Source organism: Quercus lobata, chromosome 11 (genome assembly GCF_001633185.2).
Source record: "Quercus lobata isolate SW786 chromosome 11, ValleyOak3.0 Primary Assembly, whole genome shotgun sequence".
Taxonomy (NCBI): Eukaryota; Viridiplantae; Streptophyta; class Magnoliopsida; order Fagales; family Fagaceae; genus Quercus; species Quercus lobata.
This window is the reverse complement of record NC_044914.1, coordinates 20,019,801-20,091,889: the sequence shown is the minus strand read 5'-3', so window position 1 is coordinate 20,091,889 and position 72,089 is coordinate 20,019,801. Positions and strand designations below refer to the sequence as shown.

At 36.1% G+C, this 72,089-nt stretch overlaps 3 protein-coding genes and 1 pseudogene across 3 annotated transcripts; 2 read left to right on the top strand and 2 right to left on the bottom strand.

Annotated features, from left to right (window-relative positions):
- Nucleotides 1-9,523: 9,523 nt before the first annotated feature.
- On the bottom strand, nucleotides 9,524-10,813 carry LOC115969470 (peroxidase N1-like). The gene is made up of 3 exons (XM_031089131.1): nucleotides 10,412-10,813; nucleotides 10,147-10,309; nucleotides 9,524-9,930 (listed from the first exon to the last, which is right to left on the bottom strand). Exons 1-3 carry the CDS (start codon nucleotides 10,811-10,813, stop codon nucleotides 9,524-9,526), a joined length of 972 nt encoding a protein of 323 aa, XP_030944991.1.
- Nucleotides 10,814-39,480: 28,667 nt separating this feature from the next.
- Nucleotides 39,481-40,791, top strand: LOC115969308 (cationic peroxidase 2-like). Its single transcript, XM_031088933.1, has 3 exons — nucleotides 39,481-39,995; nucleotides 40,099-40,261; nucleotides 40,370-40,791. The coding sequence occupies exons 1-3, from the start codon at nucleotides 39,594-39,596 to the stop codon at nucleotides 40,789-40,791; spliced, it is 987 nt and encodes a 328-aa protein (XP_030944793.1). The 5' UTR covers nucleotides 39,481-39,593.
- A 4,448-nt stretch (nucleotides 40,792-45,239) lies between these two features.
- On the top strand, nucleotides 45,240-46,586 carry LOC115969289 (annotated as a pseudogene).
- A 4,245-nt stretch (nucleotides 46,587-50,831) lies between these two features.
- Nucleotides 50,832-54,770, bottom strand: LOC115969159 (probable anion transporter 5). Its single transcript, XM_031088734.1, has 2 exons — nucleotides 54,378-54,770; nucleotides 50,832-52,558 (listed from the first exon to the last, which is right to left on the bottom strand). Exon 2 carries the CDS (start codon nucleotides 52,437-52,439, stop codon nucleotides 51,111-51,113), a length of 1,329 nt encoding a protein of 442 aa, XP_030944594.1. The 5' UTR covers nucleotides 52,440-52,558; nucleotides 54,378-54,770; the 3' UTR covers nucleotides 50,832-51,110.
- Between the last annotated feature and the right edge of the window lie 17,319 nt (nucleotides 54,771-72,089).

The window sequence follows — 72,089 nt, the reverse complement described above, 5'->3', positions numbered from 1 at the left end:
TGATGTTTTAGAATTTATTAAGTGTATTTTGGTTGTTCCAAGCGTATTTTAATTATTTTATAAATTCTTTGGACATTTGGTCATTTTAGAAGTTCAAATGGGTATTTTTGTCATTTTAGACTTTTCAATGATAATGATTTGGTAATATTGAGAATTCTAGGGTATTTTGGTCATTTTGGAGTTTCTAGGGGTATTTTGGTTATGTTTGGTAATTTTGATGGTATTTTGGTCATGTTGGAGATTTCAAGAGTATTTTAGTAATTTTGAAGATTTCTGGGATATTTTAGTAATTCTAGAGTTTTCAAGGGTTTTGGTCATTTTCAACACTTTACAGGCATTTTTTGATGTTCTAAATGAATTTTGGTAATTTTGGAGATTTCAAGGGTATTGTAATCATTTTAAAGGTCTTAGTGATTTTCTTTTTAAAATTTTGGAGTCCTTTTCTATTTTGGTCATTTTTGGTATTTTGGGGTATTTTTGTAAATTTTAGATATTTAAGGGTTACTTTAGTCATTTTAAAATATTTTGGGATAGATAGTATGAAGGAATGATGATTGTAAACGTTTTACTTATTTTTTATGCATAAAATTTTACACCGTATGCTCATACCTACATTATTTTTTATTTTATTTTATTTTTTTCCAGTTTGACCAAAGATTTCAAGTCACTCAAAACACCTAAAAACACACATTTTTTTCTAACATCGAAACAAATGCACCCCCAATGGATTTGAATTTCAAAATTTTCAATCTTTTTGGAAGAAGGTTATAAGTTGTTAAATACATAAACAAGTGAAAAGATCGATTAAATAAAAGCAAACACAGTCTTCACCCTAGAACTTGGACTCTTAGGGTATTTAAATTCAATAGTTATAAGTGAGAAATGGAGGATATTAACCCTAGTTCTCTTAATAAGAAAGATCAAATTATATTACTAAACTACAAAACTTTTTATAAATAAAACATATATAATTTTAAATAGTGTTGCACCATGGAGATACCATATTTATCTACTTATAGATTCATAAAAAGGAATCCCAGTACCTTATACCAACCTACAATTGAACCTTTACCCCAATACCCAATTGGACTTGGTCTGTAATGACAATCTCTCATTTTCAATGCACGACTCACAGTATGTGACTAACCAATAGATGTGCAGACCTAGTACGCGACTTAATCACCAACTTGAGAAGGATGTTGGCTTCAGAGTTCTTCAGTTCATCACATGATGAAGATCAAGAAGCTCATTGGTCACAAAACCCTACGGTGTACAAATACAGCAGCTTCTTCAAGAAAAAGATGAACTAGGGCAAATTCTATCTCCGGTCACAATTTGCATGAACAAGACTTTGCTTCACACTTGTGCTACTTGTGTCACCTTTGACGGCCCTCAAAATAATCATTATATATGTTTAGAGTTTTGAGAAAAGAAAACCTAAACACATACTCATAGATTGGATGAAAAATAGTTCTCCAAAACTAAGTTTCATAAACCTCGATAGATAGCCATCTATCGAGATAGCTGTCCAGCCACGGGCTGAAATAGCTTTTAAATCTCAATAAATGCTAGCTGTCGAGTTTTAAAAATCCAATACTTTCTCACTTAATTCTTGGAAAAACTTGCATGGTTTTAACACTTGAACTTGAAACCTTGCTCCTTAAAGTATTAAACTCATCCTAGATCTACCCAAATACAAGTAAAGTGTATTTTGTCAAAGGATTAACCAATTATATAAAATAGTGACATATGTTCCTAACATTGAATCACATATGTCCTAATACCAAGGAAAACCAAGGAAACAAACCATTTCCAGGTAAAAATCGGGAGAGAATTTGACCTAACTATCCTCAAGGTAAACCAAATCCACTATAAGAGAATTGAAGTTTTTACAAACAGATTTAACCCTAAATCTATTGCTACCTCTAGTAGTAACTTACTAACACAACCATGTGCAAGCTCCGAATCCACGTGCTCCTTCTCTTCTTGGATTTACAGCAACACAATCCTCCTTGCTTCTGACTTTGAGATCCCACTCAAAGATTTTAGCAACGCAAACTCTCTAGTTTGTGACTCCAAGACCACCCTTGAAGGTTTAGATCATTAACAGTTGTTGATCTTACTGCAGCAACTTCAGATCTACTAGATCTAATGATACAAGAATGATTTCCGATAGTGACTTTGAAAGAGGAAGGCACAATACCTTTTAAATCTCACAAGAGCACCTCCAAAGTCTCTCAAAGCCCTCTAAAAACGTAGTTAGGGTTTTCTTTTCTATACTAGAAGTGTTTCACTTGAAACCTAAAGCATTTAAGCAAAGTTTGGGCTGAAATAAGATTCTACAGAAATTTCATGTCGACAATTTTCGATCGGTCGAATCTAATTTTCGATCAGTCAGATTTCACTGAATTTGAATTCTTTGATTTTTGATCAGTCGAATCACATTTTCGATCGGTCGGATTTCATTGAATTTGAATTCTCCTTTCTACAGCTTAAATGCTCTTGTGTTCTGACTTGTAACACATTGAGCATTGTCTAATAAACTCTATAAACTCTAAGATCTATACTTAGACAAGTTTGTGCTCACAGTTTGCCAATTGTTTAAAACTTTTAGAACCTAACAATTTGAACCAATCAATAATTTATTGACAAAATATGTTTCTTTCTCTCTTTATTTTTTTATATATAAAATTTAATAATTATGATGATTTTAGTAAGTATTATTTTATTATATTTATATGTGGAACTATTTGGTCTACCATATATGATGTAGAAAGATTTTATTAAAGGGTGTAAATATATGGGGTTGTGATCCTTATAGAATTTAATCTAAATTAAAATTATATACAAGAATGATGATGTGGAAATGTGAGCTTGCAAACATTTATGTATAAATATTAAAAGAAATCAATATAAAAATTAAATATTTGGATTTTATATATATTATAGACAAGTGGGAAGATGAAAAAAAAAAATCACATTTCTTTATTACACAACTATTAAAATGCTGCAAATGGAAATTGTGTCTTTGGTAAGCCCATATAAACATCATGTTACTAATTGCAACTTATAATTTAATCATTGTCAAAATATTATTTTTTTATTATTATTATTATTATTATTTTTTTCTAGCATTAGTATTACTAACATGTAACTCATGCAAACGCATAGATACATTTAAAATTAAACACAATTTTTATTATAAAAATATAAATAATTAGTCAAATTATTTTTTAAAAATAGTATGTAACACATGCATATGTATAGATATATTTAAAATTAAACACAATCTTTATCATAAAAAATGTATATAATTAGTCAAATTATTATTTTTTTTAAAAGCAAGCGTAATTAGTTACACATTAAAATTCTTACCTAAATTTAATACTACTTATGATCATTTTTTTTCTAATTTTTAATAAGATAAAACGTGTGGTGATGTTTATTATGTGGAGACTTTTATTGAGTATACGTGATTGGTTTTCTTTTAAAAAAAAAAAAATGTATAGTTCATTAATATTAAATTATTAGTATTTTGCACTCATTAACTCACTTGACACAAAAATTAAAAAATTTAAGTGGATAATTATGGTGTGGTCTCCACATAAATTTAGACACATCTCAAAATTTTATTATAAGTTTTACTTATTAATATATATATATATATATGTCAGATCGTGAGCTATGTCATTCCATCTCAAAACTAATTGGTGACGAGGAAAGCACATTCAAATCTTTTATAGCATTCGACATCACATCACGCGGGCCTGTTTTTAGAGTGGTTGTAGGGAGTCAAATTGTGGTCCCCCTCAACAATCCCTCCCTCATAATGACACTCCTGTGACTCAAGCCCATGACTTTAGCTCTAATACCATTTTTCGAACCATGAGCTGTACCATTCCACCTCAAAATCAATTAGTGATGAGGAAAGCACATTGAAATCTTTTATGACATTCGACATCACACCATGCGGGTCTGTTTTTAAAATGGTTGTAGAGAGTCAAATTGTGGTCCTCCCAACAATAAATAGATATATATATATATATTTGAATTTATGGAATCAACTTTAGTGTTGTTAGTAACATTTTTAACATGGCAAACTAGGTGTACAAACAATATTTCATGTCTATTTGTTTTGTACTAATAGGTGAGATTGAAAAGAGGAGGCTATGTATACACACTTTTCAAAACTTACTATAATAGCATATTGTGATCAAAACAATGGCACCTCTGCTAAGATAGTCTGCTAAGATAGTCACTAAGTAACTTAAATTATAAAAAAAAAATTAAATAAGAAAAGAAATTAAATAAATAAATAAAATATATATATATATATATATATATCAAGATCACATAAAAAATATGCAAATTAATAAAATTAAGTTAGTTTAGTATATAATTTTTTTTCAAATTCAAGGTGTTAGTTTGAATGCCTTGACTATAATATAGCGCCGCCATTAGCTAGATCGAAGTATGTAAAAAAAAAAATATAAATATATATATATATATATATATAATTATAAACATAATGTTAGAGCTATTTGTAATTTACAAAACTCAAAAAGTTGTGAAAAGTTTTTTTTTTTTTTTTTGCAAAGTGTATATCAATAATATATATAACTGCATGAAAAAAGGATTAAAGAGCATATTCCAAATCAATCCTTAAGAAAATTATCAAAAGAGACTCCTAAAGTATTTAGTGTTAAGAAATCTCTCTCTCTCTCTCTCTCTCTCTCTCTCCAATCCTTGGAATTTTTTTCAACTATTAGTGTTAAGAAATCTCTCTCTCTCTCTCTCTCTCTCTCTCTCCAATCCTTGGAATTTTTTTCAACTATACGTGGAACATAGGTACTGATATTGATTGGAATAAAATAAAGGTTAAAAGAAAGAGGCAATAGCTTAGTTATTAGTTTCTGATCAATTATTAGTTACCGAGATTAGCTTACCTTATTTTGTATTTTGAGATTTAATATTGCTGTGTAAACTTGGTGTACATGATAGTTATAACTTAAAGAACATTTAATGAGGCACTGGGTTTTGATTCGTTAACTATTCATACATTTGGTTGTCATTGGCAGATCAATGATACGTATTTGAGTAACATCGATGTTAGTAATGAAAGCAAAGAAAGAAGAACAAATTGTTTTATGTGGAAAACTGATGAGTCCAGTAAATTTCCTTTGTCCAGGCGAGTCCACGCTAGACGTAGGGAAAAGCCATTTAAGCCAAACGTTGAGGAGACATCAACAATAAGTAGCACAAACGTTGAGGAGACACCGAATCTTCTCTTTCAAACCATTCAGAGGCGTTACAAGAAAGACATTGATACTGCTATTGAATGCCCCCAAGGGCTAGAAAAGAAAGCCATATATATAGGTAACACAAAGTCCCAAGGGAGGTACATTTTTTTTTTTTTTTGTCTTTATTCTTATACTCACAACACAGATAGAGCGATTGGCCATTCTTTTTCTTGTCATCTGACTTTATCATCAGAGGCCTAGTGGTTGGCACCACACTGGTGACCTTTCCAACTTGAATCTTTCTCTCTTGTAGGCATTTGGGCGATCCTGAGTCACCTTCCATCAAGACGAACACCTCGACTGACGATTTTGGCATCATCATTTTGGCGCCGTCTGTGGGAAATTTCTTAAACCTCAGTTTGAAAACGTAGCTCTAACCTCTGTGACTCCCAGATGGAATCCGACGCATCTCATGTTCCAATAGCCTTGGCCCTACAATGTGGAATAACTAACCAGGCAAAATCAGGAGATGAGGTTGCAGCTGCAACAAGAGGAAAATCATGACGTCAACAAGAATGAAAACGAAGAGAACAACAATAGGAGAGATGGGTCAAGAAGGGCAAACCCATTAGACAGAGCTAGCAATGACCTCTTGAAGAGCATGCAGAAGGAAATGGACAAGGTCGAGAACACGATGAAGGAGAAGATGGACAAGAACCTGGATGGGATGGTGAAAAGAACTGACTCTCCATTCACCCCTAGTGTCCTGGAATGCCCCCTACCGCTGAAGTTTCGTCTCCCCCCGCTCGAGTTGTTCAATGGTTTGAAGGACCCTCTAGATCATATAACGACCTTCAAGATGACCTTAAGTTCACATCAAACCCTCAATGAAATTCTATGTAGGTCTTTCCCGACCACCCTCAAGGGGGCCGCGAGAGTATGGTTTAACAAACTCACTCGTTCGTCCATTGACGACTTCGAGCAACTCAGCAACTCGTTTATTTGCCACTTCGTTGGTGGTCAACGTCAAAAAAGACCAGCAAATCACCTCCTCACAATCAAGTAAGGAGAAGGGGAGTCGCTGAGATCTTACGTGAAAAGATTTAACAAGGAAGTGTTGGAGGTAGACGAGGTGGAAGACAAAGTGCAACTGACAATGTTTAATGCTAGCTTGAAGTCAAAGGATTTCGTGATCGCACTTGCAAAAAATCCCCCTAGATCGATGGCAGAGAAGTTGTTAAAGGCCCAAAAATATATGAACGTTGAAGATGCTTTGGCTACAATTGAACATAAGGGTCCACAAAAGGAAAGAAGAAGCACCCGAGACGTGCAAAGAGGTAGGAAGAGGGAGAGAAGCTCCCCTTCATCTAGCCGAGACTCCATAAATAGGAGTGACGATAAGCTTTCAAGGACGGTAAATTTTACTCCCTTAGTTAAGCATGTTAACAAGATTTTGATGCAGATCAAAGATGACCATGCCCTTAAATGGCCAAAATTGCTACACTCCTTGCCTAACATTCGCGACAAGAAGAAGTATTGCCATTTCCACAAAGATCATGGCCATTACACAGAGGATTTCAAGGATCTGAAAGAACAAATAGAAAAATTAATCCAAAAAGGAAAGTCACAATAATTTGTGAGGAAGGACAGACCTGGTCAGGCAAAGCAAGTGGCACAGGCAAGATCAGACGAAAAACCCAGGAATAAAGATCGTCCACAAGATCGCCCAAGGGACGCCATAGGAGAAATAAGGATGATCAATGGAGGACCTACCGCGGGAGGATCGTTCAAGTCCCTTAATAAGCCACAGCAAAGACAAGTAAACAGTGTCCATACGATACGCCCATCCAAACACTAAAGAAGGAAAAACTTAGATATAGTCTTTTTCAAAGAGGATGCTTGAGGAATGAAGCAACCACAAGACAACCCCCTAATCATTATGCTCATGATAGAAGGCTTCAACACCAGACAAGTCCTGGTAGATAACGGGAGCTCAGTAGACATCATTTACCTCTCTACTTTTCAATAGCTGAAGGTAGACCCGAAGAAACTTCGTCCGTTCGAATCTCCCCTCGCCAATTTCAGTGGAGACAAGGTGTACCCAAGAGGGATAGTAACGCTGATGGTCACAGCTAGCTTATACCCTCTCCAAGTAACTAACCAACACAATTTCTTGGTAGTAGACTCCCCCTCGTCCTATAATGTCGTCATAGGGAGGCCTACTTTTAATCGTTGGAAAGCAGCCACATCTACCTATTGCCTAAAGGTGAAGTTCCCGATGGAACAGGGAGTTGGGGAGATAAAAGCGGACTAGGTACTAGCTCGAGAGTGCTATCAAGCAGTGTTGGTCTCAAAGGAAAATCATACATGGATGATCAAGGAGAAGACATCAAAGGTCATGGAAGCTCTGGAAACAATCGAGTTGGTGGAAAGGGAACCAACGAAGACAACTAAAGTAGGGACGAACCTGGATCCTTTGATGAAAGAAAAAATCATAAGTTTTTTAAAGAACAACCTGGATGTGTTCGCATGGAGCCATGAGGATATGCCTAGCATACCAGCAAGTATCATTCAGCATCACCTAAAGGTGGATCCCGAAAGAAAACCAATCGAACAGAGAAGAAGGGTTTTCACCCCTGAACGGAACAAGACTATAATGGACGAAGTGGACAAATTACTTGTCGCTTACTTTATTAGGGAAGTATACTATCTAGAGTGGCTGGCCAATGCCATCATAGTCAAGAAAACGAATAGGAAATGGATAATATGCGTGGACTTTACAGATCTAAATGATGCCTGCCCCAAAGATAGCTTCCCTTTGCCTAGGATCGACTAGCTCGTTGACTCAATAGCAGGGCATAAACTCCTTACCTTTATTGACGCTTTCTCGGGGTACAACCATATACAAATGGCTGAGGAAGATTAGGAGAAAACAGTTTTCATCACTAGTCAGGGACTTTATTGCTACAAGGTCATGCCCTTCGAGTTGAAGAACGCATGGGCCACATACTAGAGGTTTGTAAACTAGATGTTCAACTAACAAATCGGGAGAAACGTAGAAGTGTATATGGATGATATGCTCGTCAAGAGCAAGGAAGAAGAAAGTCATCTGGACGACCTTAAAGAAACCTTCGATACACTAAGGCAGTACAGTACGAAGTTGAACAAGACCAAATGCGCATTCGGAGTATCCTTGGGAAAATTCCTCAGCTTCATGGTATCACAAAGGGGAATAGAAGCCAATCCAAAGAAAGTGAAGGCCATCCTCGAGATGTCATCACCAAAGATGGTCAAGGAGTTACAATCACTCACAGGAAGGATTGCGGCCCTCAATAGGTTCGTCTCTAAAGCCACAGATAAGTGTCTTCCTTCCTTCAAAACCCTGAAGCAGGTTTACATTTGGACGGATGAGTGTGAAGCAGCATTCCAAGAACTGAAGTGCTACTTGAACAACCCTCCACTCCTAAGCCCATCAAAGGAAGGTGAGGACATGTTCCTATACTTGGCAGTATCCACAACTGCGGTGAGCGTAGCATTAATTAGGGAAGAACAAAGAGTGCAGCACCCGGTGTATTATGTCAGCCAAGCTTTCCAAGGGGCTAAGGCCAAATACCCACGTATGGAGAAGATCACATTCGCCCTAATAGTGGCCTCTTGGAAGCTTCGTCCATACTTTCAGGCGAACCCGATCATAATAATGACAAACCAGTCCATCAAGAAAGAAATGAATAAACCCGAAGCCACAGGATGAAGGATACAATGGGCCATCCAGCTCCGTCAATTCGACATCGAGTACAAACCTAGGGTGGCCATAAAAGGCCAAGCACTAGCAGACTTCATAGCAGAGTTTACCATGCCCAAAGATGGAGAAAACCAGGAAGAGACAATCCAATGGACGGATCATTGACATAAAAGAGGGGAGGAGCAGGTGTCATCATCATTACTCCTGATAGTAGCTCGACAGTGCTACTATCAGAGCAGACACTATATTTTTTTTAAAAAAAAATTTACTTTTCTGTGTTTGATCATAAGCTATGATCAGCTAGCGCATGTAGTAAAGTCAAAATTACTTTTCGTTATTAAATTGAAAATCTCTCTCAAGGACCCTTGATCTATTGGCTTACTCCAGTAAATAAAGAATTTTCATTACATACGGTTTTTCATCTCCTGAGCTTACACCAAAATGGAAATAAAATTCAAGAACAAATTGAATACTTTTTTTTTTTTTTTTTTGTGGGAATAATTGTAATCATCCTTCGTGGCTTAGCTTGGAGCACTTTTGATCAGTTGATCTTAGAACACACTTTGCGAATTTCACCTTGAGTACCAGACTTGAGGCCAATGTTGCTCATCTTCACCATGGACTTTCCGAACTGCACATTGAAGGCATTTGACCCAAGCAAGCTTTGAACAAAACTTCTGGTGGAGGCGTCAGTCCATAACTTTTGATCAGACTCAAGTACTCCTCGGCCAGTCCTCAAGTTGGAGAAGAAAGATGAGTCAAATCTGTTTTGGCTACCGGTGTCCAGTCCAACACGCCTTGTGGCATCACCATTTTGTGGGCAGAGTGCTCGTAATTGAGGAAGGAAACTGGGGTTGATTGTAGGATCGGCACCATTTCCAGAAGTAGTGAAGTTATACGATCTGTACTGAAAGAACTGGCAAGCTGAAGTTCCAATAGTATGGCCACCTAGTCAATAGTTAATTGAAATGAATAGAAGTTAGATGAAATGTAATAAACTAGGACACGTACTTTTTGGGTAAATCTACAGTTATAATAATAAAAGACGAGGATTTGAATTGTAGTTCACTGAACTATAAAGTTCTTGACTGTAAAACACATACTTGAACATGTAGCTAGGGATATAAAAAATGATTTATTAAATGATAATGCGTTGATGCTTACCGACAAGAGTAACAAGATCTTGAGCGTTTAAACCTTTCGCTGAAAACTTCTTCTTCTGAGCATCAATGGATTCTGTAAAGCCAGGCAAATCGGCAGTATCAGAAGCCAATGATACTCGACCATCTTTGCGTCCGGTTGGCACCTGCCAATTTGGTCCATTTGTCTACAAGAAAAATGCAAAATATGATTAATTACTCGTAAAAGCATGTAAAATATATACTAATAAATTAATCTGATGAATATATAAAAGCATGAGATCAAGTACCAGAACGACAGAATCACGAGCAGCAAGAGCAAGAATATCAGCACAAGAAACAACACCAGGGCATGCAGCTTCAAGCTTGGTCTTGGCATCATTAATAACTTCATATCCTCTCAAACCAAGGTTAGGTCCGGCTGTTTTCTCAGTGTTAGGCCCATCAATAAGGACAGAAGCATCGCAACCCTGCACGAAACAGTCATGAAAGTGCATCCTTAACAATCCAGGAGCCACAGTGGGATTAGATTGGAAATGAGCTTGAACTGTTGAGCGAACAATGGATTCAGCTCGAGGGCATGATTTGGAGTAGAACCCAACACGAGTGGCTTGGCAATGCACATAAGAAACACTCAAAGAGAGCAAGAGAAACACCGAAAGGGACGTTTGGATCGAACGTGCACTCTCCATTAATGCAATAACAGGATAAGGATCAGGAAGATAGAAATGGAGTGTGTTAAGCTAAATTGGAAGTTTGTATTTTCAAATTTGTAGTAGCTCTAAGCTTTGCTTGTGGTATTGTGAGAATGAAAGAGGACAATTAATATATTTATAAGATCATTTGAGGTCAAAATTCGTAGAGAGAGTAAGCAAAGTCTGCTGATCATAGCAAAGTTAGAGAATAAATAGCTAGAAAGCACCGACGCGTGAGAAAGTCCTTTTGATTCTGTGAAGGAATCCAACCAACAAGAAAATAATATAAAATTATAAAATAGGGAATTGCAAGGCATTACTTTTTGCACCGCCAAGACAATCTGCATAAAGTGGATATAAAGAAAAATAGACAGGGATTATACCACGTTTTGTCTAAATAATTAAATAAATAAAACGATAATACCACAGTCCATGACGTACTGCTCAAATTTTAAAGTAAGGGCACACAACCGAATTGTTGATGTCCTCCATAAACAATTTTTAGTTGGTTCCACGTTTCTTAGATAGTTGGATAGTTTTCGAACTCCCCAATAAAATCATTGAGTATGCTACTAAGAATAGTCACGCACCAATCTTTCTCAATCCAATACTCATAAGCCTCCATGTCACGATGATGTTGGGCAGTGTGGGATCTTCCTCTGCCTCATGTTATTGTTATAGTTATTCTCATCTAATTTTTCTCCATTGGCTAGAGGTCTTCAACTATGTTCTTAGTGTTCATTTGCACTGAATTTATTACACAAGGTTGACATTAGGACACATCTTCATTTTACTTCAAAACTCCAACTAAACTATGGTATCCTTTCTCGTATAGCAAGATAAAATATTTCACAAAGCTAATAATCATCTCCCACTATGTATCCTCTCACAAAATAATAATAATAATAATAAAAATCTCCCACTATGTAAGTTGGAGAATCATATCTAATTAATTTTTAATAAAATTTTAGTGAGGAATATTACATCTCATCATCCTCATTAAATATTGCATAATATAAAATATTCCATCGTTCATGTGCACGACACATTATGCATGGACTCCACTCAAAGCCTCATTTGTATTTTGGTGCAATTGTTAAGGCGAACTTAAAATTTATTTGTAAGCTTGAAACACATTCCCTTACAAGATTTCAAAAACTAAATTACATAGATCAAAATATTATATTACATTGCCAAAACTTTCATTACATTGTCAAAACTACGTTACACATCTCAAAAGATTCCACTATAAAGATTCTATTTCAAATAAATAAATAAGAGTATATATGTTTTTGTATTATTTTCTATAAGAAGCATATGTTATTTCTTATTCAAATATAAACATGAGAATATATGAAAATTGATTTCATCAATAGTAAACGTGTCTCGCTACATAGGAAAAACTGCCAAATGGATAGGAAGGTCGATCGGCGGCCTAAAATCCGATGTCGACACCTATTCTCTCAACCCTCCCACATAAACCACAATATCAATCACTTTCAACCTTCATTTAATCCTAAAACTTCCATCTTTCATAAACATCAAGAGCATCCAAACCATTTCCAAACATCAAAGTTATACACATTTCTTTTCACAGCATCACCAACACAATTCCTTCAATTCAACTCGATGAAGGAGAATTTATGTTTCAATTAGTTTAATTGGTAAAGTCTCTTATTGTTAAATAAGAGATATGATGTTCAAATCCCACTTATAATAAAAATCAATTGATGTCTTGATTGGACAATAAAGAGTAATCATTATAGAGAAAATATTATAAGTTAAAATTCTATCGCATATATCAAAAACTTTAGGAGAAGGCTCATAGATCACACCCGGCCCAGCGAAGGCAAGAACATGTCGATCAATAGTTCCTCGATCATTAAAAGGAGATATTCCTTGAAGAAATTCACCATTAAACTTCTTGACAGGATTAGAGCTCCATGTAACGATTCATACATACAAGAGTTAACCATTCAGCAAATAAAAAATAAAAAATAAAAATGCAAGAGTTAACCTCTCCTCTCACTCTAAGTATTTTGGTCTACACTTTCGACTTTATAGGAAAAAGTTGAGCAGCAAGTGCTTCCATTATGGCATTACCCACATTATAGTTGTTTTATTTGGAACTATGGATTACGTGGTTCTTGCAGTATAATTTTTTATATGTCAAAATATATTGTTAATTCTTAAAACGTTTATCTTTTTAGCACTTTTAGTCCTTAATCTCAAATGAACACTTTTAATATCTAAGATTTAAAAAATGAGCACTATTAGTCCATTTATATATCTAGTTTTTTTTTTTTTTTGGTCTGTCTAACAGAAAAATTAAGTGTCATTGTTTTTTAATGACATGATAGCAAAGTTTATAATAAAAAACGATACATTAGCAATCTATGAATGGACCTGTATCTTCCGTGTTTGTCTACTTCTAAGTTGATTGTTCTTACATTGTTCAACTCAAAATTAGAAAGATAGCAAAGTTTATAATAAAAAACGATACATAGCAATAATCTATGAATGGACCTGTATCTTCCGTGTTTGTCTACTTCTAAGTTGATTGTTCTTACATTGTTCAACTCAAAATTAGAAAGAAAGCCATATTAAATTATTTAAAAAAAATATATATATATTAGGCCATTCATAAATTTATTTTCACTCCTCATTTTTTTTATAATATGATTTTGTTAATTCCTCACTTGATGTCATCCCAATAATACTGCCCACAAACGCATGCAGCGGTTGACTTGCGCACGAGCGATGACATATGTGTGATGATCAAAGCTTAGTGTATCTTTTGGGTTTAGCACCTCCTACATTCCATGTCTTGAGACCACATCTTTCTCAGCTCTAGTTTCGGAGAAAATACACACTGTTACAGGGGTATGTTTCTCTCCTCTCATAGATGGGTCCCACCAGCTTGTGAGAGGGAGGAAGCATACACTCGTAACAGGGTATACTTCCTCCTAATTTCGTGGCTCTGCAATAGACTTGCCATTGTTTGAAATTTAGAAATGATGCCTCATGGGGCAGAATTTTGAGCCCGTAAATCCCAAAATAAAAATTCGACCTTGAAATTTTTCCATTGCAGAATTTTATATTCCATAAAATGACCAAATCTTGACTGAAAATTCCTTACCCAAACATAGTTACTAAATGATAGGCCACAAACTGAATGACCCCTTGTGATAGAAATTAATTAATTAATTAATTAGCCAAGTTATTAATTAATCAATTTATCATGCAAAAACATGGTAGCACAAACAAATCACCAATAAACTAATTATGCAGTGGAAAATAAATAATACGGTGATTTGTTTACGAATGGGGAAAACCTAACGGTAAAAACTCCACCGGGTGATTTTCAGATCACCACTCTCGAAACTTCACTATTATCACAACAAGCGGTTACAAGTAAAGGAATCCCAAGAACCTTACCAACCTACAGTTGAACCCTTACCCTAATACTCAATTGGACTTGTTCTGTAGTGACAGTTCCCCTTTCTAATGCACGACTCCTAAGTATGTGACTAACCAACTGCGCGGATCCCTGTACGCGACTTCAATCACCAACTAAGAAGGTTGTTGGTTACAAAGTTCTTCAGTTCATCCACACAATGAAGATCAAGAAAATGTTTGGTCACAAAACCCTACGGTGCATATACACAACAACTTCTTCAAGAAAAAAGATGAATTAGGGCAAGAACTTCGTCTCTGGTTACAATTTGCTTGAACAGAGTTTGCACAATACTTGTGCAACTTGTGAACTGTTTGACGGCCCTTAAAACAATCATTTTATATGTCTAGGATTAGGAGAAAAGAAATTCCAAAGACATATTCATGGATCCCAAGAAAATCATATTTGAATTCTGAAAATCTTAAACCTCAACAGATAGAAGGTGTCGAGTAGGTGTCGAGCATACCGGGCTTTCAACAACTTTCTTAAGCTCGATAGATGCAGCTGTCGAGCTTTAATGAATTTGCACTATCAACTTGTTTTCTTGGACAGACTTGAAGGCTTTAACACTTGATCTTGAAACATGGTTTCTTGAAATATTTAAACACATCATAAATCTACCCAAATACAAGTAAAGTGCGTTTTGTCAAAAGATAAGTCAATTACATAAAAACATGACATATGTTCTTAACATGTGAAACACATATGTCCTAACAATCTTCCTCTTTGGCAATCCGTGACAAAATCACAACAAACAAATGAACATATGAGAGAAGTCATAAATCACTCAACTCATATTCATTTGTTGAATACAATAAAATCTATCTTAACACAAACTCTTGAAAAATTTTGCAAGAGAGTTTATGGCAAGTAGACTTTGACAACCTGTATTTCTGAAACACTTTAAACAAAACTCATCAAAGCATGTTTGTGTGAAACAGAAATAATAGATTGCATACAAATATAAGAAACATGTGTATTAAGGGAGAAAAGAAATAACACATGAAGGGATAGGTGAAAGAAAAACATACATCAACATAAATAAGGAGATAAGTACAAAGTATGTCTATAAATGGTCACAAGACCTCATGTACAAGAATAAAGTATCTAAAAAGAAAGAAAAGAAAAGATACATACTATCATCACTACATCCCTCAAAACATATCAACACTCCCCCTAACAAAATGGTCCTATACTAACTCTCCCCCTAAGAATGACTACTCTCATATCAAAACTACTCCCCTTTTTTGTCACGAGTGACAAAGGGTAAGAGTGTCAAGTAGACATCTCATCAGTAGAGCTAGCATCTCCATCAGCATCATCCGAAGCATCATCGTCATCACCATCATCATCATCCTCATCCTCAGAATCAGAAGCCACAGGAGAAGGTGGTGAAGGAGTAACCTCAAGAGCAAAACCACCCATGGACGCCTGTCACCATGCAATACGACCGACACGAACGTTCACCTGATACAACTCCGTACAGAGTGTATCTAGGCGAGCATCCATGCACTGCAGCTGCGCCATGATGTCTCCTAAAGTCACATCACCCGAAGAAGAGGGAGGAGCAGATGTGGATGGAGCAGAACGTGATGAAGCTGAACGGGAGGGAGGAGCTGCTAAATCCGACTGCCGTGACCGAAGTTGGGCCTCGCTACGTTTAACGGTAGCGTAATCTATGGCACACATGACGGTGAAATGGTCAAAAAAGGGAAAAGGAACGGAAAAATGGCGTAAGATCCTCATGATAGCGGAAGGAAAGATGAGCTTATCACGGGACACCGAATCTAGATGAACATCTATAATAGAGAGAATGAAATGAGAAGGGAAATCTATAGTAAGATGCTCAAGAAGAGATAACAAAAATCGAGCACGAGGCTCTGTAATGGAGTTATAGTGAGAGAGTGGAAGCAAAACAAAAGTCATTACCATGTTCATGAATCGAGGACCTTTAGCAAAAGGTCTACATGGTGTAAAACAGACGCTCACCCCAAACAAAAGGGCGCTCACAAAAAGCAGACATGAGCTCATCCCTAGACACAATTCTTAGACACTCACAACTAGGATAGTCAAGAAACTCTATCCTAGGGACCCGAAGCACATCCGCAATAAGTTGTGGTGTGATAGGAATGCGCGTACCTCGAACGCGAGTGAAGAAAAGAGGTATTGAACGATCAATCACGTGCATGTTGGAGTAAAACTCCTGGATAAGCATGAGAGGACAGGTGACCGGGACGTCACACAGTGACTCCCATCCCCTACTGTGAATGACAGAGGGAAGGTCGGTGTCGGCAAAGTCCAACAAAATGACTTGGCGTTCCGAATGAATGCCTCGTCTAGAAAAGTTCTCCGAAAATGCCTTGAAGGCATCATCATCATGGAACTAAATATGAGATAGTGTAGGATCAGAGGACGAAGAAGCTCCGGAACAAAGAGGGTTTCGAGCTGGAGTGGATTTACGCTTAAGTGTCATAGACACGACTAACGTAAACAGAAAGAGAGGGAAAAAAAGAAAGACAATCAGAAAAGTCCCAAGCAATTTCAAATATAACAAATTATATTGAAAAGAGTACGTATGCATGGGAAATTTATGAACATATGACATGCAAAGGAAATTGCATCATGGGCTCAGCCCAATCCCAACCTATCAGCACATAAACAGATAGCACACATCTAAATGTATGACAATACTATTATAATGCTAATGTGATGCAATGTATGAGGTTTTAAACTCATTTAAGTGAAAATCCATCCCAGAATTTCAAAAAAAACTCATCAATTTTGAAAAACCCCAAAAAATTTTAAAAAACCCCAAAACCTAGGTTTCAAAACATGAAATGCATGAATGTGAAAGGATTAGAAGCTTACCAAGTGAAGAAATTCTTGAAAAAGCTTGAAGAATCCTTGAGGAACAAAGATTGGAGTGAGATGAGAATGTTTGGGAGAGAAAATAGAGAAGTATCGAGAGAGAGATCGAGTGAAATGAGTTCCGGATAGCACAGAGAGCTTAAATAGTGTCAGCAATAAATCTTGACAGATGCAGGTGTCAAGAGGTTTCGAGACATCTGTCGAGAAAATGGTCGTCGACAGCTGAGGTATCAAGGAGGTGTCGAGGAACAACCCAACAGAATCAAGAACAGAAGCTCGATCGATCCACCAAGTGTTGAAAAGCTATCGAGGATGCAGAACCATTCTTGATCGATCCACTAGGTATCGAGAAGCTGTCGGGATTGCGATAAGAAAAAGCTGAAGAAGCTCGACAGACAGCAAGGTATCGAGGAGGTGTCGAGCCAGCTTTTAAAATCAGTTTTTCGTGATGTGAAAAACACAGACATGAATGCAATCCAACATGCAACTCAATCAATGATCCAATCAACATATTTAGCTCTCAAAATCATCTCTTAATAACAATTTTAAGCACATGGATCTTCAAAAAGAAACACACACACACACACACTAAACAAGTCTAACCAATTTTTTATTTTAAAAACAAGTCAAGACAGTTTAGTGAGCATACATTAACACATGTAAAACCTTGTGATGGCCAAATCACATTATACCTGTACATATATCAAGAATAGCAAAGAATATTGCGTGTTATGCGTGAAAAATATCGCAAGATTGCATAAGTGTATACATGTTATGACGATTTGAGATATGAGAAAATCACTTTAACTCACACATAATCATAACTTCTTGATGGGGACTATCACCTTCGAGGTACATCCTATAATTCCCACATCTCCTAGAATACACGCTTGCAATCATTTTTAAAGCATTTTTTATCTTTTTTCTTTTGATTTTTCTTTGCATTTTTTTTTCTTTTAAGCATATCATGCATGGACATATTAGAGATAGAAAAGAAATACCCAATGATATTTGACATTTCAATTTTGTTATGCCTAAGCACACAAATGTCATTGACACTGCACTTTTGCTATGTCGAAGCATACAAGTGTTATATTATGATTGTCAGGCAACAGTGGTGAGATGGTTATTAATGTCTTTCTCTTAGGATTTTTTTAGTCCTTCCTGTCAAAAAGATGATACGAGTGTTAAGTATAAGAGACAACTTAATCTTACTCATCACAAACAAGAGCCACAAAACTCACTTGCTTAGTTGTGCATAGAGATGCTCATCTAAGCTACAAATGATACAAAGTTTAGAAAACTTTATTTCAATGGCCATCCAAGGTACACAAGTACCAATGTACATAAAACACACACTGTTTTTTGTATTTTTCTAATTTTTCAAAAAAAAAAATTTATATGAAAAACAAAACTGATAGTTTTTAGACCCCTTAAAACAATTGATTTAACCTAGATAATTAGCTAAGTTGTTACTTAGTCCAATTAAACAAGTCTAGGTTATCACAATAACAAATATCAAATCATGCAAAGCAGCGGAAAATAAATAATACAAGATATGATCACCCAGAAAACCAAACCGGTAAAAACCTGGGAGGATTTGACCTAGCTATCTTCAAGGTAAACTTGAATCCATTATCTTGAAAGAATCGAAGTTCATACAATAAGACTTACAAGCCCCCACGCTCGACTTCTTATTGCTACCCACCAGTAGAACTTACTAACACGACCACGTGCAAGCTCCGAATTCACGGACTCCTTCTTTCTTGGACTCACCACCAGATACAAGCACACCTGCTTGTGTTTTCTTTAAACTTCAATGGCAACAACTGAGTTGATCATCAAGGTGTAGATAAATCTTCTCCTTGAAAACCCTAAGCTTGTGTAAAGGAAAGCTCCTCTAAATCTCACAAGAGATTTACACAAACCGCAATATGAGCAATACTAAAACGTGGCTAGGGTTTGCCTTTTATACTTAGGACAAATTAGAAAACCCTAAAACGTTTTAAACAACTAGGGCTGAGTTGGAAAATTCTACAAAAAAACATTCTGCCCGAGCTTTGATCGATCGAGCCTAAGCTTCGATCTCGATCGATCGAGCCAGGCCGAAATGCATTAATCTTTTCTGCATTAAGCTCGATTCCAACTTTACATAAATGCACAACTTTGAGCAAGACTAAAACACATCTAAACACATTGTTTTGATCATGGTTTGCCAACAATACAAATTAGAGTTCTAAATACATAAAATCCTAAGTCTTTAGAACCTAACAAACTCCCCTTTTAGCAATCCGTGACAAAACATAACTAGAAGCTCAAAGTTTACAAAATAAAAAGCCCTTTACAAAAATAATGCTCATAAAACAAATTCAATCCTAACTACTATCCATCAGTTGCAAGTGTAGACAGCAGCTCAATTGAATCAACCTGTATATTTCCTGAAACACTAAACAAAATGCATAACCGCATGTGTGGAAACAATACAAGTAAACAAATTAACTTCTTGATTTCAAACAACACACAATAAAGACATATATCAATGAATAACTCATAAATATAAATCAATAAATAGTTTGAAACAAGAAACATATAAAGTACCAACAAAAAATACTCCCCCTAACATGAATATCCCATCAAAAACATGGTAAAAAAAAAAAAAAAAAAAAAAAAAAAAAAAAAAAAAACTCTACAAAGTACTCCCCTTTTTGTGACGGAATGCCAAAGGGCAAACAAAATCCATCATCAAAAGGGAGGTGGTCTAAACTACGCTAACTCCGCAAGCAAGGCACGAATCTCATCGAGCACGTCCACCAAAATCTATCCATGAGCCACCTGAATGGTCAAGATATTATCCAACGTACAACGAATGTCTGAATCATCCGAAGCAGTCGGTGGAGGAACATCAACATCAGCAGCAACACCCGATGTCTCAGCAGCATCATCACCTGTAGAAGAGGGAGGAGGGGGAACAGCACTAAATGACGCACCTCTAAGACGTGAAGGAGCAACTCTCAAATGAGTAGCTCTCTGTCTAAGAAAGGTGGCACCTATGGGAGCAACAACATGCACAAGCTCACCAGATGGGAAACCATCTAGACCTAAGAAGAGCAAAATCCTATGAATGAAAATAGGATGAATAAGCGCATGCCCTACGGTAGAACTCCTATGAACCTCGTTCAAAGAACGAAGGAACAAATGAGGAAAACTGATAGACGCTCTAGAAATAAAGGCATACAAAAACACACATCGCTCTAGAGGGATGGTGTGGAAATGAGAAATAGGCCACAACGAATGACACGCTTTCCTAAAGAAAAGATAGGCAGTCTCGGTAAGCTCAGCGAACGTGATCCGAGGATCAAAACCCCACTGGATAGATGACCCAGTGATGTAAGACATGACAACATCTAATGAGGGTGACTCATCATAAGAATAGTCAGGCTCCCGAACAACCGGAACCCCAAGAACCTCAGCCACTACCCGAGGGGTAATGGTAAACTCAACACCTCGTATCCAACTTCTAACAAGGGTGTTGGAATCATAGACGTGGCAAGAGAGGTTCGAGAAGAACTCTCTAATCAGGGCGGTCGGGGGTGGATGATCTATCTCTAAGAGAGGCAACCAACCTCTAGACTCAAAATTAGCCCTAATGGCCAGATCAATCTCATCTAAAACTACAGCTCGCTCAACCCATATCTTACGCTTACTGTTCAAAGTATCAAAGGCCTCTCTGCACTTATCATTCCTAAACACCTCACTCCTAGAGGGAGACTCAGAGGAAGTGGAAGGGGTCCTATGGGCTCTAGTTTTCATAGGCATGGTGCTAGGATAAGGACCAAAACACAGAGCAAAGGAACAAAAACACAAAAAACAAAACCAAGGGCAGACTGCAAGTTAGCACAAAAAAATATATAGAATAAAAATCTATATGATGCATGAACAAATTAAAATGGTATGATGCATGTCCTAATGCAGTGCAATTAAGTCCAAAAAGTTCAAATTCACAAAATTGGCTTGAACTTAGAGGTATTAACACAAAAACCCCAAAATTTGGAAAACCACTTGATCAATTTGAAAGATATTGACGAATTGATCATTAAACATGATAGAGTTCAAAAATTAATGACCAAATACATCAATTTAACAAGCCAATTTCATCAATTTAACCCAAATTGAACAAAATCCCCAATTCAGAACAATTTCAAACCCTAGAATTTTCAATTTTTCAAAAACCATAAAATTGATCAAATTAACCATCAAGGATCATTATTATAACATCCTAGAACAAAAACCCAATGATCAATTTCACCAAAAATGGTTTGAATCATCAACAACCCCAAAATATGAAAAGTGCCGAAAATGCCCAATGAATATGCATGAAAAATGCATGAAATCATGAAATAAAATGCAAAAGGAAGGGCAAAAAGGACTTACCGGCCTTGGAAGACAAAAACCTTGCAAAAATTTCGGAAGAAAACGACAAAAAATCTTTGGTGGAGCCTTAGCCAAGTCGGAGAGAGAGGAAAGGTTGAAAAACTTTTGAAAAACTGCCTTTGAAAAAGACAATCTGACTTTTAAAAAAACATGTTTCACGAGTTTCGATCGATCGAAACAGACAGAGGCTTTAATAAAAAAATTTAAAAGAATTCAATCGATCGAAAATCAGTTCCGATCGATCGAAACAGTCAGAGGCTTTCTCAAACATATTTAAAAATTTTCGATTGATCGAAAAATAGAATGGATCGATCGAAATGGGCAGAGACTCACTAAATTTGAGGAAAAACACAGTTTTTGAAAAAAACATTCAGAATCAACTCAAAGCATTGAAATTTAAGAACAAAATGCATGAGTATGTGATGATATGATTTTCAAAAACAAGAATTTTAAGCCCAAATTCCCAAAAACAAAAAATCTTGCATTCTCCATAAATTTTCAAGCAACAAATTAATTTTGCACAAAATTCAAAGTATTTGCAAAACTTGGTTGGTCAGACCATAAACACACACAATAACATGTACAAAGTTTAGCAAAGAGTAACTCGTGTAGTGTGTGCAACTAGCAAAAACTTGAGATACATGTGAGGTGATATGTGAATAGCAATCAATCACAAAGTCTACAAAATTCATCACAAAGAATTTAAAAGAGACTATCACCTAAAGAGTTACATCTTATAACTCTCACATCTCCTAGATCATAAACTTGCAATCATGTAGGTTTCTTGAATTTATGCCTCATAATATACATACTAATTTTAAGTCATGTGAGTTTGGAATCAAGCCTAATAGTACACACAAATTTTAATTATTAAGCAATTTAAACCGAGGTTTCACCTTATGTTCTTTTTGTACATGTGCTACACTTTCTCGAGCACAAAATCTTATGATATACACTAAAGTGTTCATGATTGGCTAGTGAACAGTGGTGAGATGGTTATTTATGCCTTTCTTTAAAAGTTCAAGTCCAACATTCAAAAATATGTGACTTCAAGATTAAGACAAAATAATCAAAAACCATAAACATTTTTCCCACACAACATGCACTACAAAGCTTCAACTAGTAAAGTGCAATAAGTAAGCTCATCAAAGCTAAACAAGGTACAAACGACATGTTATGTGAAAATAAATTGACCAACCTTGTTCTCAAAAACCAAGAAGAATAGTACAAAACAAAATTTGCTTCCTTTTTCTTCCCTTTTTTTTTTTATTAAAAAAAATATCTAGAATGAAATGCATGAATGTTATGCAATACAAATCCTAAAAAACAAAAACAAAACCAAAGAACAATGGTCACAAAGGGTAGAGCAATGAAGCACAAAGACCATGTCAAAAAGACTTGGTTAGTTCGAGTCTTTTGCATCCAAAACCTTTTAGATGCACCATGAGCATTGGAGTTCTTATTCACATGGGAATGATTGCCAACTCCAGTATTGGAATAAAGGTTTAAAGCCTTTACCAATTCAACAATAAGTACCATAGGATCTTGTGCTTGAGGCACGGTTACTTTTGGTTTGTTTGCTCTCTTTGCAGCTTGCAGCTTGTAACAGTTTGGACGAATGTGTCCAGACTTTCCACAAAAGTGACAAACTGGAACAAATTTAGGAACATCAATATTCCTAACAACAAATCTAGTCTCAGATTTTGGTTTTTGTCTCAACAAAGAACAATTTGGTCTAATATGACCAACAACACCACAAAGGTGACAAGTAGGCACAAAAATAGATTTATTGTGCTCTCTAACAGTAGGTTTAGACATAGGTTTAGAAATTTCAGCGTCTACAACAAAACTTTTACCTTTATCTAACCTAGCAAAATAAGTTTTTTCTTTATTATTCCTCTTGAAAGGAGGGATATAAACTTTCTCAATTTTAGACTTAAGAGAAACAGAAACACTTCTGTTATCAACAGCAGGTTTGGTACTAGTTAAATTTTCAATTTTAGCTTTAGATTCAACTAACTTAGATTCAACTAACTCTTGTTCCAAGCTTTTCATCTTCTCATCTTGAGAGGAAATTTGATTTCTCAAAAATTCATTCTTTTTATTAGATTCATCTAATCTAACAATCAATTCCTCTTTTTCAAGATTAGCCAATTTTAACTCTTCCTTGAATTTCTTAGCAATTTTCATAGATTTCAATAATTCCTTACGAAGAGTTTCACAAGCATCAATAAAATCAACAGAAGCATGAGCAGAAACATGATCAAAAAGACACTTCAAATTGTCAATGACAAAAGAGATCAAGGATCAGCTCTTAGATCAAAGGATCTAAAACAAAAGAGCAACCTGCTCTGATACCACTTGATAGTTTTTAGACCCCTTAAAACAATTGATCTAACCTAGGTAATTAGTCAAGTTGTTACTTAGTCCAATTAAACAAGTCTAGGTTATCACAATAACAAATATCAAATCATGCAAAGCAACGGAAAATAAATAACACAAGATATGATCACCCAGGAAACCAAACGGGTAAAAACCTGGGGAGGATTTGACCTAGCTATTCTCAAGGTAAACTTGAATCCACTATCTTGAAAGAATCGAAGTTCATACAATAAGACTTACAAGCCCCCACGCTCGACTTCTTATTGCTACCCACCAGTAGAACTTACTGACACGACCACGTGCGAGTTCCGAATCCACGGACTCCTTTCTTGGATTCACCACCAGATACAAGCACACTCGCTTGTGTTTTCTTTAAACTTCAATGGCAGCAACTGAGTTGATCATCAAGGTATAGATAAATCTTCTCCTTAAAAACCCTAAGCTTGTGTAAAGGAAAGCTCCTCTAGATTCTCACAAGAGATTTACACGAACCGCAATATGAGCAACACTAAAACGTGGCTAGGGTTTGCCTTTTATACTTAGGACAAATTAGAAAACCCTAAAACGTTTTAAACAACTAGGGCTGAGTTGGAAAATTCTACAGAAAAACATTCTGCCCGAGCTTCGATCGATCGAGCCTAAGCTTCGATCGATCAAGCCAGGCCGATATGCATTAATCTTTTCTGCATTAAGCTCGATTCCAACTTTACATAAATGCACAACTTTGAGCAAGACTAAAACACATTGTTTTGATAATGATTTGCTAACAATACAAATTAGAGTTCTAAATACATAAAATCCTAAGTCTTTAGAACCTAACAAAAACAAAGCAAAAATTGGAAAAAAAAAATAAAATAAACAAACAAACAAAAACAAAACATGTTAAACAATCAAAGTATAAAAACTAGACTGACTCAAAACTTAAAAGCAAAACACATAAGTAATGCACACACAAAAACAAGAAGAGAGAAAAAAAAAGTGACAAAATCACTTGGAGCCCTTTTCCTTCCATACCCTAGAAGAACCTTTCCTTTGATTAAACCCTTAAACCAGCGGTGAGGGGGAAAATCCGTTCAAGTTCAAAAGGAACATGAAGGCTTTAAAAAGATCTCCAAGGGGAGCAAGAGAGGATTAAAACTGATTCTGGTTGCCAGATGCTATCATGCCATTGCTCTGTTGAGTGGCAAGCCACTTATAACAATTTGGTCGAGTATGACCGGCAGCTCCACAATGATGACAGAGATGCTGCTTCTTTTGTCTAGGCTTTTAAGAGTTAGCCTTCTTAGCCCTAGGGTTTTTAACATCTTTCTTCTCAAACTTAGGGGGTGCTCCTAAGATAAATTTACCCTTATCTATGTTCTCAATTTTAACATTATTAGCAGGAGGAACAAAAACAGTAGTACTAGTAGAAGCAGTATTAGAGGAAGAAAGACCATACCCTAAACCTGTTCGATCTGAAACAGATTTCTGAATGCTGAGCATATCATCAAGCTTTGCACTTGAAGTCCTCTCCAATTGAGTTCTGACTTGAAACAGCTCCGCTTCAAGCTTCTTGGTCTTCTCAACCAAGAAATTGTTCTCGAACCTCAGTACTCCAATAGTCTGATTAGCCTTATCAAACTTTGCGGAAAGCTTCTCACGGTCAAGTTCCACATCACTGAGCTTCTTGGTGGTTAGCCTATACAGTTTCTCATGCTTCTCAGAAAGCTTGTACAGTTTTTCATAGGCTGTATGGATGTCATCTTAATCATCTATCTTCTCAAACTTAGATTCCACAAATTCTTCTTCTTCAACCACATTTTCAACAATCACATCAGTAGGATTAACAGTGGCCATGAAGGCATTTAAGATTCCGTCATCCTCATTGTCGGAATCATCCTTAGGCTTGGTATCACTCAGGGTAACAGCAAGTGCCTTGCTCTTCCCAATGCTCTTGAGATATGTAGGACACTCATTCTTTATGTGACCGAAGCCTTAACAGCCAAAGCACTTAGGTCCTGCGGGAACAGTGTACTAACCACCTTCCTTAGCATCCTTCTTCCCTTTGTCTTAGCCTTTAAACTGAGAAGAACTGGATTGCCTGCGGTCCTTATCGAAACCCTTTCCATTTGCGTTCTTCATAAACTTTTTGAACTACCTGGTGATGTAGGACTTAATCTTGGAATCTTCATCATCAGAAGACTCATCTGTCTCACTGCTCTTGGCCTTCAGTGCCATGCTCTTGCCTTTACTCGTCTTGCCAATCCTTGTCAACCCTAGCTCATAGGTCTGCAAGTTTCCAACCAGCTCAGTCAAAGAAATCTTATCAATATCCTTTGTTTCCTTTATTGCCGTGATCTTGGCATGAAATCTCATAGGTAAAGATCTGAGCACCTTCCTTACAATCTTGGGTTTATGAATGGTTTCTCCAAGATTGAAGGCTGAGTTCACTATGTCCTTTAGCTTGGCATAGAACTCATCGAATGACTCATCCTCCTCCATCTTTATCTCTTTAAAGTTTGTAGTGAGCCTCTAAAGTTTTGAATCTTTTATAGCCTTTGTACCCTCATAGGTTGTCTGGAGAATGATCCAAGCCTCCTTGGCAGTTTCAGTTGAGGATATCTTCTTGAACTCCTCATTGGTGACTGCACTGAACAACACATTCAATGCTCTGCTGTTGAAGTTTGCCGCCTTAATTTTGGCATCATCCCAGTCGGCTGGCGCTTCTGTAGGCTTAGTCCAGCCTATCTCCACAGCTTGCCACACTTTCTCATTTAAAGACTACAAGAAAGCTCTCATGCATACTTTCTAGCATGTATAGTTAGTGCCATCAAATAAAGGAGGTATGATTAATGACTGTCCTCTATCCATGACAAACAGGGGTCAATGGATCAACACAGCAAAGATTAGACCCTAATCAGAGTGTGCCTGCTCTGATACCACTTGATAGGCCACAAATTGAATGACACCTTGTGATAGAAATTAATTAATTAATTAGCCAAGTTATTAATTAATCAATTTATCATGCAAAAACATGGTAGCACAAACAAATCATCAATAAATTAATTATGCAGCGGAAAATAAATAACACGGTGATTTGTTTACGAATGGGAAAAACCTAACTGCAAAAACCCCACCAGGTGATTTTCAGGTCACCACTCTCGAAACTCCATTATTATCACAACAAGCGGTTACAAGTAAAGGAATCCCAAGTACCTTACCAACCTACAGTTGAACCCTTACCCCAATACCCAATTGGACTTGTTCTGTAGTGACAGTTCTCCTTTCTGATGCACGACTCCCAAGTACGTGACTAACCAATTGCGCAGATCCCCAATACGCGACTTCAATCACCAACTAAGAAGGTTGTTGGTTGCAAAGTTCTTCAGTTCATCCACACGATGAAGATCAAGAAGATGGTTGGTCACAAAACCCTACAGTGCACATATACAGCAACTTCTTCAAGAGAAAGAGAAGAACTAGGGCAAGAACTTCGTCTCCGGTCACAATTTGCTTGAACAGAGTTTGTACAATGCTTGTGTAACTTGTGAATTGTTTGATGGCCCTTAAAACAATCATTTTATATGTTTAGGGTTAGGAGAAAAGAAAGCCTAAAGACATATTCAAGGATCCCAAGAAAATCATATTTGAATTCTGAAAATCTTAAACCTCGACAGATAAAAGGTGTCGAGCAAGTGTCGAGCACACCGGGCCTTGAATAGCTTTCTTAAGCTCGATAAATGTAGCGTCGAGCCAACTGTCGAGCTTTAATGAATTTGCACTATTAACTTGTTTTCTTGGATAGATTTGAAGGCTTCAACACTTGATCTTGAAACATGGTTTCTTGAAGTATATAAACACATCCTAAATCTACCCAAATACAAGTTAAGTGCATTTTGTCAAAGGATAAGCCAATTACATAAAAACATGACATATGTTCTTAATATGTGAAACACATATGGCCTATCACTAAACACACTTGTTTGAAATTTTAAGAATTTAAGGCTCTCAACAGATAAATTTCATGATCCAATGGTGTATTTTTGCCAATTATTTACACCCTTCTCCCAACTCAAAGGACAAATGCAAAACTCTACTTCAATCTCTTTATTTTTCCAAGATTGTTCATTAGACTAAATTCACTATAAAATCTCTCTCCCCTAGCATGTTGACCCAATCTCCACACTCAATGGCAAGCCATTATCTGCCCTTCAAAACTAGATTTTTTTTTTTTTTCCGTCCAACCTAATAATATTGGAAAAGTCACAAGTTTTGGGTATTTTTTATATACTAATAGGTTTTAATACAAGTTTGATCACATTTAAGTAGAGGAAGAATGTCGTTTTATCCCATTTTGGAAGTGGAAGAGTGTTGTTATCACTTATAAAGTTATAATGTGAAAGAAACAATCAAAAATTATTTGGAAAGTGCATTTATATTTTATAATGTCTAACAAATGCTAAATAAGATTTTCAGTTAACCAAATGTCTAACGAGTATGTAATAAAAGACTCCGCCCGGAACTTATTAGATACTTGGTTGACTGAATGTCTAACAAAATTGTATAAAATTGTGATTTTTTAGCATAATTATTGACAAGAGTTGTGCTATTTGATAATTAAATGATTGTTAATGTTGGAGATTATTTCTAACTATTTTTTTTTAGCAATTATAACACGTTATTTGTGACTTTAATGGTCTATATATAATGTATAAACTTTTATTATTCCCCATACTTAGAAAAATTTAAAAACACTAGATATCTTGTGGGGTTTTTTCAAATTTGTTAAAATTTGTTTGATTGGAACGATGGAAAAGTGGGAAGCTAGAAGTGATTTTAGTTTTCTCTTATTGTGTTTGGTTGGGGGTAGAAAAATGGAGCGATAAAAAACTCTTTTGTTTGGTTGAAGAGAAAAGTGAGAAGATGAAAAATGTAATTTATATAAATTAATTACTCTTATGTCTTTATTACATTAAATAAGGAAAATATTACTTAATATGAATTAAAATTACTAAAATCACATTTTATAAAAATTAACACATTACACATATTATATTGGTTTATTAAAGAACATAGCACTAGTAGTATTAAAGAAAGAAAAATATGAAAAGAAGGACAAAAAAATCAAAGAGAGATGTCATTGCAATTTATGGCAAAAAAGGTAAATGAGAAGACTCAAGCAAAATCACTCTTACATTTTTCTTAATTTGGGGAAATTGATTTTTTGATGGACTCAATAAGAAAACTCCTTGACCCTATCATTTTCTTCCCCATTCCCCCCCCCCCCCCCCCCCCCCTTCAACCAAACACTTTCTACTCCTATTTTTTCTCCACTTTTCTCTCCCAAATTTTCTATCCATCCAATAACCACCCCAGCCAAACAAGCCCTAATGTATATTGGGAACAAATTTGCCATAACATATTTGTGTTGTAGCAAATTTTTCTAAAGATAGCAATTTTATCATGCCTATAAGCCATTAAAGATTTCTTGTTCATACCATTGCTCCATTGTTTCTTCCACCCTTTATCTCCAATTAAAATAGTCTTCCAGTTAATTTTTTTCCCCCCTAAAATAATTAAACTAACACCGCAAGGAAACAAACCAAACGCCATAATGACAATTTAGGTTTTGAAGGTGTTTTCTAGCCTTTGTTGATGCTTTCAACGAAGAAAAATATATTTTAAACCATTCACTTAAGGATTTGAACATGTTATACTTATCTCAAAAAAAGAACATGTTATACTTAAATTTATTTTTCAACATGGACACATAAAACCTCAAAAATTCCTAAAGTACCCCAGAATCTCCAACATGACCAAAAATAAGTCATTTTGGTGATTTCTAGGATATTTTAGTCATTTAGCTTTTCCATATAAAAAATGGATTTTTTTTTTTTTTTTCACATTCTGTCAAACGTTGGAACATGTTTTTTTAAACATTTTCATGAATGCAACCAAATACTGATATTTTTTTTTTTTTTGCCAAAAAAAAAAATCCTTAAGAAAATATTTTACGCTGAAACAAACATAATCAAAAGAGCTTCTTATAATTTTGAAATTTCTTAAAAAGGAAAACAAAAATAAACGGGTACATAATAAAAGTTGGGTACTAGAAACGTGATTACACTAATACTTGTTTAGACCCCCAATTTTAAATTACGGCTAGATTGCTTTTATTTTAACTTATCTAAGTGTGGAACAAGAGTATATGAAGCGCAATAAACCGAAACTACTCTAGTGCATGAAAATAAGCAATAAGCAATAAATGTAAAGCACAAAGAGTAAGGGAAGAGAGATGCAAATACAAGATAACATTGAGACGTGTTATCGAAAAAGAAACCGAAAAACTTGGCAAAAAACCTCTCTGTGACCCTCCAAGTCGAAATCGATCTACTAGTGAATAAGTTGGAGTACACGGATATCAAATTTCTCTCCAAGCCTAATCTACCCAATGTATTAAATCCCTCCAAGTTCCAGCTACCAACAAACTTCTCGGAGTCTTGTCTTCACTAGCTTTTCGAATCCCGTAATTTAGCCCGATTGCATCCGCCACTCAATGGCTTCTTCCAATACTTCTCAAAGGCACCAAAACTTCTCTCAACACTCAGAATGGGTGAGGTAAGTGTTTGGGCTAAGAAGCTCTCAAGGATGTATAGATGGAGAGGTAGGAGTAGAGGAAAACCAAGAAAAAATGTGTAGATGATTGTGGGCTTGAGAATCTCTAACTCTCATGTGTTTTGCTAAGGTTTCCTCTCTAAAAAGCACTTCTTACATTTCGTGAGTAATGAAGGTATATATAATGTGGGTAAAGAATCTGGTAAAACACTTTTCATTTTTACCAAACAAAGAGTTTTGCGGGTACCTCACAAGATGGCCTTTCTCGCGAAGTACTCGCGAACTCGACTAGTTGGCATGACTCTTCAACTTTTAGTCATATGCTTCACGCGTGGCCTTTTCCCGGGTTACTTTACTTGCAAGCTTCTCATGAGCTAGTAGCGAACTGCACTGATTCTTCTTTTAAAACTTGATTCTTCACCAATCTCTCACACTCATCCCTTATAAATAAACCCACATAAATATAGGGAAATGATTGAATGAATTACAACCAAATTTGACACGAAATTAAAGCCAACAAATACTAGTTGGAAATCACAACTTTATCGTTCAGAATGGAAGTATTCAGGGCTTTAGATTGTGAATTTTGAATCTTTTAAGGATGATAAAAAGATCTTTTCGTACTGTTCTTTATAGTCGATTTTTTCAGATTAGATTGATGTTATTTATACAACAGTGACTTGATGTGAGAATTTGTGTGCTTTGTATTGCCAATGGGCTATTAGTAATGCCTTTGATTGTGTTTGCAATGCCTTTTTTGTCCTCATTATGTCAATCATGTAAAGGTTCAAACCACATGCAACAAGAACCTGCAGGGCTTGAAGGCCATTTGCTTGGTTGGTCATAAAGGACTAAGAGGCATTGGGAGAGGAACAATAACTTAGTGCTTGTGTTATAGTAGTAAGAATTCATATTGCACTAGGAATTTAAAAAATACAATATCTATAATGTCTATTGTAGTATATAATGTGCAAGTCAGGTTTTTCATTGTACCATATTGCACTGGTGATTTGCACTGAATGAAGTCCTATTTAAGTCATTTAAGTCAATCCATTGGTTTCCAGATGGGAGCATCCAAACTTGTACAAACCCTCTTGCCTCAAGCACATGAAAGAGGTACTACTTAGTTGGAACCAAATCTATTTCTCATTAAGGATCAGCTGTAATATAGGTTTCCCCAATGGATGCATTATATTGATTTCTCATTAAAGAGACAATTCAAATCGGCTAATACAGTTAAGTAAGCTATTTCAATGCAAGTAGATTCATATGCATTCTATTTTTCTTTATAAGTTACTATGCATATTTTCTTAAGTTATTTGATTGTACTTATGATATCAAATGATAATTTTGCAATAGAAATGAATAAGCATTTTCATTAATCTGGGAAGTTCCTTTATCTATCATGTACTAACCCTTGGTTTATATGAAAATTGTTCATGTGAATTAAGTGACTTAAACAGTCATTCACAACAACACTTGTATCTGGTTTTCCTATGTATAGTTTATGTGAATGGATAAACCCAAGTGACTTCGAAGAGATTTCTCATTTACTGTTAATTTTTCTAGGGAGAGTCTGAAGTTCATTCATCATAAGAAATTCTCTTTCACAAAAATATGGCTTTTAGCTACTCAATTTGAGATCCGGCAGTTGAATCTCAAGGCTGCACTACAGATCCTAGGCAATGCAATTGGAAAAACTTCTAAGGATAAGGTAACTTACCGGTTGAGTTTAAGTATGTACTATATCATATTTTTCTGGAATGGAAGATTGCACCACCAAAATCAGTTTTGAGGGAACTAAAGAGTTCTAGAGTGCGTAGATTAGATTATAGAATGTATTATCATAGTGATGAAATAACAATTCCTTCAAACCTTTAGGGCACAAGCAACAAAAACTATTGGAGGGCATGTGCTGCATTATACTGATGAGGCATGTCGTGTCATAAATTTTGGAAAAATTTTCCCTTTTCCCTTTTTATCAATGTAAATCTAAAATTTTTCATTGTTTCCGATTTCTTCTCCAGGACTAGAACTCTTCGTGCCAATCTTTTGCAGCCTTTGAAAGATATTGAAGCCATCAATGCTTGCCTTGATTGCCTGGTTAGTATCAAATGTGGCACTCTTAAATTTCTCTATAGAAGAAGCTGTGTTAAATTTTCTCTATCAAACTCTCCCCAACCTTGTAGCCTTTTCAGTGCTGTTAAGATCCACCCTTTTAACTTTTTTTTCCTTAGTTAATGTGCTAATTGGAACTTGGAAGTTAGATATACGAATTGGGTACTCAGGTCCGCTCTTTTCATGTTGAATTTGGCAGAATGGCATATGTTTGGACAAGAGCTTTAGTGCTGCTTTAAATTCTTTTGATAACCTTTTTTCGTCATTGTTGTATGGTATGTGGTCTTTAGACCATTTCTCATCTTTATTATTTGCAAAAGAGAATTAATGTTGTTGTGTCCATAGAAGCCTTAAATTGCTTCAGATATAGTTTTATTCATAAATAGGTTTCTTTTTTGATAAGTCATATTCAGATATAGTTTTCATATTCCTAAACTAAATAATACTTGTTTTAATTATGATACATAATTGTGAATGCATGTGCTTGCTTTCGGGGTTTAGGGGTACTGAAGTTATGGGAAGGTTCACTGGATCTCGTTAAAGCATTTCAATGGATTTATTTTTCAATTTCTTTTGGGGTGTAGGGCCCTGAAGTTTTTGTTATTGACATTATAATTTTGCATGCAGTCCAGCATAGCAGTGGACACTTTGCAGGTCTTTGCTCCTCTAATGAAGCTTCTTGGGGTGTACCAAAATTAATTCACTTGTATACTCTTTTGTCACAATTGGTCCAGTAATTTTTTTTTTTTTTTTTTTTTTTTTTTTTTTTTTTTTTTTTTTTTGTTTGTTGATGCTGTCTCATCTGAGATTTGTCTTAATAATGGTTTTATATGCCATTGCAGGCAACAGAGGAGAGGTACAAAATTAAGGGGGCATACATCATCCTGGAATCTCCTAATTTTGATAATCAAAAGTTTCTCACCTTTGAAGTAGTTACTCCAAGGTCAAAGGTATGGAATATTACTCATTTGTACAAAATTTGTTAGAATTTTGGAACTATTGTAGACTATATATGTGGTCTTTTGTTATTTTGTTTTGATGTATTAAGTTTATCATGTCTAGGATTTTGGAATTATTGTGTACTTGGTAATTTTCAAACAGTGAAAGTGTTAAATGCAGGTCCTGATAGTTAGACAAGACATGAAGATGAAATCAAGAAAGATTGCATCTTAATGTGCTCTGCAGTTAGCTATTCTACACTTAGAAATAAAATGTTCATACTTTATACACTAAGACATAGCATTAGTGGGTTATTAGGCCTCATAAAGTTACAGATTGTAATTATATTCTTGTTGTCAATCAATGTACTCAAAGTTTATTATTTTAAGATTTTGGAACTATAGTTGACTTAGTAATATGTAGTTCTTTAAAATATATTTGCACGGCTATGGTATTTTTTATAAAAACAAAAACAAAAAATTGAATTTCAATTGAAATTTAATTTTGTATCATATGTCTCATTTAAAATTTTTACCACAAAGGATCACACTTCTATTTAGATCAATATTGGGCATTTGGATGAGAATGGGTACAATGGCTATCTGCAGGGAGGTAGCTATGTGTAAGGGTAGGGGGGCCATGGCCCCCCAAAATTTTGAAAATATATATATAATTATTTTAATGTTTTCAAGATTTAGTCTACAAAAGAAGAGTTACCCCCCCCCCCAATAAATTGATTTAGTCCAATGATGCTCTTAAAAAATAAAAAAAAATAAAAATTGGTCTAATAGTTATAGAGACATAATATTATTTTTCGCAAGTCTATTTTTTATTGTAAAATATGCTCTTATATCTATTAAATATTTGATAAATTTTGATACCAAACATGTTTGAATATATATCTTTTTTCAACCCATTATATGGCAATTAACAAGTTATTGACTCATTAAAAAAATGTTGACACTAAAACTACACATGAGATGTCTCTTTAGTTGCCACATAATGGAATAGAGCAAGATAGCTTCAAATATGTTTGGAGCTTAACTTCTTCCTCCAAGTTTTGAATCATTCATGTTTTTGAAAATTTTATTAGTTCAATTAAAATATTTTTTTTACTTACTTTAGTATAAAATTTGATAATTTGTATCAAAAATAAAAATTTTTAAGAATTTCACTATAAAAATGGTAAAAATGAATTTTATTTTATGAAAGATCACCATCAAACATAATTGTGATTAAAAATACTAAGTTCTTTTTTCTTTGGTGTGTATATATATATAACTTATCAAATAAAAAAGTGTGTGTACATAATAATAAAAAACGTGTGTATATATGTGTATGGGGGGGTTGTCTTGATAAATATATTAGTGCTACAACTTGACCCCCTCAAACAAAAATTCCTGACTCCGCCCTTGCTCCTATGTCTCATTTAAACAAGTTGATTTCCCTTTGTGTTTATATATGTAGTTTTCGGATGCTCTTTTTAGTTTTTCATTTTTCCCTTTATTTATGATTAATTTTTGTTAATCCTTTCCCGGATCCATTTAATAGAACTTATATTAATTGTAAAAGTTTCTATCATGTTACAGAAGTTTTAGCTCATCAAACAATTTCAATGCAACATTACGTACCCACGCAGCTGGAATGTTGACCTCCTTACAACAGCTATAATTTTTATACATATTTGGTAGTATACATTGGACTTTTGATGTATTTGGTTGTAGTATATGGTTTTTTGTGCAAGATTGTGGTTTTTTTTTTTTTAAATCTTATTTTGAGGGTTAAGAGACACCTAAATAATCTTATTTATCAAGGATTGTGCATGTAAATCTTTTAACCCTTGGTAAATAAGGTTATTTAAGGATCTCTTGACCCTCAAAATAAGATAGAACACTTGTTTTGAGGGTCACAAAGGCCCTTAAAATTTCATTTTTAACCGTATAAGTTTTGAAAGTTATCAAGAGTCAATTAGGCTCTTAAAATAATTTTTGTCAAGGTTTTTAATACCTTTTTCAAGGATTTTGACCCTTGAAAAAAATCAGCTTTGTGGTAGTGCAAGTAAGCCGATTATGTTTGTGTATACATAATTTAATCAAGATCAAGCTCTATTAAAGGTTCAAATAAATCACTGATGTTTTAAAATGTTTATAATTAACATAAAAAAAAAAAATTAAAACAATTGGATGAAAAGCTTTGCATAAACAACTCATGCAATAGGGTAGTAAAAAACTAAAAATTATTAATTTGGGCAAACTTTGAAATACGCAATCAACATTCTTATATTGAGCGTGCGTTTGAATTGGGATTATAAATTAAAATTATTTTACTATTCAATTTATTTTTGCTACTATTTATGAGTCCTACTGCACTTTTTGGTACTATTCATGGACCTCACTGTACTATTTCAGCTAATTTTTACCTTTATCTACAATACTGTCAGTAATAAATTTACAATTTCAACAAAATAAACGGTATCTAAACAAATCCTGAACCTGGTAGCAGCGCCCTCTATTATTGGTATTAAATAACTCGTTTGGTCGACATTTGACGATTCACTTTATGCAAATTTTCTTGGCGGTGAAAAAACAAAGTAATGCTATGACAATTCTTTAATTTTTTTTTTTTTTCTTTATATTAATTATACTTGGTTGGATTTTGACAATTCCTTCACGACGACTATTTCTCACGCGGAATAGTGGCATGCAAATTGCAATCCGTACTAGCTCATATATTACAAAACAAACAAATCAAGGTGAACCCAGCTACGCATTTTCATGCCAATTAATTATTCTCCTACTTTACTTTGCTTTCCATATTTTATAATATTCCAAGCTCTACTTTTATCTATGATCACCAGACTTTGCTTACTCTTTCTCCAAATTTTGACCTCACGTAGTGATCCTACATAGAGCGGAGTTTCACATACGACATTAATAATCTTTGGAAACAATGACTTTTAAAATATATATTAATTGATAAATAAATAAACCAGATCATAGAATTTGTAATATATATATATATATATATATATGTTTATAATAACTTGGGGGACTATATACAGGGACGGAACTAGGATTCGAAGTCGAGGGGGGTAAATATAATTTTCTTGAGGGGGGCAAATATAATTTTTCTTGGGCTTATTTTCTAAAATCTTAAATATATACCTACTATTTAATATTTTTTAAAATTTGGGGGGGGGGGGGGAGGGGCACAGCCCCCCTTGTCTGTATGTAGTTCCGTCCCTGGACTATATGGACTTTTGATATATATATATATATATATATATTTTTTTTTTTATGCCTGTACTCCCCGCCCCCTTAACTTCAAATCTTGAGTATGGTAGTTCTAAATGTTCCTAACATGTCCTTGTTGATATCCACTGAGCTACAAGATTTTATTGGTCAAGGGTGGACATCTAATATATTTATATACAATTAAGAATAGATTTATTAAAAATTATTTATAATATCACCATAGTTAATTAGACCTAAGTTGAACCCCAATTTGACTTTAAAAAACTGAAATTCAGCCCGTTTAAAGAACTGAAAAAAAGAGAGGTTTCAATTTTTTAAAGTCAGACCAGGTTCAAAACCAAAATAATATAACCAAAAAAAAAAAAAAAAAAAAATTAGGTTTTAAAAGTACATAGCATAATAGCAATTAGTCAATATTAAAGAGACCCCCTTTTTTTTTTAGGCTTCAAGACAATAAATCACAAAGGCCAAAAAGTTTTTTGGTGGGATCTTGATAATATTTTTCTTCCTATGATCTCACTCAGTTCAAACCCTCATCAACCAATAGACCACATCAGATCACCACATGCATAATAATGAAATCCTGGTGATAGTTAGGAATAACCCCCAAATCTTGGCTACATTGGATGGTGTTGATATCTTGAGTTTGTCTTGACACTAGCCCTTCGCCAGTTCATAAGTTTTTTTAAATAGTTTTTGTGAGAGTGTCTTTTTCTTTAGCATACAGGCCTAAGGATCCTGGGTCAAATAGTTGTATTTTTGTGGACTGGACTTGGTTCACCGCAGCTAAAGGGGTTGTTTAAGAACCAAGTGGTGCACAAGACAAGCTTCCTACAATACACATAAACTAGCAAAGAATATTTGTACTGAATAACAATGAAAACATGCAAAAGGAATGCAAAGTAATTAGGAAATACACAAAACAATTGTTAGGGATCCTCCAATCTAATAAGAAATACTTCATTAGTTTTTCTTAATTGTGAATTACAAATGTGCTCACTAAGACGTGATACAAGGTTCAAATAAGCTCAAAAATTATAGACTTTGATAGCTATCCAAGCCTCTAAGACTTGCAAAGTTTGAATCCTTTTGAATCCAAGTATGTGCTATAGTGGCTGTTTCTGGGATACCGGGAGACGTTCCTCTGTTTTTCTTAAATTTTACAGAGTTCTAATGGCTCTGTTATGATATTCTTCCTACTGAAAATCCCCCCTTTGAACATGGGTTTTCTCTTCCTTTTATAGTGTGTTTTCTAGGGCTCCAAAGTACTAGTGATTTCTCTCTTTTACCCCTCAGAGCTCGTGTTGTGACAATTGCACAAGGGCTGGTCTCTTCTCTTTTTTCTCATAGTTTTCATCTTTTAGTGCTGTTTCTCTAAAAGTCACTTGCTGACTTTCCATTCCGGAGCATCCTTGGGCAGCTGACCTTCAATCTCTCTTTTTTCAAGATTTCTTACTTTTCAGACTCAGCTTTTGGTTGTCTTTCCTTACTGTCATTATTCCCAAATAGTTGGAATCTTTTACTGCTAGGTTGAAAGTTCCCTTCCAGTCGTTTCTACTTATGGTTTTCTCATTCTTGGTTCCTTGTGGTACAGCTCCTTTATTCATGAATGTTTGTTTTATACTTTCTGATTCTTTGCTGCACCACTGGGTACTTGAGAAGGACATATCTGTTCTTCATTTCTTGTATTTTGTGGTACCTCTCTTGAGCTGTCTCAATCTCACATTAGCTGTACTGCATTACTCGAGGATCCTGAGCCTCTGGCAGCCTCTGGGTATCCCGACCCAGTTCTTTCACTGGATTTTGCTGGATTTTTTAATGACTTTTTTTGCTGGAAATCTGAACATAAATAGGGCCTTAATGTTGATTCTTCTTACTGCTTGAATTGGGTCTTCTTTACTTTTCATGTAATGGACTTTCTTGTGAAATTTTGGCCTTCAACAATTTTCAAACTAAAACTATTTGTTTGTCCTTTATCTCTAAATCCATTGATATCTTACCTTATGTACCATTCTTGATGCATGTTTGATATCATGAGACAAAATTTGAAAAATATGCAAGTATTCTCGTGTTCTTTGCAGCGTGTGACTGTTGAATTCCATGACACCAACCAATTAAGTTCCAATGGAACGTAAAACAATTGGGGCTGCAACTTTGGCGTATTACTATTATCGGAATTCTTGTTGTCTTTTTCTTTATATCAATTAATGGTTGACATTTGACAATCCAGTTTATGCAAATTGTATTGGCTGTGAAAGACCCCCCCCCCCCCCCCAAAAAAAAAAAAAAAAGTAATGCTTTGACAATTCTCTTTTTTATTTTATTATTATTTTGTTGGTCAGACTTTGACAATCTTGAGGGCAATTTCTCACGCGGAATAGTCCCCATGCAATCTGTACGAATCATTACAAAACAAAGGTGAGCCCAGCTATTATTGCATGCCAACTAATTATATATTTTCCGAATTTACCTTGCTTTCCGTCTTTCGAAGTTCTATTATTCTAGCTACGACCAGCAGACTTTTCTTACTCTTTCTACTAGTTTTGACCTCAAATGATCCTATAAATTGGTCTCATTCCCTTCCCACAAAACCACAAGCCAAATCAAAAGCTTAGAGCTACTTCAATTCGTAAACTTGTACCACATACTTGAAATTACACAACTCCAATTTTAGCAAAAGCTAAAAGCTTAATTAACACACTCTCTTCCTGGTCCTTATCCTTTAAGTGCGTTAATGGAGAGTGCACGTTTGATCCAAACATCCCTTTTGGTGTTTCTCTTGCTCGCGTTGAGTGTTTCTTATGTACATTGCCAAGCCACACGTGTTGGGTTCTACTCCAAAACATGCCCTCGAGCTGAATCTATTGTTCGCTCAACCGTTCAAACACATTTCAGATCTAACCCCAGTGTGGCTCCTGGATTGTTAAGGATGCACTTTCATGACTGTTTTGTGCAGGGTTGCGATGCTTCTGTACTTATTGATGGGCCTAACACTGAGAAAACAGCCGGACCTAACCTTGGTTTGAGAGGATATGAAGTTATTGATGATGCTAAGACTCAGCTTGAAGCTGCATGTCCTGGCGTTGTTTCTTGTGCTGATATTCTTACCCTTGCTGCCCGTGATTCAGTTGTTTTGGTACTTAATCTACCTCAGGATTTTATGAATCATATTACTACTTTACTATATATATTTACATGCTTTTACGTGTAATTAATCATATTTTGCATTTTTTTTGCAGACTAATGGACCAAATTGGCAGGTGCCAACCGGACGCAGAGATGGCCGGGTATCATTGGCCTCTGATACTACCAATTTGCCTGGCTTTACAGACTCCATTGATGTGCAAAAGCAAAAGTTTTCAGCTAAGGGTCTAAACGCTCAAGATCTTGTTACCCTTGTTGGTAAGCAACAATGCATAAAATCATTCAATAAGTAATTTTCAAGAATGTGTTTAACTTGGTTAACTTCACATTTCAACTAAGTCTATTATTCATTTATGTCATGACTAGGTGGCCACACCATTGGTACTTCAGCTTGCCAGTTCTTCATGTACAGACTGTATAACTTCACTACAACTGGAAATGGTGCCGATCCTAGCATCAAACCAAGTTTCCTCCCTCAATTACGAGCACTCTGCCCACAAAATGGTGATGCCACAAGGCCTGTTGGACTAGACACTGGTAGCGAAAACAGATTCGATGCGTCTTTCTTCTCAAACTTGAGGAACGGTCGAGGAGTACTCGAGTCTGACCAGCAATTATGGACTGATGCGTCCACAAAAACTTTAGTTCAGCGCTTTTTAGGCATCAGAGGCTTGCTTGGGTTAAGCTTCAATGTCGAGTTTGGAAGGTCCATGGTGAAGATGAGCAACATTGGTGTCAAGTCTGGTACTGAAGGGGAAATTCGCAAAGTGTGTTCTGCGGTCAACTGATCGTAAAGGCTCCAGAAAAAGGATAACAACAATTAAACCCAAAAAAAAAAAAAAAAATGTAAATGTACTCACTTTGTTCTTGAATTTAATTTCCTTGTTGGTTTAAGTTAATTATAAGGTGATGAAAAACCCTATGTACTCAATATTTCTTTATATATTGGCGTAAGCCAATTGATCCAGCTGGTTCAATCTTCAAAGAGATTTGCATTTTAATAACAATGAAAGTGACATCAAGCACTCTAGCTTTTTTTTTTTTTTTTTTTTGAGAAATTCAAGCACTCTAGCTAACAGCCGTATTAAGGCAAGTTCTCTATGACAAATCTTCAAATAATATATATTGACCGTTATGCATGGTGGACCACATAGGCTGACCTATCATTAATTGCATGTAATCAACGTAGAGCGGAGTTTCACATACGACATTAATCTTTGGAAACGATGACTTTTTAAAATATATATTAATTAATAAATAAATAAACCAAATCATAGAATTTGAAAAAAATAATAATAATAATAATAATTAATTTAAACAAAATATGTTTATTAGGATGAAATTTTATAATAACACATAGTGGGTTCTATTTGGCTTAAACTAACGTAAAAAAATATATAAAATATAAAAATAGGTGAGGTTTTAAAAATGTACAAAGCATAATAGCAATTAGTCAATGTTCGTGAAGTGAACCCCTTTATCTGTAGGCTTCAAGTTCAAGACCGTCAATCACAAAGGCCCATAAACGTAGAATGATGGGATCCTGTGTTAATATTTTTCTTTCTATGATCTCACTTATTTCAAACCCTCTTCAACCGATAGACCACATCATTAATCACCACATAATATAATGAAATCCTGCTAATAGTTAGGAATGACCCCCAAATCGTGGCTACATAGGATGGTGTTGATATTTTGAGTTTGTCTTGACACTAGCCCTTCGTCAGTTTGTAAGTTTTTTTAAATAGTTTTCAAACTAAAACTATTTTGTTTGTCCTTTATCTCTAAATCCATTGATAACTTACCTTATGTACCATTCTTGATGCATGTTTGATATCATGAGGCAAAAATTGAAAAATATGCAAGTGTTCAGTTTATATCATGCATTACATAACATTACCATAAATAAACAAAATTTTTTACTCACTACGATTGGGTGCCGTAAGGTGCTTAAGACATGCCTTGATTTAATAAAGTAGTAAAACGTGAATGATTCATAGATTATCAATAGATTCATGGTAAAAATTCCTCTACAATACATTTTATTACAATTGTTCGGCTAATTCCAATGAAGGTATTTATTGGTATACAGTTTCTATTGATGATAGACTGGAGGATTAGAACGATGAATATTGCGTTATAATTGGTTATTTTTGCATTAATTGCTACTTCATCAATATTACTTATTAGTGTACCCATAGTATTTGCTTTTCTCGATGGCTGATTGAATAACAAAAATATTGTGGGTGTAAACAAACCCCCAAATATGTGAGTTTGGTTTGAGACATGGTTTGACCTTAGTTTCAGTGAGAGGAACTAAACTTAGGAGAAACCAATTCTTAAATTTAGGTAATTATTCACCTTATGAAATTCCAATGTTTGGTGCAAGCAAATATTAAGAAAGAGACCACCAACTCAAGTAGTCGAAACAATATATGCGTAGGTTGAGCAATACACACACCACTAAGAGAGAGCACCAATTAACCACACACTAGTCGCCATTACCCCATGAGTAAATTAAAATAGGCCAGCTCTGATAAGCGATACCTGATGTGGGTCGATCACATACATAGGCCCGATAATTCACTACTAATTTTGGAGATTAAAGTGAAAAGAAGAGTCATCACCTGATTATATGTTCAGAATCTAATTTTAACCGCATAGCAAAGTTCCAATACTTAATTAGACTTAGGTCCAGAATTAAGGTACAAGTTTAGGAAAGTCCTAGGCACCCAAGCATGTCTGATCAAATGGACCAGCCTCCTCTAGTACCCTTAAAAAATTATAGATAAGGAAAATATTAGGGTGTATTTCCATTCTAATCATACATTTATTGCATTGAATAAAATACACACAATGAAATATTTTAAAAGATCACATCACGTTCATTGAAATAAACAATGAATTTTCAATGTAGAAAAATTAAGGCCATTTTTGTAGTTTTATTCTTAGAGAAGCTTGTCAGAAACCATAAAAGGCTACTATTAAAATGTATTGTTCTAAACTGATTTTATTAGACTGAAATAAAATACTACTCTGAGAATTTTTCAAAGTCCTTATGGCCTCCAAACTTTTTTTCTTGTCTTAAAGCTTTTGTTAAGTTAAAACGATATCCAACCTTATTGCATTTCTATCTTGCGTTAACCTCCAAACTTTTTAGGAGGAAGTCAAATCTATTTAGGAAATCAATATTATATAGATGCAAAGCGAATTCCCACTGGTCAGATCTATTCTTCTCAATAATTGAGAGGCTACCAATACCAAAAAAAAAAAAGACTTGCAGTGTTTGGTTTGCAGTATTTGTGAAAAAAAACTTCAGTAGATAATGATATTTGAGAGTTCGTTTAGACCCCTTAAATTAGATTGTTTAACCTAATTTATTAACCAAATGATTACTTAAATATATTTTCAGATCTAGGTTAAACACAAATAAATCACATCATATAAAAATGCGAAAAAGTAAATAACACATGATATAATCACCCAGGAAAACCAATAAAACGAACTGTTTTAAGGTAAAAACCTGGAAAAGATTTGACCTATCTATCCTCAAGGTAAATCAAATCCACTATAAGAGAATTGAAGTTTTTACAAAAGATTTAATTCCTAAATCTAATGCTACCTCCAGTAATAACTTACTGACATGACCATATGCGCAAGCTCCGAATCCATGGACTCCTTCTTTTCTTAGATTTACAACAACACAAGCACACCCTTACTTGTGACTTTGAGACTCCACTCAAAGGTTTCAGATCACCTTCACTTGTTGATCTTGATGTAGCAACTAGTTCTACAAATCCTTGATTGTAGTTTAAGCTTCGGTAGAATTTTGTGTAGTTAGAAAGTACAGAACCTCTCAGATGTCACAAAGAGTAACACATATGTCTTCTTCAGCACACTTAAAACGTGGCTAAGGTTTTCTTTTTATATATGGAAAAGTTTAAGTGAAACCCTAAACATTTTCTTGGGCTTAAGCCTATTTAAAAATCCGCAGAAAAACTGAGCCTGTGATTTTCCATCGATCGAGCCTAATTCTCGATCAATCGAGAAAGGCAAAACTTCACTTTTCTTTTCTGCAAACAGCTGGACTTCAAAAACTTGAAACACCCTTATTTAAGCATTGTCTAAACCCCTAAACTAGACATGTTTTGATCTTTCTAAATATTTAATTCTTAAATCTTTAGAACCTTAACAATATTGTAACGTTTTCATAAAACGCTACTAAAAGAGTAATATTGCAGTAGTAAATAAGGTGAACATTGCTAATTTATTTGAATTTTGAATCACTTCTACTAAAATGCTACAATAAGAATTTTTTTTAGGTGCCAAAATTCCAAAACGTTAAAAAAACTCCCACCAAAATTTTCCAATCCCCAAAACCGAAAAACACTCCCAAGTTCACAGAGAGAGAGAGAGAGAGAGAGAGAGAGAGAGACCGCAACAAGTAGTACTATGATGGTCAATCACCCTCCCTCTCACTATTTTTTGTTGAATGGGGTAATTTTATTTATTTATTTATGAATAATTGGGGAATTTTGTGTCTGTCACCTTTTCTTTTTTTTTTTTTTTGGTAAAAGGGAAATATCTGTCACCTTTTCTCTCCCTATGTTTCATGATTTATGTTGGATTTGTTGTGATGTAGCAATTATAAATTTTGTAAATGACATTACTGATTTTTGTTATTGTGATTTGTGTTGTAGGTAAGAAATAAGTACCAGTTTGGTGCAACAATCATCCTGATTCCTGAGATGAAAATTATCATTATTTTGTAATAAACAGTTTGGGGCTACGACTTTGGCGTATCACTATTATCGGAATCTTGTTGTCTTTTTCTTTTATCATTGGTTGACATTTGACAATCCAGTTTATGCAAATTCTATTGGCGGTGTAAAACCAAAAAAGAAATAATGCTTTGACAATTCCCTTTTTTATTTTGTATTATTATTTTGTTGGTTTGACTTTTGACAATTCCTTCACGAGGGCAATTTCTCACGCGGAATAGTCCCATGCAATTTGTACGAGTCACTAAAAAACAGAGGTGAGCCCAGCTATTATTGCATGCCACCGACTAATCATATACTCTCCGAATTCACTTTGCTTTCCCTCTTTCGAAGTTCTACTGTTCTAGCTATGACCAGCAGACTTTTCTTACTCTTTTCTCCTAGTTTTGACCTCAGATGATCCTATAAATATATTAATTGGTCTCATTCCCTTCCCACACAAGCACAAGCCAAATCAAAAGCTTAGAGCTACTTCAATTTGTAAACTTGTACTACATACTTGAAATTACACAACTCCAATTTTAGCAAAAGCTAGCTAAGCTTTAACACACCCTCTTCTTCATCCTGTTAGTGCATTAATGGAGAGCTCACGTTTGTTCCAAACATCCAATTTGGTGTTTCTCTTACTCGTATTGAGTGTTTCTTATGTGCATTGCCAAGCCACACGTGTTGGGTTCTACTCCAAAACATGCCCTCGAGCTGAATCTATTGTTCGCTCAACCGTGCAAACTCATTTCAGATCTAATCCCATTGTGGTTCCTGGATTGTTAAGGATGCACTTTCATGACTGTTTTGTGCAGGGTTGCGATGCTTCTGTACTTATTGATGGGCCTAACACTGAGAAAACAGCCCTACCTAACCTTGGTTTGAGAGGGTATGAAGTTATTGATGATGCCAAGACTCAGCTTGAAGCTGCTTGTCCTGACGTTGTTTCTTGTGCTGATATTCTTGCCCTTGCTGCCCGTGATTCAGTTGTTTTGGAACTTGATCTACCTCAGGATTTTATGAATCATATTACTACTTTACCATATATATTTTACATGCTTTTACGTGTAATTAATCATATTATGCATTTTTCTTGTAGACCAATGGACCAAATTGGCAGGTGCCAACCGGACGCAGAGATGGCCGGGTATCATTGGCCTCTGATACTACCAATTTGCCTGGCTTTACAGACTCCATTGATGCGCAAAAGCAAAAGTTTTCAGCTAAGTGTCTAAACGCTCAAGATCTTGTTACCCTTGTTGGTAAGCAACAATGCATAAAATCATTCAATAAGTCATTTTCAAGAATGTGTTTAACTTGGTTAATTTTACATTTCAACTAAGTCTATTATTCATTTATGTCATGACTAGGTGGCCACACCATTGGTACTTCAGCTTGCCAGTTCTTCAGGTACAGACTGTATAACTTCACTACAACTGGAAATGGTGCCGATCCTAGCATCAACCCAAGTTTCCTCCCTCAATTACAAGCACTTTGCCCATAAAATGGTGATACCACAAGGCGTGTTGAATTAGACACAGGTAGCCAAAACCGATTTGATGCATCTTTCTTCTCAAACTTGAGGAACGGCCGAGGAGTACTGGAGTCAGATCAGATGTTATGGACCGATTCCTCCACCAAAACTTTAGTTCAGCGCTTCTTAGGCGTCAGAGGCTTGCTAGGGTTAAGCTTCAATGTGGAGTTTGGAAGGTCCATGGTGAAGATGAGCAACATTGGCGTGAAGTCCAGTAATGAAGGTGAAATTCGCAAAGTGTGTTCTGCGATCAACTAATTATAGGGGCTCCAAAGCTCAGCCACAACACAAAGATGATAACAATTAAACCAAAAAAAAAAAGTACTGTGTTTAGTTTGTTCTTTGAATTTAATTTCCTTATTGGTGTAAGCTAATTATAAGGAGATAAAAAATAAAAAAATAAAAACTGTATGTACTCAATCTTCAAAGTGATTTGCCTAAGCTAATTGATGGCGGGGTCAATCTTCAAAGTGATTTGCATGTTAATTTACAAAATATATTGATTGTACAATGAAATAAATATCAAGCACACTAGCTAATGGCTAGGGGTATCCACATGTCGGGTCGACTTAGGTTTAGGCTCAATCTGGAACTGACCCCACTCTGTCGAGTTGAAAGACGGCAGACACGCCGCCAACCACGAAAAACTATGGGTCAAGTCAAATCAAGCTCAAGTGGACAACGGTTGGACCCGTCTCGACCGAAAGACAAAACGCAAAGACGAAACTTGGTACAAATTTCACAAATCTTAAGAACAAATCTACAAACCCAAATACCAATAACCACAAATCTGAAGAACCCAAATAGAAGTAAAGAGAAATAATAGCAAATCTAAACTTGCATGAGACTAAAATGAAGAAATAAATAGTGTTACTTGCATGGTGCAATGAAGGAGAATCGTAGCTCAACGATGGTGGAGGTTCGAAGATCTAAAGATTCAGATCGACAACGGTGTTGGTTGGCAATGGTGTTGGTTGTTGAGCGTGAGAGAGATCGAGAGCGTGAGACTCTGAGGTGAGATTAAGAGAGCCAATGGACAGAGAAACTAAGGGTGAGTGTCTAAACTGGAGTGGAGCATATAAAATGACTAAAAACTTGGTTATATACACGGTCAGGTCGGGTGGATCGTGTTTTGGAATGAGAGGGGAGCAAGATTGATCAAATGGTTTAGGTGAAGGCTGATGTAACTATCCTGTATAATTGGTGAAGTTCAATCCTCATCTCTCACTCTCTCGGGTATGAGTGAAGAAGATGGGAAAGAGATGAAACGTTATTTACATGAAAAAAAAAAAAAAAAAAAAAAAGATAATTGAGAAATTATTGGAACTTGCAAGGTGAAGAAAAAAAAAAAAAAAAAAAAAAAGATAATTGAGAAATTATTGGAACTTGCAAGGTGTATTTACAAAAATTGTTTGTAAAAAGAACAACAATCATGTTTGGGGCACAACATTTCTTCACAACTTTAGTTGTTAAATTATAAGTGATGCAACATTATTTCCACGTGATCCTACTACAACATACAGTTTTTATGCATCAATTTAAATACTTTACTTTAACTATTATGTAAATCATTAGTGAAATTTTTTGTGTCACTTGACTTTATTTATATATGTATTAAATTGATACTATTAGTTTGTGGCCCCTAAATTTTAAAATAAATTAGATGCTAATTTGTGCCTTGCATGATTTTGATAATGAACTTGTAGAATTATATATATTATATTAAAGTTGAAACACAATCATAATCCTTTTTTTTTTCTTAGAAACAAACACACACATGCATAAGGGAGAGGGAATAGGGTTCCAAATCAATCAATATAAATATTTTATTTTATTTTATATATAAAAGCAGAAACCTCATGTGAAGGAGCATATGGTTCTTCCTCTATGACATTCTTTTCATTTAAGCTTACATCTCATCAAAGTTTAGAATTTATATCAAACTATTAACTAATGGCAAATGCATTTATTTCAATGTATTAATAAAGGTCAAAGAATTTGTATGCATTTATTATTTTAAATGCTTTGGATAAATACAAATAGATCTAAAAAGTCATGGTGGGAATTAAGAAAAAAAAAATCAATTTTTTGCATAAGATTAACTTCAATTCAAAATTAATGCAGAATTGCAAAAGTTAGATTTAATGAATTAGGTAAAATGACTATTTGTCTCCAAATGATAGGCTTATGTTTTGTCGTGATTTCCATCCCTGCTGTTGAAATTGAAGTAGATGCCATGTCTGTTATTGCATTACTATCGAAAAATTTCGATTCTAATAGGGATCTCTCCTTGCTAATAGTTGCAGGGAACTTATGAAGCTGATGCCCTAATTTGTTCTGAACTACTTCTGGAAGGCAAATAAGTGTGCTGATTCTCTAGCTAGAATGAGAGCCAATATGAATTGTAATTTTGTTGTTTTTGACTCCCCTCACCTAAATGTTGTTCCCTTTTTGCTTTCTGATATTTTGGGTCTGACCCAACATCGTTTCTGTAATTCGATGGCCTTAGCCACTTAGTGTTTTTCTTTAATATATTTCCCCTTTTACCAACCAAAAAAAAAAAACTATATATTATAAATTTATGGTGCTAATGTAGAAAATTCAAGCTTTTGAAATTTTACATAGCATAGTTTCTCAAAAAAAAAAAAAAGTTTACATAGCATAATTGAACTTGGTCAATGTTCATGACCATCTCTTCTGCGGGCTTCAAGAACGTAAATCACAAAGGCCCAAAATTGCAAATTAGCAAATCCAATTGCACCGGAAACAATGAGATCCATTAGCTTCAATGTGGTCTAGCTCACGACCCAAGCCCGTAAACAATGAGATCCATTAGCTTCAACTCTTATTATTATTAAACCTAAATTCTTTAGATTATCAAGTCGGGTGGTCAATATTTTTTAAGATTTGACAAAACTTGTTAATTTAAATATAATTATGTATATGATTTTATTTCTTTTTTTTTTTTTTTTTGGGAAGTTAGGTAGTTCTATGACCACCCTGACTACTATGTGCAACAACAATGTTAGTTCAAATTCAAAATATCCAAAGTGTTTTTATTTAAATAAAATTTCTAAAACTCAAATTCTTTGTCCTGTTAAATTTATATTAACAATTATCACAATTTTTTTAATAAAAAAAGCTTTAATAGTTTTTGTTTTCTATTTTCAAAAACTTGTTTTTGGAAGTATAAAGAAAAAAAAAATTCTTGTATTTTTGAAATCAAAAACATGTTTGGTTAGTTGAAATTGAAAATATAGTTTTTTGTAGAAAAAAAATAAAAAATACTAAAATATGTTGTTACTAAGATTTGAACTCTAATACTAACTCATTAAATGAGATAAATTTATTAATTAAATGTGTATTTTCATTAACTTTTGAAAATTAGAAACTGAAAATAGTCTTTTATATATTTTAGTTTCCTTCACAAATTGAGTTTTGAGAACACAGTTTTTGTTTTCTGTCTATTTTGGGTTGTCAAACAAGTTTTTTAGTCTCAAAAATAAAAAATTATTTTTGAAAACAAAAAATAAGAGGAAAAAACAGTTACCAAACATACTCTAAGTATCCAAAAGAGAGTTACCTATTTGTGTCATTTTCCTTTCTATTTCAATATAAAGTTATAAATATACATGTTTGATTTTTTTTTTTTTTCTCTTTTATAGAAAGGGTTAAATATATGAATTAATAGCCATTGGCCTCAGTAGCCTATTGGCACCCAGGTACCCGTTTGACCTGATGCTCGGGGTTTCTAGCCCCTGCAATCACCTAGTGCAAAATAATAATATAGATATATATATATAGAATTATAAAATGAAAATATGTATAATGTGTTGGTTTGCGTATCAAGGGAGAATTCTTCAAACAGCAGTGGTTTAGATCAAAAGCTCAAAAGAAGAAAAGAAGTCATAAAGGTGAATTGAATTCAGATCGTTCCAACTGCAAATGCTAGATTCACCCTCTATTCACAAATAAATATATATATAAAATAAGAGATAATATGAGCAGGTTCCTTTTTATTCGCTTTGAGACTGATATATATATATATATATAAAATTATGCATTTCTTTTTTTATTCCCTTATGATGACTGCAAATCTAGACCTTTAACATGTTGACGCGGCCAACTAAAATTGATTATTAGTAAATGATCTCACAGGCTAAAGAAGTTGCAGCAGAAAAACAAATTGGAATTCTCAATTCGTCCAGCATGGTTCTTGGAAATTTTCCTGTGCCTTCTCAATCAGTAACATAGCAGCCACAAATTTCAAAAAACCTCCTGATCACATTAGTTTGGATCATTCAATAGTTTGTTGCTTCCCAAAAAACAAAAAAAAAACACTGTTCAAAATGCTGCAGGATGCTCTTGGGCAACGTCTAGAAACTCTCTCAGAAATTAGCAAGATAAAAGGTATATGGAAATATACAAGCAACAAGCCCTCTACATACGTTCATAGAGATCTAATACCTTATTTTCTGCGGAGTCAATAAAATTACAGCGGAACATGTCACAAAGATGCAATGTTTCATGAGCCAAATGAAAATTTGCTGGATTATTGCATAATGATTGAAAAAACAAGCGAATAAGTTACAGATTCTTCACAATGAAAATTAAAGAATATTTTTCAATATCTATCTATCCTGTGGCTACACTACCATTTAAATTCTTTTATAGACTGTTGGTAATCTTACACACCCTTCCTGCAAAAGAATGATACGCTTGACAACCCTCATAAGGCTAATCAGCAGATAATTGTAAATTGAATCTCAACTGTGACAGAGTGATCTTGACATGGAACAAGATAAACTCAGTCAAAAATTCTCTCCGCAGTGGAAAACAATAGAAACACCAGACAACTAAAGATGCATTGAAACCCTGGTATGTAAAACACTAATTTCCAGCCCTCTGGACTTGAAAGATCTGGATTGGCAGTTTTCGCACATTCAAGAAGCCAGCCAGTGAAACGAACTCCAATAATGCCAGCAAAGGTACCAGCAGTATTAGAAACTCCCATAACAATCCCTGCATATCTCGGAGCAATATCCATGTGGTTCACTGCAAACCCAGCTCTTCCTAGTGCCAAGAAACCAAGAGCTACAGAAGAACAAAACACAGCCCCACTGGAAGTTCTGAAGAGAGGAAGTAATATGAATGCAAGAGAAGCAACTAAGAACCCTACAGTGTTCAACAACTTCCTGATTCTCGTCACGGACAAGATTCTCTTGGTGATTAAGTGGTCAGCAACTACCCCGCCAATATTTGAAAATATAAACATGTTAAAATAAGGCATCATTTTAGATGACCCCATCTCCTGAAGACTAAGCTGCAGCCCTTTCTCAAAGTATGTTGGCAGCCAGTTCATCAACACGTACAAACCATAATGGAAGGTGAAATTATTTACCACAATTGCCCAAACTGGCAAGCTGAGTAAAATTTTTTTCCATGGTATGTTGGCGGTTTTGGCAGAAATTCCTCCATTCTCCACTTTCATTTTCTGGCTTCCTTTAACTGGCAACAAAGATTCACCAAAACCAGAGGCAGTGGCTTTTGGATGTTCAGAACGAGGAGGGTCACTAGCATACTTGAACCAAAGCATGCACCACATGGCACCTAATGCCGCCTCAACAAGAAATACGGATTGGGGTCCCCTATACTTTACCAAGCTTGGAAGGAAAAGCATTCCAGTAGCTGCACCAAGGTACATACCAGACATAGTTAGAGAAACAGATCTAGATCTTTCATGAGGTGGAACCCACTGTGCTAGCACTGTGTGGATGGAGGGGAAGATGAAGCCTTGTGCCACACCAACAAGCAAGCGAGCAATCACTAACACTGTAACTCGATTAGGGTCTAGTGGGACTAATGCACAAGTCAATGACCATAACACAAAAGAAATGAGGAGGACCTTCCTTCCCCCAATTTTCTGAGCTGCCCATCCACCAGGCACCTGAGAACATGCATATCCACAATAGAATGAAGCCAGTACAGTTCCTTTAATTGATTGGTTTACCCCAGCAGCATCAGCAGCAATTGTATATGCAATAGAGAAGCCCACACGTTCTATATAGCAAACAGATGTGCTTATGAAGGTTAAAATGACAATCAAGTAACGGTTTGGAAACGTCATCATCCTCATACTTCACCTTTAGTTTTGTCTAGATCTTTACTCAGTCAATTGTCTTCAAATGAGCCAGTCTAAAAACAGCTCTGTATCTACTACCCAGTCTAAAGATCTAGACAGCAACAGCTTCATGCCTATCACATATTAGAAGAAAACTTACTAATTATAGCTCATACTTGTCAACAGGAGTACATTAACAAAAGAGAAAAACATGACTAACTTGCAAGGCAATATAAACGGTAATCTATTCACAAATAGCCAAAACTCTACATAAAATTTTTTTACAAGATACCATGAAATGGAAAATATGGATTAGAGAAACCCACTACTTGTACTAGTAGGTGATCTCTTAACGAAAATCCAAAGAAAAGCTTTTGATTGTAACAATCCCATTTATCTCATTCTAACAGATGGCCATAAATATGTAGAACAAGATCTCAAGAATCAGATGATGATAAGTGCCATCACCAATAGATGAGTAAAGGATCTAGTGTTTCTCAGTCAAGAGTCATCAATCAGTGTGTGTGCAAAAGATCTGCTAAATTGGAGACAGACATAAAGGCATTCAATCATAAACATGGATTCCACCAGAAATACTAGGGAGAAGAGCAACAGGATTGAAAAAAAATGCCAGAAGAATATTTGATAAGCTATTCAACAAAGAAATTTGTTCAACCTTTAGATATGAAAGCAAAATATAAGCTCAGTAAATGGACAACAATGTCAAAGCCTAGAAATGGTAAAGTGATAATAAACAAGAAAAATGTTATGCAGAAACTTGTCAAAAAATTAAAAAGGTTATGCAGACAAAGTAAAAGGCCCTGAGATCTAGTTTCACCCATACTATAACATTGGACATGAATTCGGATTCGTTGTATGGTGAAGAAGCCATCACATAAGAAATTAAACATTGAAAAGTTATATTTATAGGATATATGTTGATCAACATTAAAAAGCTTCAAAATCAACAAATACACAACCCTGACCAAGGACTTCCCATTCCAAGGAATATATACAACCCTCACCACCTCACCCCCCCCCCCCCAAAAAAAAAAAAAAACAAAAATATAAAAAAGCATAGTAATTAAACAAAACCAGGAATTTTTTAAAAACATGAAGGGAAATGCATCTATCCAAGACTGTGGCAGTGGCAGGCTGGCAGCAGCTTATCACATTCTGAAACTAGCTCCCTCTGCCTTTTCTCATGAGACAAGAGTCTTTTAACATTTCCTTACTTGGCAAAGGCACACTCAATGCACAATAAATCAATGTTCTAATATTGGTTGAAGCACTAGACTCACAAAATGTGGCAATCATTAAACATGCTATGCTAGCAAATTTAGTTAGATTCACTACATGCCCTTGCTTGAGTGCCTCCTGCAATTACATTTATTAAGATTCAATATACAACTATCAAGTATCTCTTGCATATATGCCAACAGCCTTGTAGCCCAACTGACACCTCCTAGTGTTTCCAATAGAGACGTTCAGGTTCAAATCACCACCAACCGCCCCCCCCCCCAACCCCCACACCCCAAACCCCAACTATCAAATTATAATATATATATGAATAAATAAAAAAATCTTGCATATTGCTACAAATCCCATCTCAACCTAAGATCAAATTGTCAGCATCTAGTATCACATCTCTTTTTTTCTCTCTCTCTCTCTGTCTATTATTAATGGGGTTTTTCCTAATTTATCAATCTCCATACTAAATCTTAGTTATTTGCCCAAATGTGCTTGCCATCTCTAATCGGCCTGCAAACATACTTGACTTGTATTGTATTTGTACTAACCATTTCATCAAACATGTAGTGAAGACCTCCAAACTATCATCAAAACCAGAAAACTCTTAAAGATTTAACATACCCAGAAAGCAAAAACTAATCAGATTCAAAAACAATTCGGAAAAAAAACAAAATCTTATACAATGAATGGAAATGGGCTCACCATTGCTGTGATTTGTGAGAGAAGATCTGAATGGGGACACATTTCCTATGCAGATGGATATGATGCAGCAGCAGCAGCAGCAGAAACAGATTGGCCTCCCCCACAAAAAAGACGAGAGAGACAGAGGCAGAGAGTGAAGTCAGCGTAATTGAGGGGTTCGTAAAGTAGTTTTGTAACAGTAGTTGCTGAATTATAAGTGTTAACGAATAGTTTCACGTGCTTTACTAGGATTCTTCTCAATGGAGAGGAGAGAGAGAGGAACATGGACGATGGATGTTACCTGCTCTGCTCTTCTCAATCTACCTACCCCTCTCTCTCTCTCTCTCTCTCTCTCTCTCTCTTTCTTTCCTTTTTTATTTATGAGACTCTACCTTTCTGAATCTCTGATTGACTTTCTTTGGATTTCTATCTTTACCAGAGTTTCATAGCTATTCTACCATTTGGGAAAATTTTCATTTTAAACCCTATATTTTTGGGTGGTGAAGAAATCAAGATCTAAACTTTAATAAAATAATAAATTATATAAAATTAAAGGGGGGAGGCTAGTCACTTGTTAATTTTAAAGTCTAGGGTTGACAATTGACTCAATTGAATTGAGTGGATCATAAATGGGTTGGGTACTTAATAATAATAGTACTAATATATGTGTATATATATATATAAAGAGAGAGAGATGGCAAACGAAGTGAGTTAGGTTGGGTTGGGTTCAGGTTAAGTCAATTGAGTTCGGGTTGAAAATAAGTTCAAATAATAATAATAATAAAAAACTCGTAATTTTAAACGAGTTAGAAAAAAGTTGAGTCAGATTCACCAGGTCGACTCATATTTCCACTTTTTAAAATATGTGTTTGCCACTTAGTAAGTCATATAGCAAATTACTTGGTGTAAAATGCATTAATTTGAATTCAACATTCACATCAAGAAAGAGTTTAACTCAACAAATTAATACTTATTCAATAATTATAAAAGTATACAAATCTCAACACGGTTAATCAAAATAAATAACACAAACACAAAGGAGTCTAGTCTATCATTTGAAAATCTAACTAAAACAAACACACAAGTTTCATTACTACACAATATCAACATCCCAAAATATATAATAAAATTACAAATGCCTAATTGGATAGCTAATTTGACAAAGAATAAAACTTTATAAAAAAATTAAAATCCTGAAAAATAATCTAATAGTTGTGTTTAATTTTAAATGCACTGTGGTTGGCACTCTATTTCGATTTGGAAATATACATCAAAATTTGATTGTTTACTTATTTATACATGGTCTTTTTTATAAATATCATGTTATTGTTAAGCAATATATACTCTAGAAAATATTATCTTTTATTTTGGTTATGAACTATTAAAAAATAAGTCTAAGCATCCATAATTTATATCAATTTCATTATTATACTTCAACTTTACTCTACTCAAGAAAAAAAAAGTTTTACTCTTTTCACATTTATGAACACTTTTCATACATGTCTATAATTTCATATATATGTTTTAAGTTTACTGCAACCAGATTTTCTTGGTATGTACTTCGTCATTTGATATTTAAAAATCTTTACTTATCATGTTATTCAAGCAAGAAAAATGTCTCAATCTTTACTTATTGCATACAATCACCAATTCGTTTGCATGTAACTAGATAAAAGTCTCCATTATTTTCTTGAAGTCATTGTATTTGAATGGAGTTAAATATAAATACATGTTTTTTTATTCAATGGAGTCATACAAAAAAAAATATTTTTAAAAATGGATTTTTTTGGAAAAAAAAAAAAAAAAACATGTGTATTTGTTAATTAAGTTTAGGTTGTGCAATCCCACAACAAACAAGTAAATAAACTATTTCTTTATTTTATTTTATTTTTTTACCCAAACAATAAATAAATAATAAAAATAAAAAACAAGTCGGGTAATAGGTTAATTGGGTCCAGTGGACCCATAAAAATAAGTCGTGTCACAAGTGGACCCATTTTATTCATGTCAAAAAATTCATGGTCGGGTTAGGTTAGTGAGTGTCAACCCCTTTTGCCATGTCTAGTTTATATATATATATATATATATATATATATATAACAAAAATACTCCTAAAATTTCTAAAATGACTAAAATCCCTTGAATTACAAAAATTATCAAAATGCTCTTAAAACCTCTAAAATAACCAAAATACTCTCAAAACCTCAAAATGACCAAAATACTTTAAAACCTAGAAAATTACTAACTCCAAAATCTAGAAAATGACCAAAATACCCACTAAAACAACCGAAATACCTCCTAACTTGAAAATTGACCAAAATATCTCCTAAACCTTAAAGATGACCAAAATACCCTTAAACTTTCAAAATGACCAAAATACCATTGAACCCTCCAAATTTATCGAAATACCCCCCAAAGCATATAAAATGACCAAAATACCCCTAAACAAGGAAAGTACTAAAAAATGACCAAAATAACCCTATTATTTTTCTTGTAATTTTCTTTATTATTAGTTTTTTTTTTTTTTTTGTTATTATTGACATCACAAATTCTCAATTTCCATGGCAACTGTTTTACCCCCTTTATGATGTCTATTATCTCAACACATAAGTGCACGTTTTGTTGCTGTTGGCTCCAATTTTGTTTTATTGGCGCATCATGTATGTAATATGCACTTGGACTTTGATTAAAGTTTTAAAGCTGAAGATAAAAAGGCTCATTGAACGGACTCTGCACCTACAGTGATTTTTGAACCCAAGTTTTATTAAAAAGCGCAATGCTACTTTAAAATGTAATACCGCAATATCTTAGTTCCTTTTAAGTTTTAACAAATCAAGTCCTAACACACACACACAAAAAAACAAAGCAAGGGAAATTTAGATTTCCTTTTTTACTTCATTTTGGAGCTCTTTGTTATGATTGGTATGTGCTATCTGAGGCCAAAATCAAGGTTATGAATGGCAAGTTTAAAACGAAGAAAAAACCACGCAAGTGTTCTCAAGCATATTCTTCGAAAGAAATGTTTTTTTTTTTTTTTTTTTTTGAGGCGGAAAATAGCTGAAACTTTATTAATGTAAAAGAGCCAAATCAGCTTGTACAATAGATTGAATGTGCGTTGGAACATCCTCCATCCAAGCTAAAAAATCTGGTATGCCTAGAGCATATTTTGCCAGACTATGAGCTACAGCATTGCCATCTCTTTTTGTGTGAGAATATAGCAATAAATCAAAATTTTGGGACAAACTTCTGACATCCTCAAGCAGTAAACCTGTAGGTGTTAATATCTCTGTTTTTTCCAATAGCGTTTGTATCACTTCCAGTGAGTCACCCTCCAGTATAAGGCACTGAAAGCCAAGATCTTTTGCAAAAGTTAGAGTCGTAGCAGCTGCCATAGCCTCTATCTCCACTGCCTTAACGGATTGATTTATTCTCTTCGCACATGAAGCTAGAACCAAACCGTTCATGTCTCGAACAACCACTCCGACTCCAGACGTTCTCTCCTGTGAACAAGTTGCCCCATCAAAGTTTACTTTAACCACTTCCCTTGGAGGAGGACGCCAGTGGTTTTGGGCTGTATGAGTAGCCCGTCGCCCCTGAGAATCCCGCCTCTGTATTGACCTGTGAAAATCATCCAGCCTAGATTTTGCAGCAACTGCTATCTGCGGAAGATCAGTGGTAGGTTCTTGTATCCGAGCCCAGTTCCGTTGGTTCCAAACTGACCAAGCCGTGAGTGCAAAAAGATCCAAGTTCTTCGCTTCCGTTATTAACCAAGAAACCAGTTCTTTGAAGTCTAGAAAACCTGTAGAGTTTCTGAAATCCCATTCTGTGTGGTCAATCCAGACGACATCAAGCTTGGTGCAAGTCCATAATGCATGAAGAGGGTCTTCGACATCAGTTTGGCAGCGTTCACATGTGGAGTCTTCAGTGATAGTGCGCCTCATCAACTCGTGTTTTGTCGGCATTGCATTTCGACAGACCCTCCATATAAACATTTTAACCTTCTGCGGAACTTGCATCGACCAGATTGCTTTCCACATATTTTTATCTCGAAGAGGTGGAACCTGGTTTGTGACTTCCCTTTCAGCTTCTTCCTTGAGGAAACGGTAGCCGGATTTGCATGTATAAACCCCATTCTTTGTGTACGGCCAGAACAGGACGTCCTCTGCTTCAACATGGCTCAGTGGAATTGACTTAACTAGCTCAGCATCTTCTTCATTGAATAGCCCATCCACCAAGTCTGCCTTCCATTGCCGCGTGGATTGATCAATCAAGCAAGACACCGAGGAGTTTTCAAAGTCCTGTATGGGGCAAATAGGTAGATATGGAGGATGTTTCCTTGGCAGCCACCTTTGCTACCATATGTTGATTTTCTCCCCATTTCCAACCCTCCATATAGCTCCCCTTCGAATAACATCCCTTCCTCTAAGAATACTCTTCCATGCATACGAACCCATTCTTGAGTCAACAACTTCCATGATTGTAGTATTTGGGAAAAATCGGGCCTTGAAAACCTTGTAGAAAAGAGAAGTTTTATTGTGCAAAAGTCGCCATGCTTGCTTTGCTAGTAGTGAGTCATTGTACATGGTTAGATCCCGGAAGCCCATTCCACCCACTGATTTGGATTTTGTCATTTCCTCCCACTTAATCCAATGAATCTTTCTACGATCACCACGTTGCCCCCACCAAAATTTTTTAATTAGAGCTTCAATTTCATGACACAATCCAATGGATAATTTAAAACAACCCATTGTGTAGGTGGGGATAGCTTGTATGATTGATTTTAGTAGCACCTCCCTACCTGCTTGCGAGAGCAATTTACCTTCCCAACCTTGTAACTTCCTCCATATTTTTTCTTTGATGTAGTTGAAACTTGCTTTTTTTCTTTTTACCCACAAAGGAAGGTAGCCCCAAATACCTCTCATATTGCATGATCTCCGGAACACCAAAAGCCACTTTTATTTCATGCCTCACATCACTTGGAGTACATTTGCTAAAAAATAATGCCGTTTTGTTTTTATTGACTTTTTGCCCCGATGCCTCCTCATACATATTCAAGACCTCCAACACCTTTTCACATTCTTCTATGGTTGCCCTGCAAAAAAGAAGACTATCATCTGCAAAAAGCAGATGGGTTAGTTTAGGCCCTCTCCTACACAGTGAAAAACCGTGTATTTCTCCATTATTTTCCGCTTTCTTGATTAGCCCATTTAGGCCTTCAGTGCAAAGCAAGAAAAGAAAAGGTGATAGAGGATCGCCTTGTCTTATCCCACGAGTAGGCTGGATCATACCACAAGGCTCTCCATTGACCAACACTGAATATGAAACAGTTTTAACACACCCCATTATCAGTTGGATCCACCTTTCAATAAAACCCATTTGTCTCATCAGTTTTTCCAAAAAATTCCAATCAACCCGATCGTAAGCCTTACTCATATCCAATTTAATAGCCATAAAACCATGAGTACTAGACTTGAAATTTTGCAAACTATGAAGGGTCTCAAATGCAACAAGGATATTATCAGAAATTAATCTATCTTTTGTAAAAGCTGATTGGTGTTCAGTGATAATAGATGGTAATAATTTTTTCAAACGGTTGGCCAATACTTTGGAATATACTTTGTAAAGTACATTACAAAGACTGATAGGGCGGAATTGATGAGCATATTCAGGCTTATTTATTTTTGGTATGAGAGTGATAAACGTATGGTTGAGGGGGGATGGTAGAGTACCTGAATTCAACCATGCCAGGATGGAGGAGGTGACATCCTCCCTTACTGTGTCCCAAAAATGCTGGTAAAAAATGGGTGGTATTCCGTTGGGCCCAGGAGCTTTAAGTGGTGCCATTTCGTGTAGAGCTTCCTCCACTTCTTTCTCATCAAATTCTTGGCTTAGGGCGGCATTCATCTCATCATCAATGATAGGGTTTACACATGATAATACATGTTGGGGCATAGTGTGCTCAGTTGAGGTAAAAAGATTCTAGAAATAATTTACCAGAATTGTGGCGATATCAGTCGGTTGGTCTCTCCATCTATCCTCCTCATCTCTAATTCCTCCAATCAAATTTTTCCTATATTTCCTTGTAGCACAACTATGGAAATATTTGGTATTTCTATCCCTTTGCCTTGCCCATAGCACCCTTGATCTTTGGGCCCACATAATGGCTTCTCTCTCCAATAGCACCTCAATCTCCCTTTTCAACTGCCTCACTTGATTGTTGTTGCCACTAGCCATAGCTTCAACTTCGGCCTTTGCTAAGTTTTTCTTCAATCGGTCCAAATCCTTCCTCACACTACCAAAGACATTTTTATTCCACCAACACAAATCTTTTCCACATTTTTCAACCTTTACTAGAATAGATCCTTCGAACCCGAAATCACTAACACTAGTCCATGCAACTTGCACCACCTCTTCACATCCCGTGTGTGACAGCCACACTAGTCCATGCAACCTGCACCACCTCTTCACATCCCGTGTGTGACAGCCACATCTCTTCAAATCGAAACAATTTTTTCCGGGAAGATGGATCAATTCCTGAAAAAACAATATGGAGAGGGATATGATCTGAAAAGTCACATCTGAGATGATATACTTTTGTTCCCGGAAGCCTCAAAAACCAGCTGTGAGTTGCCAAACATCTATCTAATCTTTCCCATATTGAATTACCATTCTCGAAATGTCTACTCCAAGTATATTTTGGACCCACAAAGCCCAAATCCATAAAACCGCACTCATCAATCAGATCTCTGAACTGTTGCATCTGGTTATGGGACCGAATTGCTCCTCCCAACTTTTCATCCTGACGAACTATTTCATTGAAATCGCCACAACACAACCATGGCCTCTCTGGACTTGAATTCAATCTCCTAAGTTTCTCCCAAGCTTCAGACCGTCTTCTTGTTTCAGGTTCACCATAAAATCCTGTAAAAAACCATTCACTTTCCAAACCTTTGTCAATAACAGCATGAATAAAATTTTTATCTGATCCTTTTATAGTCAAATTAATTGATGATCTCCAGTAGAGAACCAGACCACCACTGCGCCCCACTTTTGGAACTACCCATCGATGATCAAAATTGATACTATTTTGAATGAACTCTAGCCTTGCTTCGTCTATAAGTGTTTCGGCTAAAAACACTACAGAGGGATCTTTTGCCCATATTAATTCCACGAGCTCTCTTCCTGTACGTAGGTTCCCAAGCCCACGACAGTTCCATACTAGGCAACTCATTGTTGTTGGCGGGGCTGACTATCAGCCTCCACCAATAAAGAAGTTGATTGCTCATCAATATTCGATACTTGAATGCGTTTCGAAGGCACCTCAAACTGACATTCTGCTTCAACATTTGTTCTTTTTTGCCCTGAGATTTTCTGCTCTGTAATTGGCCCCACTGAGCTAACCGGTCTGTTTTTTCGTGTCCAGCAATGAGGGCTGCGGGCTTTCACAATTGATGGTGAAGCCCTAGATGAATCCTGATCATCACGTGAGGTTCTTAGTTGCTGGTTGGTGTCTTTTAAAAATTCACGTGAGCTAGAGTCCTTTATTACTTCAGCTGCTGAGTCACACTCCTTTTCCAAACATAACTCTTCAGCGAAATCATCATCAATATTATTCTGCACCGGTTGGACCTCATTAGGTCCCTTAAATGCTCCTTCAATCACGGTATTAACTGGATATGATTGCTGATTTTCAGTTTCAGCCGAGGTGTTTACTCCAAAAAATCCGTTGCACTTTAATGGTGAATTAATGTTTCCCACGTAACGTTCACCCTCACTGCACGCACGATCCAGCCCTCTTCCCCTCCCCTGCTGTGGCGGCTTGCCTGAAGCTTGGCCTGCCATGGTGGTCGTGCTTCCTCTCTTTTTTTCAGCATAATACCCAAGAACCTTGATAACATTCCTCTTTGATGGAATAAACGGTGGAGCTCTCAGCTGTGGACCAAACTCCCTTTGATCAATGCTCAGAGTCCCTTCACTCTCAATCCAGAGATCGCAATTTCGATCGTCATGAGTTAACCGGCCACACCAATAGCAAATATTGGGCAATCTTTCATATTTGAAGGACACCCAAATCTATTTTCCATCATGCAGTGATATAAGGCGACCACGACACAATGGTAGAGATAAATCAATGGATACCTGTAGACGGATGAAGTGACCAGCATCAAACATCCTATTTTCCTTTGGCTGAAACACCTGACCTATAACCTCACATATTTTTATCCCCGCTTCCACACTCATGTACTTGACAGGAAGTCCATGCACTTGCACCCATAAGATCGTCCTCTCGAACCTGATCTCATTCAAAGGTTTATCACCTTCATAATGCTCCATTACTACCAAGTGTTTATCAAAACTCCATGGTTTGCTACTAAGAATTCTTTCCACATCCTCTTCGTTATCAAAGGTGAATAAAATTTTATGGTCCTCAAACTTCTGAATCTTGAACCCACTCCTAGCTCTCCACAATGGTGTAAAAGTTTTAGCTATTACATCCACATTGAGAGCTCTCCTTGTCAAGAATTTCGCAGCGATGGAGAATTCCTTAACAGTTTCCTCGTGAGTGAGACTACACCCTGGCCCTTCTCTCTCGGAGAGGGTAAGGCAGTTCAGAGAGTTTGCTAGCTCATCCATGATCACTTACCCCACAAACTGTTTCCCAATCCCCTGAAAGAGAACCCAACAAACCTAGAGATAGCCTTACTATCCCAAGGATACAATCCACACCTCCAATGAAGTGACACTCCAATTCTACAAAGCCAAAGAAGTTAGACCAAGGCACTAGCTTCTTAGGCAGAGAGAAACTTTTATCAGTAATTTCTATAACCTGAAAGAATTTGTTCAAAAGAAATGTTAAAAGAGTTGTTGGGCTCTATCAAGAATATAATTCAAAGATTGTATATATTTCAACTATGGTTCTCATTTTTCTACTTTTGTACTAAACCCTACGTTACAATTTGATCCAAAGTCACAGATATGATAATTGCAAAATTGACTATCATCTCCGTCACACCCCCAAAATTTTCGAATTTTGGAAGACAAGAAGTTCTTTAGATTTCTTTTGATTAGAAACCCTGGCTCCCATAATCTTACAAACAGTCACTTCTTTTATTGAAGAAACTTTTAGGTTAGATGAACATCTAGTTTTCTCATTACCAACTTTCTCCAACCTGTCCCCCATTCTTTTACATTTTCATCTCCCATTACTTTCTATTTGAGTTCATTGTTTTACTAAGTGAAGGTTCAATAAAGAGCGCACCTTCATAACGCATAGCGACCCATCTTTGCATAGTAATCTCTCTTTAACTAAAATTTAATATTAAAATGAGTGGGGGAATGTTGTATCATTTTAATATTATCTAATTAAAATAGATTAATATTACAACATAAATATAAAGATATAAAAGTTAATATAGAAGATAAGAGTTGGTGAAATATTTAATCCCACATTGAAAAGGAGAGAAACTCGTTTATTCGTTTTAATTGTGGTGATTAATGAGCTAATATTTATTGAAGCGAATCTTGGGCTAGATACATTAAGAATTATTTCCATATCCATTGGTAAGTAAATAACCTTTTTTATCATGGAAAATGAATAGCCATTCACCTATTTAATGGACTAGCCGTTGGACCTATTTATTTTCAGAAACTCCTTATTTGATCAATTTAATTGTGCAACTCCAGCCTATCAGCATTATATCTAGCAATTAATCTTATAACACCCACCACATCAAAATTATAGACCTAAATAATCAAATTAATTTGGGTAATCAATTTTATGAGGCCCATTGAGCCTATAAATAGACTCATTCAAACCCATTACAAGTTACAACGTTATAACAATCTAAAAAATACAGCAATAACAAGCATTTTGTGTCATGGGAGAAACAAGTCAGAAACGGTCTGCATCGGTTGCAAGGGCGGAGCTATGGGGGCTGAAAGGGGGCAACTACCCCTGACTACTCCTAAAAAAGCTCATGAGTACTAGTATATAGAAATCCATAAATGCTTTACCCCCTCTGACCTAAAGAAAAAAAAAAACAAAAAACAAAAAAGCAATTTCTACTTAAACAAGAAAATAACTCTTGACACCAAAGAAAGTGGAAAATTTCCACAGCATAGAGGCATTCAGGACACTTTATTCCACTTTTGAACCAAAACTGACATCACTATTGTTTTAAAAAACTTTTATCTTCTCCTAGGATTTAGCATGTTACTATTCACGGTACTTTAGATGTTTATCTTAATTTATCCTTTTTTTTTTTTTTTTTATTTAAGTAATTTCAATTGTTTGTGGCTCTACAACAAAGCATTTGTAGTTAGAAAAAAACAATATTATATATATTTATTGGGTCCACATAGATGCATATCAATTGCTACACAAATCAAACAGCAATCGACCATATTGAAGTGTCACACAATCACTATATTATGAAAGTTGAAAAATACAAAGTAGCTAAAAAGCAACTATCCTAACTATGAAGTAGGAAGGAATGGAAATGGAAGCAACAAATAGAGAAAACATTGCATTACAAAAGTTAAACAGTTGCATAGAACATACTTAATACACCATAAATTAGTAAGGCCACAAATAGAAAAGATTCCCTCGTGGCAAGATTTGACTTCTAAAAGCATCAGCATTGGCGGTGCCAAAAATTTAGCAACTTGGTATCACAAAAAGCTACTTTATTTAATTTACCACTTCATTTTACAAAACATCCAACATCAGTGGTTTTATTTTAACATTCAACATAATAAAATAATATATTCATTACAATAAGCAACAACCACAAACACCACCACCTACAACTTTGATTTAAAAAAAAAATAAATAAATAAATAAATAAAAAAAACAACAACAACAACAATCACCACCACTACCACAAACCCAACTCAACAACCACTACCCACAACTCTAATTTTAAAAAATAAAAAATAAAAAAGCCACCACTAGGCTTGGGTCAGCAGCAGCTTGGCAAGTAGGGAGCAATATGTGGCAAGGAGTTGGAGGAAGAAAGACATAAAAAATGAAGGGGAGAAGAGAAGGGCTGGGTTCGGTGGAGAAGAAAGGTGAAGTAGAAAGAAAAAATAGAGAAAAAATGACTGGAGGAAGAAAAAAAAATGAAAGAGAGGAGAAGTGCTAGGTTTGGGTTCGGTGAAGAAGAAAGAAGGAATGTGAAGAAGAAAGATAAAAGAGAGAAAGAGAGAGAAAATATTAATTTAATAAAAGAAGAGAGAGAAACCAATTAAAATATATATATGATGATTCTCTCTTTATCAGTGGGTTGATAGGACTCGAACGTTGATCTTTGGGCTATTTCCTGTAACAGAAAGGACACAGAATCAGAGGGGACCGGTGGGGACCGGCCAAAAAACCTCCGATGATCAAGTCAGTTACTTTGAACTCTCTGTAATGAAGAAATGTTCTCTCAAAAGTAAAAGTGTCTGAATGCCTTTACCTTTCATCGAAGAAGCCTTATATAGTGTGTGTGTGGAACGGTTTATCTGTTTACGAACCGTTCCCAATGTCGAGGAGTCCGGCGAATTGGGAGTAACTTCCATAACCGCTGTGGAAGTTACCTAGGTCGGACGGGCCGATGAACTCGTCCATCCATAATCAGGATGGACGACACCTCCAGGATGATCTCGTCCATCTTTAGTGGAAGATGAACGAGATCATCTTGGAAGGCTTGACGTTCATAAATGATAAATAGATCTCACAAGGTATTGCTCGTCCATGTATGGACGAGGTTCGCCAGTACGCTCGCAATTTTCATCGCCTATTGTAGCTTCTTTCGTTGGACAAGACATATGGACGAGTTATGGACTTGGGATTATTTATGACACCATCAGTTGCCCCCTCGTCCATGTGAGTCGTCCAAATGGTTGAACGTCTTTGGACTGGTGTAATTGGTTATTAATTATTTGCACCACGTGTCATTTTTTTATTGGCGACTGATTCCGTCGATTTATATTTCCGAGGTAGATGCCACGTGTCGCTTTCGTATTGGTTGAGTCGTTTCGATTACCCAGGTCAGCATCCTATAAATAGTGGAATGCCTCCCTTAACCCTTTTCATTCCAGAAATTTTCTTCCTTGACATCCGTCGTCTAGAGCCTCGTCTAGGAGTTCCTCTGCGTCTAGAGTCTTCTTCCGTCTAGAGCCAGGTACTCTTCTTCCCCTCGTCTTTAGGTTTTAAGTTTCTTATTAGAGATGTCTGCTGCTTCCTCGTCTACTGATAGCCTTAATAAGGCTATAGACGAGTACTGTGAGGATACTAGTGAGAGGTCTAACTCTAGCAGTGCTAGTGATGAGAGTGGAGGAAGCACGGACGAGAACTACTCTTCTGGGGCCCCTGGGCTCCTTATTGAGGTCGTCCAAGAACAGCTTAGGAGAGCTTCTGGCTCTCAAGCTGGTTCTCCGTCCAATCCTACGGACGAGGTAGAAACCGTCTTCAATTGTGCTGTAGGCGTCCATTCTAAGACGGACGAACAGAGGTTAAATAGCCTTAAATCCTGGTATCAAATCCCAGACGAGTTTAACCCTAGGCTGCCCGTCCGTGGAGAGTGGTGTTGTGAGCCCCGTTTTGGTATAGGCGTCTATGAATCTTACTTCTTAGGTGGCCTTAGGTTTCCTTTAAATGCCTTCGCTAGAGAGTTATTAGTTAAGTTAGGTTTAGGTGTTTGCCAATTCAATCCTAACGCATGGAGACTAATTATCTCCATGCAAATTTTGTGGAGGAAAGTTTTTGGTAGGGACCATCCTCTTACAGTGGACGAGTTCCTTTATTGTTATAAACCTTCTGCCATAAGTCAATCTAAAGGTTTTTATCAGTTTACTTCTAGAGGGAATGATTGTAGGTTGATCAAGTCCCTAGCTTCGTCTGATAGGAAATGGAAGACGGAGTTCATTTTTGTTTCAGGCTTCTGGGCAGGGAACCCTGTGGACGTTGGCAGGGATCCCTTTCCCCCTTACACTGGGGACCTAGGGAACCTTCGTCCAGAAGGTACGTCCCTTCCCCTTGTTTATTTTATTCTTACTTCTATTTGGTACATTTACAATTTCTAACCTTTGTTCATTGTGTTGTAGCTGCCAAACGTCCGTCCTTGAGCAAATTTCACCGTGACCGCGTCCACAGGGCTCATCTACATACAGACAGGAGCTTTCGTTCTCTTGTCACGCTTAGACGTCTAGCCAAGTGGGGTTTAGGTCCTGAGCCTTTAGACGAAGCTATCGCCCACGAAATTACTGTGCGAAAAAGTAAGTTTTTAGCTAAATCTCCTTTTCTTTTTCTTTTTTATGTATACATTCCTAATTTGTTCATCTCGTCTTAGGAATGTCAACAATGAAAGAGAACAGAGGAAAAGAAATTGCAGGAGAGGGGAAACGTCCTGAGGGTCAGACCCAGGATCGTCCTGAGGGTCAGACACGTCCATCGACTGGGGACAAAAGGAAGTTCTTGCCAAAGAACATTGACTTGGAAGGGCTCCCTAGTCGTCGAGACAAAAGGGTTAAGTCAGGCTCGTCCAAGGTGGTCAAGTCCAAACCTCCCCTGTCCCAGCCTGCCGTCCAGGTAGTTAATGTGGACTCGTCCACTCCAGTGGAGTCCACGCCGTCCAAGACTCCACCCAGAACTCCTTTGGCCAAGTCTACCACGCCTGGCTCGTCCCAGCCTTCTACGAACATTATTGAGAACGAAGACCTGGCTTGGGAATGTTTCCAGATAGCTGTCAAGGACGAGGATATAAACATGTGCTATAACATGGGCTTGAAGGAATTTGAGCATTCAGGCGTCCATGACCTCTTCAAGGTATGTCAGTATCTCTCATCCTTATTTGGGTAGCCACTTTTCCTTATTTAATCACTTTATGTTGCTTTGTCTATTCATAGGCCATGTCAAAGTTTATAGCAGCGTCTAGACAGGCAACAGAGTTGGACAAGACGAGAGTCTTGTTAGAGACGAGGATTCAGCAGGTGAATGCTGAGTGTAAAAAATGGGCTGGGGTTGCTGAAAAAGCTAAGGACGAGGTCAAGGAACGTAACAAGTTGATTGAGGAGCTAAGGACGGATGCAGTGGAGAAGGATACGCGCATTGATCATTTGCAGAAGATGAACGATGAATTGAATTCTCGTCTCTCCAAGGCAAAAGAGGACGCTATGGCTGAGTTCAAGTCGTCCAAAGAATATACAGACACTTTGGATCGCAATTATGCAGCTGGTTTTGAAGATTTCAGAATGGACGCTATTGAGAACTTCCCTGAAATTGATTTTAATGCAATCAAGCTTAACCTTGCTGCTGCCACAAGCTCTCTTCTCCAGACTGGCTCTAATGACGTCAACGTGGAAGACGATGCTAGTACCCAGCCTCAGGACACACCAGTTGTGAATGCTCCCCCTTCTTAGGACGAGACTTTTAACCTTAGTGGTTTTCTCTCTTTTTTTTTATTTGGTCCTTTGTTTTTGGACCTTCTTTTATGTAACAAGAATACATTATACTCGTCCATGGTTTTAGGACGGGTTTTTAAGTAGTTTCTGCTTTTCAAACTAATCAAGGGTTTTTTGGATGTATGAAGTCCACCCTTTGAATGAATTTTTATTATCTTTGCATGGACGAGTGATTTCATTTTCATGGACGAATGTTGCTAAGCTATTTTAACTCCAACTTTAGCTCGTCCATGTCGAGATTACATATTTTTCATGTAGTCTAACTCGTCTTAACAGGTAGTATTTTTAATTAGCTTGATTCATCTTAGGACTTGCAAACTAATTTTACTTACCATCTTACTTATTTTGCCAACTTTTTCTCTCGTCCAGATTTTGGATTGTTTCAGTTGGCTCCGTCTCGTCTATGAGTTGGACGAGTGTGGATATGGTTTTTTCCTTAGAAAATTTAGACGTTACATCTCTGCGTCCAGAGATTTTGTTCGTCTTGGATCTTTCAACCCTCTTGAGGATTGACTTGGACGACAATATCATGGAGAAATTTCACACAACATTTAGCACATAACATAAATATTGTTTACAGACAAGGCATATGCACACTGATGCCTTTTTATTTAATAAATACATACTTCATGACTTTGTCCATAACCATAACACAACTATAATAAGTAATAAGATCATAGTTCAAACTCCACACATAAGCAACACCAAACATAATAGTATCAAACACAAACAGCATCATACGTAGTAGTAGGTTAATTAAACAGATAAGATCCAGTCTCGTCCATAGGTTCACTCTTACTGGTAGTACCTCCTCAGGTGCTCCACATTCCAAGGATGTTCCAGTTTTCTCCCGTCCAGGGCCTCCAGGTAATAGGATCCTTGCCTTTTACAATTGATAACTCTATAGGGTCCTTCCCAGTTTGGGCCCAATTTCCCATGTGCCGGGTTCTTGGTCGACAAAGAGACCTTTCTCAGGACGAGATCTCCAATGTTGAAACGCCTAGGCTTCACCATCGCATCATACTGCTTAGCCATGAGGTTCTTATACTTTGCTGCCCTGCGTTTGTCCTTACCTCGTCTATTAGATCGAGGTTCAGACGAAGCTGATCTTCATTATCCTTGTCTTGATACATCATCACCCTGTGATTAGCCATATGTACTTCTGCAGGTATGACTGCATCACTTCCATAGGCTAGCTTGAAAGGAGTCTCTCCTGTAGGTGTCCTCACTGTGGTCCTGTATGCCCATAAAACTCTTGGTAATTCATCTGGCCACACTCCCTTTGCCCCCTCAAGCCGAGTCTTGATGATTTTCAACAAGGATCGGTTTGCAACTTCAGCCTGGCCGTTGGCTTGGGGGTGTGCAGGCGAGGAGTAATGGTTCTGAATTCCAAAATGAAAGCAGAAGTCCTTGAAGAGTGCATTGTCAAATTGTCGTCCGTTATCAGACACCAATACCTTCGGCACTCCAAATCTGCATACGATGTTCTTCCACACGAAATTTTTCACATTCTGTTGTGTGATATTTGCCAACGGTTCTGCCTCCACCCATTTGGTGAAGTAATCGATGTCCACCACTAGAAACTTCATCTGCCTTACTCCCAAAGGGAAGGGACCCAAAATGTCCAGTCCCCATTGTGCGAAGGGCCACGGTGCCACCATTGGGGTGAGGTATTCCGATGGTTGCCTGGGGACGTTGCTAAATCGCTGGCACTGGTCGCAGACCTTAACGTATGCTTTAGCATCAGCTTGCATGTTCGGCCAGTAATACCCTGCACGGACGACCTTGTGGACAAGTGATCTTGCTCTCGAATGATTGCCACATGCCCCTTCATGAACTTCTCTCAGCACGTAGTTTGCTTCGTCCGGAGCTAAACATCTAAGGTAAGGTTGAGAGAAACCTCTCTTGTATAGAACTCCATTCATGAGAACATATCTAACTGACCTCACCCTCACCTTTTTGGCCTCATCCTTCTCTTCTGGCAGTCGTCCGTCTTTCAAGTAGGATATAATGGGAGTCATCCAATTTTCTCTGTTATCCACCTGCTGTACTTCCTGGGCATCTATACTTGGCATATATTGAACTTCATCTGACTTCTCTAATGATTCATCTGTTGAGACCTCCTTCGCTATAGTATCAGCTTCCACGTTCTCCTCCCTTGGGATTTGAACGAAGTCAGCTTTTTCAAACCTTTTCACAAGGCGCATCACCCTACCAAGATACTTCTTCATTCGTTCTTCCTTCGCCTCATACGTCCCATTCACTTGCCCCATGATCAGTTGGGAATCCCCCATGACACATATGGACTTTGCTTCCACGGACTTTGCCAATTCTAGCCCTTTGAGGAGGGCTTCATATTCGACTTCATTGTTTGTCGCTTGGTACTGTAGACGGACTTTATGTTTCAGTTTATCTCCCTCTGGGGACTGCAGGACCACACCAATTCCTCCTGCATGCCGTGTGGACGAACCATCCACATGGACGATCCATTTCTTACTGTCCCCTGTCTCGAATGTCTCCTGCAGGTCGTCTAGATGTCTTCCTTCGTCTTGACTTTTCACCAGCATGTCATCTACGTAGACTTCCACATTCCGCCCAATCTGTGGACGAAACATGTGGTTGACCAACCTCTGATATGTTGCCCCTGCATTCTTTAAGCCAAACGGCATCACCTTATAGCAAAATAAGCCTTGACTGGTTACAAAAGATGTCTTCTCTTGGTCAGCCTCGTCCATTCTTATCTGATTGTATCCTGAAAAGGCATCCATGAAGCTAAGCAATTTGTGTCCTGCAGTTGAGTCTACTAACTGGTCAATGCGCGGTAGCGGGTAGCTATCCTTGGGGCAAGCCTTGTTCAGATCAGTGAAGTCCACGCACATTCTCCACTTGCCATTCGCTTTTTTGACCATTACTACATTGGCCAACCAATCCGGGTAATACACTTCCCGAATGAACTTTGCTACCATCAGCTTCTGGACCTCGTCCTTGATTGCACTATCTCTCTCTGGGGCAAACACCCTCTTCTTTTGCCGCACAGGCTTAGAGGAAGGACATACATTCAAACGGTGGGTAATGATACTAGGGTCTATACCCGGCATATCCTCGTGACTCCACGCGAACACATCGATGTTTTTCTTCAAAAATTGGACGAGGTCCTTCTTAATCTTCTCTTCTAAATCTGCTCCAACCCTGGTACACCTCTCAGGGTTAACTTCATCCAAGGAAATATCTTTCAATGCTTCAGTAGGCTCTGCTACAACCTTCTTTTCTTCAATATTCATTGCTTGA

Coding starts and splice junctions, on each gene's coding strand:
- LOC115969470 (XM_031089131.1), bottom strand. CDS start 10,813: ATGGAGAGTGCACGTTCGATCCAAACGTCCCTTTCGGTGTTTCTCTTG. Junction 10,310..10,411: donor CTCGTGATTCTGTCGTTCTG/GTACTTGATCTC, acceptor TTTTTCTTGTAG/ACAAATGGACCAAATTGGCA. Junction 9,931..10,146: donor AGATCTTGTTACTCTTGTCG/GTAAGCATCAAC, acceptor ACTATTGACTAG/GTGGCCATACTATTGGAACT.
- LOC115969308 (XM_031088933.1), top strand. CDS start 39,594: ATGGAGAGTGCACGTTTGATCCAAACATCCCTTTTGGTGTTTCTCTTG. Junction 39,996..40,098: donor CCCGTGATTCAGTTGTTTTG/GTACTTAATCTA, acceptor TTTTTTTTGCAG/ACTAATGGACCAAATTGGCA. Junction 40,262..40,369: donor AGATCTTGTTACCCTTGTTG/GTAAGCAACAAT, acceptor TGTCATGACTAG/GTGGCCACACCATTGGTACT.
- LOC115969159 (XM_031088734.1), bottom strand. CDS start 52,439: ATGAGGATGATGACGTTTCCAAACCGTTACTTGATTGTCATTTTAACC.